The 70,254-nt window shown below is 44.2% G+C and overlaps 6 protein-coding genes across 10 annotated transcripts; 2 read left to right on the forward strand and 4 right to left on the reverse strand.

The window, feature by feature from the left end:
* Nucleotides 1-14,186: 14,186 nt before the first annotated feature.
* On the reverse strand, nt 14,187-14,942 carry LOC136500873 (NADH-ubiquinone oxidoreductase 20.9 kDa subunit-like). The gene is made up of 2 exons (XM_066496337.1): nt 14,652-14,942; nt 14,187-14,578 (listed from the first exon to the last, which is right to left on the reverse strand). The coding sequence occupies exons 1-2, from the start codon at nt 14,803-14,805 to the stop codon at nt 14,424-14,426; spliced, it is 309 nt and encodes a 102-aa protein (XP_066352434.1). The 5' UTR covers nt 14,806-14,942; the 3' UTR covers nt 14,187-14,423.
* Nucleotides 14,943-15,049: 107 nt separating this feature from the next.
* On the forward strand, nt 15,050-18,296 carry LOC136500872 (dihydrolipoyllysine-residue acetyltransferase component 4 of pyruvate dehydrogenase complex, chloroplastic-like). The gene is made up of 6 exons (XM_066496335.1): nt 15,050-16,189; nt 16,285-16,476; nt 16,567-16,654; nt 16,745-16,815; nt 17,032-17,115; nt 18,008-18,296. Exons 1-6 carry the CDS (start codon nt 15,179-15,181, stop codon nt 18,110-18,112), a joined length of 1,551 nt encoding a protein of 516 aa, XP_066352432.1. The 5' UTR covers nt 15,050-15,178; the 3' UTR covers nt 18,113-18,296.
* Nucleotides 18,297-18,446: 150 nt separating this feature from the next.
* On the reverse strand, nt 18,447-20,433 carry LOC136500874 (formin-like protein 9). The gene is made up of 4 exons (XM_066496338.1): nt 20,267-20,433; nt 19,989-20,179; nt 19,671-19,906; nt 18,447-19,595 (listed from the first exon to the last, which is right to left on the reverse strand). Exons 1-4 carry the CDS (start codon nt 20,305-20,307, stop codon nt 18,876-18,878), a joined length of 1,188 nt encoding a protein of 395 aa, XP_066352435.1. The 5' UTR covers nt 20,308-20,433; the 3' UTR covers nt 18,447-18,875.
* A 3,113-nt stretch (nt 20,434-23,546) lies between these two features.
* Nucleotides 23,547-34,651, reverse strand: LOC136499191 (uncharacterized). Of its 5 annotated transcripts, none has more exons than XM_066494888.1 (13): nt 34,112-34,651; nt 28,526-28,640; nt 28,358-28,425; nt 28,034-28,174; nt 27,681-27,722; nt 26,925-27,064; nt 26,741-26,854; nt 26,350-26,614; nt 26,060-26,173; nt 25,537-25,662; nt 24,960-25,438; nt 24,657-24,867; nt 23,547-24,543 (listed from the first exon to the last, which is right to left on the reverse strand). In XM_066494888.1, exons 1-8 carry the CDS (start codon nt 34,458-34,460, stop codon nt 26,486-26,488), a joined length of 1,098 nt encoding a protein of 365 aa, XP_066350985.1. In that variant the 5' UTR covers nt 34,461-34,651; the 3' UTR covers nt 23,547-24,543; nt 24,657-24,867; nt 24,960-25,438; nt 25,537-25,662; nt 26,060-26,173; nt 26,350-26,485. The 5 variants fall into 5 exon arrangements, with proteins under 5 accessions (XP_066350985.1, XP_066350986.1, XP_066350984.1 ...); XM_066494889.1 differs by having other exon boundaries at nt 24,960-25,134; nt 25,257-25,438; nt 26,060-26,614; XM_066494887.1 differs by having other exon boundaries at nt 24,960-25,474; nt 25,564-25,662; nt 26,060-26,614.
* LOC136499895 (uncharacterized) lies at nt 24,014-26,299 on the reverse strand. The gene is made up of 6 exons (XM_066495391.1): nt 26,232-26,299; nt 26,107-26,173; nt 25,537-25,662; nt 24,960-25,358; nt 24,657-24,786; nt 24,014-24,543 (listed from the first exon to the last, which is right to left on the reverse strand). Exons 1-6 carry the CDS (start codon nt 26,297-26,299, stop codon nt 24,014-24,016), a joined length of 1,320 nt encoding a protein of 439 aa, XP_066351488.1.
* On the forward strand, nt 28,647-34,105 carry LOC136499193 (uncharacterized). Its single transcript, XM_066494891.1, has 3 exons — nt 28,647-30,868; nt 31,383-31,436; nt 31,655-34,105. Exons 1-3 carry the CDS (start codon nt 30,809-30,811, stop codon nt 31,949-31,951), a joined length of 411 nt encoding a protein of 136 aa, XP_066350988.1. The 5' UTR covers nt 28,647-30,808; the 3' UTR covers nt 31,952-34,105.
* Nucleotides 34,652-70,254: the final 35,603 nt, after the last annotated feature.

Consider the following 70,254-nt stretch of genomic DNA (forward strand, 5'->3'; position numbering starts at 1 on the left):
GGGGGGCGGGGAGGGGAGCAAACAAGTCAGAAAAATAATTAGGCCGTGATTGTAAATTGGGTTAGTGGCAATCTGGCAACCAATGTCACTTCACATTTACAGACAAGAAAGATTCCAACTTGCATGGAGCGACTTAACATTGATTGGACGCCTCCCTGTTAGTAAAATGAGTATATTATTTTAATTCCCACTGGCCTTGGTTGCCAAAAAAACTGAGATTGCCTTTCAAAATCATCACAATCAAGAACTGACAGACAGGTGGACACCTCTCATGTGTCATCTACCATGAGAGCATATATAAAGGAGCGTACCCAGTGCAGAGAGCTCCCGCTCTGTGCGGGGTCTGGGGAAGGGTGTTAGTGGCAAGCCTTACCCTCGCCTGTGCAATGCAAGGAGACCGCGACTCGAACCCGAGACCTTCCGGTCACAGGCGGTAAGACTCTACCGCTTGCACCAGACCCACCCTTCCAGTGCCACTGAATACCATCTCAGTTTTGGGATGGACTCCAGATTGTGTGTATGGTATAATGCAGTTGTCTCAAGACATCTAGCTGCCACTCATGGTTAATTGGTAATAACAGTTTGAACATGGTTAACAGGCAATAACAATTTCATCTATGTCAGACAGGCAGCTTCGCTGAAGCTGCGTGCAAGGGGCACCAGGCCACAAATGTTTTTGCCTCTTGGATTCTGCCTAGCCAGCAGCCCTTCAACTGAGCTCACCATCCTATGCTGTGGTTTCAAACATGAGTGTCTGGATCTTGATCCATTGATCAACTTCATTAGAGAAGGAAAACAGTCATTAGAGTTTTAAGCTGCAATTTGACTGCCAAACTAGTTCCATTGTTGTAAGATCTCCATAACTCCACTCAATCAGAATCCAGTTTCCCATTCAACAAATTTGTGAAGTTCCTTCTACTAGCGACCTATATGTTCCTTTTTCATCATTAAGATATATATGTTCAACATGGGTGTATGATCACCAAAGAATATTACAGGATAACACTCTGCTATGAGCTTAAAGAAAATGGTAAGAAAAAAAATATAAATATATGATCTAATCTCAATCACCTTTACTATTATTATTCCATATAGGAAAAGGGAAAGAGAATGGAGACATCAATGACCAGTGTGTAGGTATCACTTCAAAGTAATAGCTCCTAGCTTCAAAGCTATTGAATTCTATTTGCTTTCCTTATATTTAGATAATCAGATCTTTGCCCCCGTTATTCGCCTAATATTAAAACATATGTTAATCTACCTGACAGCAACTTGTTAGGATATATGAGCTGTCACAAACATAGAATCAAAGGCACGCAAACAAAGTGAACCAGCAAACACTTCCTATGGATTTATCATTTCCCACCTTCAGAAAGTTGAATCATTTGTAGTTTTGTTTATCATCACGTTGTGGCTTAATTCTATGCATGAATCAATGGCCAGTGTTCTGAGGACTGCTTTACTTTAACAAGTAAACAACAAAAGTTGTTGGCAGAAAGGCACACACACATACCAGTATATTACTGATAATCAGCTGAGCAACTGAGATGGCAACACCAACAAGCTATTATAATTTTCTGCAGCCGTGTCACGCGCCTGATTCAAATGATGCGCAAGGCTGCGCCAATGCGCCAATATAGGGGCAACTCAAATTGCAATTTAATGGTGCATTATTGGTGATGTGAGAGAGTGTTTGGTGCTCCCAAGACATTCCCTATCCTCACCTTAATTTAAGCAAAGGAGGGGAGCTTTTTGACAATATGTTAAATCAAAGCTCTTAACTTTAGGGCAGTACAGACAGACTGAGTACTAGCAAGTGGTTGATTGATGACTACACATGGTTGAAAGCTTCTCCTGATTTGGAAAATGAGATAAACTTGCTAAGCGCTTCAGAATGTTCAGAGCTATCACCTTTATTTCTACTACATATACCACCTAAATGGCTAAGCTAGTAAGATACACATTTTAGTATTCATTTTGTAGCAGATTTTCCAGATGAATCAACGGAACCAACCTGATTTTGTTTTGCAAATTGAATCACTGGGAACTCAGCCGCCCCTCCATTTCTTCCTGGTATGATTGGTGATGTCGTATAATATCTGCAGTGGAGCTGTAGAGGTAACTCGATCGAGGAGGTTGCTATAGTAGGCAACAGCTAATGCACCAACAATACTGTCCTTGTATCCGTGATCAACTGGTGATCTGCACCTAAACAACTATTTCCCATCGTCCCTGTGACCCTGTGCCATCATCATTCAACCTGCAAAAAGGGATAAAGCTACGGGGGCATCTTGCCATCTTGGTGCATTTTCGTGCGCCCTTTCTTGTCGGCAGCGCATTTCACGAGATGGACAGAAAGCACCCCAGATCAAGTGGGCATCAAAAGGGCTTCAAAAAAAAGTGGGCATCAAATGTGAACACTGAACAGAGGGTGTTTTTTTCCCTAAAAAACACAGGGTAGTTACGAATACGAACCCTGCATTGATCCGTCGGCACACAGACCACGCGTCCGCCCGTGTCATCTCCATGGCCGCATGGCAGCCGGCAGAGCACAGACGCATGTCCACCAGGTGCTGCTCGTGGATCAGCACGCACCTCGCGGCGGCTGGTGGCTGGCGGCTGACCCGTCGCCCTTGTCGACCGGTCCAACACATCAGCTGTCCTAGGGGGCGTTTCGTCGAACAGGTGATGTGCGCGGTGGTCGACGATTCTTAGTTCAGTTAACACAGCCGAGGGAAAAATCCTCCGAGTGGGTTGGGGTTTACGCGCCTCCATCTCCATGTAACGAACTCCAAAGGCTGCTCTACCCGCCTCTATCTATCTTGATTGGCGGCGGCGGCGCCACCGGCCACCGTCGGCGTCGCAACCGAGGAGCAGTTTATTTTGTTGGCCCGTGGAGAATTTTCCGTTTGCCATGGCCCATGGGCCATTTTAAGCTTCAGCCTTTGAAGCCGGCCACCAAGATATGTGGTTCCGGCCCTGTCGTTTGGTTATAACGGCCCACCGTTTAATCCGATCTAATAAGCGGCAAAAGTCCATCTGTAGGGACTTTTGAAATATTAACATCATATATCAATCATCTTACATGGTACCATGTTGTCCACGTTAGCCACGAGAAAGGTAAATCGAACTACGCTAACCCAAAGATCAACTAGAATTTTATCCAAAAATTGTTAATATTTCAAAAGTAATCAATTTTTTTTCTATAAAATATGCAATTAAAAATTATAAAATATAAACCAATATTAGAAAATTCATAGTAAAGTTGTTTTACCTTAGAAAAAAATGAACATAGTTCTAGATTTTTTTTCTAAATTCACGTGAAGTCTGGCATCTCGAGCCTATCCAAGCTACATTCCCGCTTGACCATATGCTCCTTGTGTGCGAGAGCAGTGCACATTCCCATGACGATGGCCTTAACAAGGTTAAGTGTCGAGTGGTGTGACAGCCCACGCAGAAGCGTGTCAAGACAAGCCACCACAAGGCCACGTTGGTCATGACGAGGCGCACATCACCACAGTAGTACCATGTTGCGTGTGCATCACTATGCACCACGCGCGCAACCTCCATGTCGGTTCTGCGCTAGTCTAGACAGTGATGGCCCTAACAATGATTTTAGTGATGTGACCCATGCTCGAGGTCCTTAGCAGAATTCCTCAATTTAAGAGTTCAAGTATACTGGTCATCCTCATGGGGATTTCAGCAACCACATACTTGAATGCATATAAACCCAATAGTCTATCGTGTGCCCTAAAAACCCCAATGAAACTACTTTTATTTACATCTAGGATCCATAGGCGATTTGAGTACAACACATCACATACATAGATTTACAGCGGACATAATATTACAAACCAAAGTTCAAAGATAAGTCAATACATCCTGAGTTTCCAAATATGATAAGTTTAAAATAACATAAGTTTAAAATATATAACAAAACACAAATTTCAAGTACACTAATAACAAAGTGACAACCAACATAACAAAAGCAAAGTTAAGGTAATATGAACATAACGTCAGAGCCCACTGACACACCTCACGGATCCGCCTCAATCACTTGCATGCAACAAGGACATAAGTCATAGTGCTCTAACCCATCTGAAATAAGGGAAAATAAACCCTGAGTACTCGAGTGTCCTTAACAAGACTTTCCCGACTAATAAAACATAAAATGAAAGATATGTAAGACTTTATGGTAGAGCGAGATGACAACACATTTTTAGAAAAAAGCTTACTAATGAGGGTCCTTATTTGCATCCTTTTAGCATCGAGTTAAGGTTCAGGTATCAAGTGCTAGGTTTGCAAAATATCTTATCAAGAACACACTTGATTAAACCAACAAGCAAGACAATAAGTAAGCATCATCTTCATCATCATGTTCCATATTATTACTACAATGCTAGGATAGAGGACAAGGTTCTCATATCCAAGAGAGACAGCAGTTCGAATTATTTTACATCTAGCTAGGAAAATCCAAACACATGACACTTCCGCACCAACCTTTCGCTCAACCTGACGGTGAGTCTAAACTGGGCCGAAGGATCGGAAGGATGAAAGGTTCTAATATGGCTAGAGGAGGGGTGAATAGCCTATTTAAAACTCTATAAAGCACTAGAGTAATTGATTAGTTCAACAAACGGCGTAATGCAATTTTGCTCTAGCTCTATAAGAATTACAAGGCACCTATCCTAACAATTCTAGTTGCTATGATCACTAGGCACATAACAAGGCTAAGTTGCTACTCATTAAGAGCTCTCAAACAAGCTACACTAAAGAGCTCCACTAGGTGAACTCAGCTAGCAAGCAAGCTCTCAAAACTAGCTACACTAAAGAGCTTGCTACACAACTAGTTTGTAAGAATGTAAAGGAGTGAGTAGGGTGATTATACCGTCGTGTCGATGAATGAACCAATCACAAGATAAATACCAATCAATCACCGGGAGAAATCCAATCACAAAATTTTTCTCCTAAGGTTTACGTGCTTGCTGGCATGCTAGTCCCCGTTGTATCAACCAACACTTGATGGTTCAGCGGCTAAGAAGTGTTGCACGAACCTCGTCCAACAAATGGACACCGCAAGAACTTACCCACAAGTGAGGTAACTCAATGACACGAGCAATTTACTAGAGCTACCTTATGGCTCTTCGCGGGGGAAGGTGCATGAAAGTGCATCAAGCCCTTTAGTGGGTTTTGGATGATTGAATGACAACGTGATTAAAGGTCTAACATGTTTGCTAAGTGTTGGATAGGAAATAGGTTATCTCATAGGTAATTGATGAAAGCCAAAATGATGTGTTGTTGTATAAACAATCTAGTTCAAACACAAGACAATAATGCAAATGTAATTCATGCAAGGCTTATTCATTGTGGGATTTCGGTGATTCATATGAAAGCAAGCTCGTTGACAAATAATTAATGAGACATGAGGGATTGCATATGGAATGGTCTCACATTCTAAGGCTTGCTACATTGAAAGACATCTACACAAATGGTCTAAATAAATGATTCAACACCAAGTGTGACTTGATGGTTTGAGATGGTGCAAATAGCAAGAAAATGCTTCGAGGTACTAAGCAAGGGTGAAGAGCAAGTGATAGCTTGACGACCGAGGAACCTAGCTAAGGTGAAGAAGGAAGTACTTGCATTTAGTTAGTACCAATTAAATCATGAGGGACACAATGAAGTGGAGAATCAAATCTTAAATGTGTTAGTGGAAAGTGGCTCTTTGGTCCTAGATGGCTAGGCATCGCCGGAGAGCACCCAAAAGCTTTTGGTGTGCCTCGGAAAGTTTATAACGGTTTGATTCCACTGCCGCAAGGGAATGAATCATCTAGTGAAAAGGAGAAAAAGGAGTTGAAAAAGACTCCGGCTAGAGTGGCCTTCGTGGTCCTCTAGAGCTGACCTTCGCTAGGTCGCTCGCAGCCCTCTCAACGGAGAGTAGGACTCGACAGACTCCGAACTTCGGTAAAACAAATACCGTGTCTCGATCTCTCTTTACATTTGGTATTTGTGATCTTTGTGTGTTGTTTGAGATTGTCTGCAGGTGTCGCATTGTACAGCTTCACTGCATGAGCTTGCATGCAGATGCAACCACACACACACCAAGCAGCAGGATGCAGGAAGCCTGCAAGCAAGCGGCAAGTCCGCGACAAGTCAACAACCAGCAAGCACCAAGCAAGGAAGCAACAGCAATCCAGCGGAAGTTCATTTGAAAGCTGGCTTGACAGGCTGAGTAATCTAGTGGAAGTTCATTCAACAATGAAAGCTATCTTGACAGGTTCAGATAATCAATACTCTCTTCGTTCTAATTATAAGTCATTTGTCTTTTTCAACTACATAGTTTTTACTATGTATCTATCTAGATCTATACCAAAACCTATATACCTAGAAAAATCTAAACAATTTATAATTTGAAATAGAGGGAGTAACAAATAAGTTCACTGAGTGGCGGGCTGGCTTGATGCGTCATCGAGTGCTGCCACCTGCCGGCCTGCCATAGTGGCTTTGCTCGTGGCTAGCTATTAAGAGCATGTTTGGAATGCAGGAATTGTGAAATCACTAGGTAGTGTGCCCGTGCGTTGCTACGGAACAACTAAACTTTTGTACTAAAAACACACGGATCGCATAATAAGATAATAATACTGTAAAATTAAATATGCACGTTAATCCAAAAAGTAAAGTTTATGAAATTAACTGTCACGTACAACACGGCATTGTCTGTGATACGCTTAAGATAGTCTTGTGGCTCTACATGAGTTGAAATTATCCTAGAATTCACGTCATAAGCCAACAACTGGATTACAAAGTCCATTCGTAGCCTTCGACCATCCTGTGCAAAGTCAGATATAGTATTATTGATTGATGACCAACATATTAGGTTTCAGACTAAACTGTGGTAGACAGAAACATGCAAGACTAGAGGAATATCTTCAAATAAAAAATGCAGAATTGATTTTGTCGGATAGTGAACAGTGTTAGATAAAGGCCTAAAACTAAAGTTACTCTGAAACACAAGACTAAATTGATCCTATATAGTTACAAGAATCAGTAGTTACAACTATCAGCATGACAGGTCCAGGTTCTCAACCTGTTGTTGGTTTTTATTCAGATAAACAAGCAGTATGCACCTAACCCTGTTTTTTGAATTAATCATGGAGTTAAACCAACTTGACAAATCAGCTGCAAGATGAACTGAAAGAGTTGAATCTTGAAACTGAAAAATTCAATCACAGGGCAAAGATCATGTCAAAAGCTTCAGAAAAAATCCAATAAAATTAAGTTGAGGCGATTGCTGGGATATGTGTTCTTGACTTCTTGTGTGATATTACATGGCACGAAAAGTCTGCTTCTCTTGCCGGGCTTGTCTTTCTTCTTAACTGATGATAGTTTGGTTACTTCCTACCTACAGGTAGATTTATTAGGCATCCCTGTTATTAGACCAGCTAACATAGAGACCATCAGACCACACCCATATGAGCTTCATGCCAATTCAGGACCAACGCATGGCTTCTATTCTATCTTATCAAATCCATTTTTTTGCAGTACATAATAAATATAAAAATACTTATTTGCATCTGAGTTCCTAAGCGTCGGAGGAGGCAGCGATGATGGGAAATCAGATGCATGCAGTCCAATTCATTATATGATAACTCAAGATGAATGATATGCATAACCTGGTTGATGGATTGTGTCCTATAATCAATTGTTGTACATATTACCACAAACACACGTGCTACATGTAATGGTTCATGGATTTGGGTCACTATTACTCTCGCCTGCAGCACACATCAGTCATTTGTAGGTATATTTATTAGTAATTACAGGCATACAATTAGTCAGAAGATGGTCTATGATGACACCTATTTTGAATGGCAGGAACATAATTTTGAAATTCTTAGTAATAAATGCATAATAGTGAATAGGGTGTGCTAACCTCATTACGTGCCTCAATACCTTTAGGATTATCATCACAGAAAAAAAACTGCAGACTGAACCAAATAAAATGTGAAATTGTTACATCGCTCTAGAACATGATATTAGTTTAAGTGGCATAAGCTTAGATAATGGTATTGAAAAATCTAACAAGATGTTCAAGTACATTGTTGAGCAGAGATGACATTGCCACTGGCGTCCCTGGAAATTGAAATCTCCTTCTTGGAGCCAGCATTGCCTTTGGCCCATGCCATGTCGGCCCGGCACATATGTATTGTCTACATGACCATGCAGATCAAGATACAGTGATGCACAAGCGTGCCAATATACTAATCGTAATAGAAAAGATATCTCTTCTTCTAATCAATGTGTTATCATCATGTGGAGTTTCCGAATTTGGCCATACACGGATCGCTGATGTCATTTCCCTCAATCACAAAGACCATTTCATTTTTTAGTCACTCCTGCACTGTTGCGTTCTGTTATTCAACGCCTTGAGTTCAGTCGTATGAGTGTTTTCATTCTATGAAAAAAGAGGAGGATGTTGAGTGTGTTACCTTTTGGTATGCGCACTGGACGACATAATCCCAGATTGTCCTAATCCTTCTTTCATTTGGTTCTCTATCCAACAACACCAAAACTTCAATTGTCATCCAATTCCCCCATGGTTTGACCATACACCCAATTTAGAAAATACATCTAAGACTGAGAAAAATTACTGATGAAATGCTAAAAGCACAGAACTTGACAGAGGCGGACGGTAGGAAGGCGAGAGAACTCACTGAATTCATCTTCCAGGAGGTAATTGAAGGTGTTGAAGTTGTGACCCTCGGTGGCCACCGCCGAGGGAGTGCTGCCGCCACCAAGGAAGCGCAGCTGCCCGCACTGCTCTACCCTAAGTGCCGTCACCGCCCAAACGTCTGCCTCTAAGACATCAGCGCTACATCCACGTGCCGCAACCACAAGCCATTCTCGTCGTCACACCCACGGCCACCGTGCTGTACGCACCCAAACGACCTTGACCCTGACCACCGTCGGGAGCCCAAGACGCCCAAGTTTCTATTTTTTGCATGGACATGCAATGATGGCCAGGTGGACGACCGTGGAGGACGCACACACCATGGCTCTAGTAAGGAATGAGGAAGCGGCAGCATGATTTTAGGCAATCCTGGGACGCGAAGATTGCGCAATGTCTGGAGCGGCCTTGATCGCGCTGGCTTTGACTTCCTTTTGCGTGGAGGGGGCAGATAGGGTTTGCAAGGGAGGTGCGCGTAGGATTGCCGGAGGGTGACAGGGCGAGCGGGGTGAAGCCAATCCTTTTTGCACGGGAAGGCAGAGCATGGAGGCCGCTAGTTTCCTTCTGCACGGGCGAGCAGAGCATCGAGGTGGAAAAAAATCGCACGGGGAGGCAGGACGATAGACCCACATTGGAATGTCGCACCAAAAAATGTCCACACTTTGTTCTTTTTAGTTGTAGGAGATTTCAATTTATGGGTAGCCTTCAGCCAAACACAAAAAGAGATTACAACATCTAGAAAACCACAGATCTAATGCCTCTTCATGTACATTGATATCAGCAGTGGAGTGGAGAAATATAAGCGTACAGGAGGTTTGAGTAACTACTTTTTTCTGAATTATTTGGCGAGCCATCAACATCTGTTTATGCAAATTGCATTTGGTGCTGAACAGGTTTATCAATTGGCAAGCCATCAAGATCTGTTTATGCAAATTGCCTTTAGTGCTGAACAAGTTTATCAATGTATACATGAAGAGGTGACCAAGTTCCTTATTTGTGGTTAGATACACTACTAACCGGAGTCCTGGTTTTAAGTTGTAAATGTCTAATCACCTCAATAAGAAAAAAAATCATCGAACAAACTTGGGGAATGGAGGTCAACACAAATGTCTGCATTGAAATCTAGCAAAATCGTAATGCAACAAGGTGTTCCCCTTCTAATAAGAATAGTATATGCATTCCTCTTGTCAGAATCTTATAGTTTAAGGGTCTAAGGGGCATACATCATGGATTTACAAGGAGATTCTAGGATTCTCAGTGCTGTTATGGTTGTTAATCCAGCAAAGTGCCTACCCAGAAGTTGAGGCTACCCGTATTGCTCCAACAGTCCAACCACATACGATGCAATGTTCGTCGATTATGTCTATCTGAATAAGAGGTTAGTTTCTCACAGCCCACAGTCCACAGATACAACACGGGAGGGTGAGACAATTATTGTAATATTAGGACAACTATTATAGACTTGTTCATGACCTAACCTTTTTGTTGGAGGCCAGCTGATGGGCACGATAATCTTTTCTTTCTAAGAAATTACATAGAAAGTGCCATGGCTGCCTATGCCACTAACAACCAATAAGACTGACTTTATTTCAATCAACTCAATAAGACTGAAACATGGCTGCCTATGCCACTAACAACCATGTACATAATAGTAATTTGCACATGGTTTTGTGTATTTCCCAAGTCAATCTGCAATAAATTGATGTATTCTCCCTCATAATAATATCTGCCCAAAAAATTACCATGAGCGCCAAGTTCAGTAACATGCATAAATCATATAAGCACTCTTTGACAACTTTCCCAACAGCTAGAGCCAGCCAAACCCACCCCAAAGGCAACAACAAGAGGTAGAATCACATCCCCTAATCTGCCAAGGTAATCACAACAGTTACTAAGCTTCAATACAGGAATTATTTTGAAATACATACATTTATTTACTAAAACAGAGACAAAATTATCAACGGGTAGTAACATGAAGGGGCTAAATTGTATCACCAAATCCTCACAACTATTTCAACAACAGACCAAATTCACTCAGCAAAGACCATTCATGCTTGGATCAACTGAAGCTAAGATAGGGTAAGGAAAGATAAAGGATCAAGAATTGCTGCAGGAATGGCGCAGTGGAACTAAATTCTCACTATAGCTTGATGTGCTTCACAGGACTCAAATTAAAAAGATGGGCACATGCCAATACCATAAAGAGCAGGTGGATCAAATTCATTTCCACATATTTTTATGTACTTCCTAGGCTAGACCCTGTTTGTTTTAGCTTACACATTGTAGATTGTTACAATCTGCAAGCTGGGGGAAGGCAAATTGTTGGATTGTAACAATTTGTTACAATCTACAATACAGGTTTCAAGCTTTGGTACACAGGGACAGTCACGAATAGAAATGGAATAGTTTTGATTGATAAGAGCCTCAAAAATGGTGTGGTGGGAGTGAGAAGGTAAGGAGATAGGATTATCTTAGTCAAGTTTGTCGTTGGTGATATGGTCTTGAACGTAATTAGTGCGTATGCCCCCCAAGTAGGCCTCGACGAGAGTGCTAAGAGACAGTTCTGGGAAGACTTAGATGGCCTGATTAGAGCTGTACCTAGTAGTGAGAAGCTTTTTATAGGAGGAGATCTTAATGGGCATGTAGGTACTACAAGCGTAGGTTTCGAGGCAGTTCATAGAGGTTTTGGGTATGGTAGTAAGAAACAGGAGGGGGAGGAAGTTCTGGACTTCGCGGTAGCTTTTGACCTGATGATAACCAACACTTTTTTTAGAAAGAGAGAATCTCATCTAGTGACCTTCAGTAGCGGACAACACTCTAGCCAGATTGACTTTGTCCTCGCAAGAAGAAAGGACAAACGAGCATGCTTGGGTTGCAAGGTGATAACAGGGGAGGTGTGTTGTTTCTCAACATAAGCTTTTGATGGCAGACTTTCGTTTTTCAGGTGTGTGCCCGTAGGGATAAACAAGCTAATATTGAAAGAACAAAGTGGTGGAAACTGAAAGGAGAGACGTAAGAGGTATTCAAAGAAAGGGTTATCAAAGATGGCTCTTGAAAGGAAGAAGATGACATAAACAACATGTGGGAGAAGATGGCAACCAATATTTGAAAGGTGGACTCAGAGGTGTGCGGAGTAACCAAAGGAAGTGGAGGCGAGGCTAAAGATACTTGGTGGTAGAACGAGGAAGTCCAAATGGCTATTAAGGAGAAGAAAGAATGATATAGGCGCTTGTACCATGACAGGAGTGTGGACAATATAGAGAAGTACAAGGTGCAAAGAAGACTGCAAAGCGAGCTGTGTGGCAAAGGGTAGAGCGTACGAGGATCTTTACCAACATTTGAGTACGAAGGAAGGAGAGAAGAACATTTATAGGATGGCTAGGGTTCGTGAGAGAAAGACAAGGGACTTCAACCAAGTTAAGTGCATTAAGGATGAAATAGAGCATCTCTTGGTGAAGGAGGATGAGATCTGACATCGATGGCAAGAGTATTTTGACAAATTGTTCAATGGTGAGAATACGAACACAACCTTTCAGTTGGATGACTCTTTTGATAACACCAATAGGCGCTTTGTGTGGAGAATCCAAGAATCTGATATCAGAGAGACGTTGAAAAGGATGAAAGGAGGTAAGGCGATGGGACCGGATGGTATCCCAATCGAGGTGTGGAGATGCCTCGGGGACATACCTATAGTATGGCTAACCAAGCTGTTCAACCATATTTTTCGATCGAACAATATGCCTGACGAGTGAAGAAGTATATTGGTACTGATCTACAAGAATAAAGGAGATATTCAAAGTTATACTAATTACCAGAAAAAATAAGTTGATGAGTCATACTATGAAGCTATGGGAGAGAGTTATGAAGCATCGCTTGAGAGCAATAACGCGGGTCTCTATAAACCAATTTGGTTTCATGCCCAGAAGGTCAACCATGGAAGCTATTTTCTTAATAAGACAAATTATGGAGTGGTATAGGAAGAAGAAGAAGGACCTACACATGGTTTTTATTGACTTGGAAAAGACTTATGATAAAATACCAAGAAATGTTCTGTGGTGGGCTTTGGACAAACATAAAGTCCCAACAAAGTACGTCAGGCTCATTAAGGACATATACAACAATGTTATGACTAGTGTTCGAATAAGTGATGGAGACACAGACGACTTTCCGATTAGGATAGGACTACATCAAGGGTCAGCTTTGAGCCCTTAACTGTTTGCCTTGGTCATGGATGAGGTCACAAGAGACATACAAAGGGGCATCCCTTGGTGTATGCTTTTCACGGACGATGTAGTGCTAGTTGATGAAAGTCGGACAGGAATGAATCAGAAACTAAAGTTATGGCGGGAGACTTTGGAGTTCAAAGGTTTTAGACTCAGTAAAACTAAAATTGAGTATAAGGGATGTGACTTTGGCACTACTACTCGGGAGGAGGAAGATATTAGTTTGGAAGGTAAGTAGTGCCTAGAAAGGATACCTTTCGGTATTTAGGATCAATGCTACAGAGAGACGGGGATATTGATGAAGATGTTAGTCATAGAATCAAAACAGGGTGGATCAAGTGGCGCCAAACATCTGGTGTCCTATGTGACAAAAAGGTACCACAGAAGCTAAAAGACAAGTTTTATAGGACGGCGATTAGACCTGCTATGTTGCATAGTGCAGAATGTTGACCTACAAAAAGACGATATGCGTATGTTGCGTTGAATTTGCGGTCATACAAGAAGGGATCGAGTTCGAAACGATTATATACGTGATGGATTAGGAGTAGCACCAATTGAAGAAAAGCTTGTCCAACACTGATTGAGATGATTTGGACATGTCCAACAGAGACCTCCAGAGGCACCGATGCGTAGTGGAATCCTAAGTCAGGATAGTAAAGTGAAGAGAGACAGAGGAAGACCGAAGTTGACTTGGATAGAGGTAATAAAAGGAGACTTGAAAAGATCGAATATACTCAAAGACTTAGCCTTAGATAGGGGTGCTTGAAAAATAGCTATTCACGTACCTGAATGTTGATTGCTTCTGCTGATTTCAACTCTAGCCTACCTCAACTTGTTTGTGACTTAAAGGCTTTGTTGTTGTTGTAACAATTTGGCCTATGGATTGTTGCAGTTAGAGACCTATTCGTTTCAGCTTGTAAGTTGCACTATGCAAGCTAAAACAAACAGGACTTTAGTAAGCACAGATAATATTTATGTATGCTCTCTAATACTACCATCTATCTACCCCCATGAGATTCTTGATGATAAATGTGCAGCGAATTCACATGTGGAGGAAACCAGGTAAATCCTGATACAAAGATCGTCTGAACAAACAAACATTGAAGTCTTCCCCGACAGGCAGCCAATGAGCCAAACGAACCCCATTGCTTACCACGTGAGGCAACAAGGTCATGATCCCCAATCCTGACAAGCTAAGATACACAAACACTACCACACAACAAATACCAAGTTCAGAGCAGAAATCACTTTAATATTCATAAATTCACCGAAATGGCGATGAAATTCTCACCAAACAACATCAAGAGGAGGTGAATTGTATCATCGAATCCTCATAACTGTGCAACAGCATACAGCGTTTATTCAATCAAGGCCATAGAGTGCCCAGATCAAGTACTCAAGCTAACACGAGGTCAGGAAAGAAAAAGGCGCAACGGTTGCGAAAAGAGAGACGGAGTGGAGCTGGATCCTCACTACAGCTTGTACTTGTAGCGCGCGACCTCGGCGTCGTTGGGGAAGAATCCCATTAGGCGGCCGGCGGAGTTCTGGTAGGCGTACATGAAGCCTCCCATGACCCCGATGAGCCCGCCCGTGACCATCGACGGGCCCCGGATCCCCGGCTTGATCCCTGCACGACAAGCGCGGGTCTGAGTTACCGATGGGGGTGAAGTGAGAGATAAGGTTTGGGAGGGGAGGTGAACCGGAGAGGTAGCCAACGGTGACGGAGACGGCGGAGATGGTGGAGAGGCGCATGTAGTCGAGCGCGGAGAAGTTGCCGACCACCTTGGTGAAGGCCGGGTTCCGATCCACCACCGGGTACTCCGGCTTCGTCGACGCGGTGATGTCCGTGTTCATCGCGTCGAGCAGGACGGTGCGGATCCCTCCGGTGATGCTGGCTGCGGCGGCGGCGGAGACGGCAGATTTGGTCGCGAGGAGGAGCTGGATGGGAGCGTTGTGGCCTACGGGATAGGTCCTTCTCAGCTCAGTTCTCAGTGGTAGAAGTTGTGGGCCTTAACGAAATAAGCCGGAACAGGCCCATCATTTCATTAAATGGGCCAAAGCCTCATGGTAAATTGACCTAGGAACCGGTCCATGAATGAATATGGACTTACATGGGCCAGATCCCTGGTGACCGTAAATGGTCTGGCTTCGCAACTTCCGTCGATGGGCTAGACTGGTCACCCTTGTTAATGACGTAAGAGGCCCACAGTAAGATAAAGCCCGGTCCATGACAGCATCATCGGAGTTTCCAAAGCCATCCTCGCCTCGCTTTCTTCGCCCGCCTCACTGCTTTCCACCCCCATATACCCAACCAGCCAAAGCCCCCTCTCCTCGCCTCCGACCTCGAGCACTCCTCTCCTCTCCTCCAATGGCAACGGCCCCCGCACCCCTCTCGCTCTCCGCCTCCACCCTGCCCGCCCGGCTCCGTGCCGGAGCGGTGCCGGCGGGCGCGCGCTGGAGGCAGGCGCGGCGCGGGCGGATGGTGGTGCGTGCCAAGATCCGGGAGATCTTCATGCCGGCGCTCAGCTCCACCATGACGGAGGGCAAGATCGTCTCCTGGTCCGCGGGAGAGGGTGATCGCGTCTCCAAGGGCGACGCCGTCGTGGTCGTCGAGTCCGACAAGGCCGACATGGACGTCGAGACCTTCCACGACGGCATCGTGGCGGCGGTCCTCGTCCAGGCCGGCGAGTCCGCGCCGGTGGGCGCCCCCATCGCGCTGCTCGCGGAGTCGGAGGAGGAGGTGCCGCTCGCGCTCGCCAAGGCTCAGGAGCTCTCCAACGGGCAGCCGCAGCAGGCGCCTCCTGCTCCGACGGAGGATGCCGCAGCGGCGCCGCCGCCTCCTCCTCCAGCTCCGGCGACTCCTCCCGCGCCGGTGGCCGCGGGGACGAAGGGCGTCGCCAGCCCGCACGCTAAGAAGCTGGCTAAGCAGCACAGGGTGGACCTTGCCAAGGTGACTGGCACCGGGCCGTACGGTCGAATTACGCCGGCAGATATTGAGGCGGCTGCCAGAATCCAGCCGAAGTCAAAGCCCGCTGCTGCGCCACCACCTGTGGCTGCGCCTTCAGTGGGTGCGGTGCCTCAGGCGGCAGTGCTACCGCCGGTTCCTGGCGCGACTGTTGTTCCATTCACTACCATGCAGGCTGCAGTGAGCAAGAACATGGTGGAGAGCCTGGCAGTGCCAGCATTCCGCGTCGGTTACCCCATTGTAACCGATAAGCTCGATGAGCTGTATGAAAAGGTGAGGATTTGAGGCAGGGCTTGACTGCACTTGAAGCTCCTCTGTTTTTCTTAGCCCGCTTCCTGATTACTATTAGACTGATTTGATTTTGACAGGTTAAGCCAAAGGGAGTGACAATGACAGTGCTGCTGGCAAAGGCTGCAGCCATGGCTCTTGCACAGCACCCTGTAGTCAATGCTAGCTGCAGGGATGGAAAGAGCTTCACATACAACAGTAACATCAACATTGCAGTGGCTGTGGCAATCGATGGTGGCCTTATTACACCTGTCCTTCAGGATGCTGACAAGGTACAACCTATCTTTTGTGATAAATTTGGCTTCACTTTGCAGTTTTAGCAAACAAGTTCACCAAACAGCTTGTTGATTGTTACACTGTAGCTGGATATATATTTGCTCTCACAAAATTGGAAGGATCTAGTCAAGAAAGCACGTGCAAAACAGCTCCAACCAAATGAGTACAGCTCTGGTATGGAACTCATGGCATTGCATAGTGTATTAGATTTCCTATTGCAAATTTTATGTGGACTTGCTTACCTGAAGATTTTGTTATTTGCAGGGACTTTTACACTGTCCAACCTGGGTATGTTTGGTGTAGATCGGTTTGATGCGATCCTTCCGCCTGGACAGGTGGGTTTAATTCCCTTTCTTCCTTGCCCTGTTCGCTTGGCTTATAAGCCGTACTTTTCCAGCCAACGAAAAGTATTTTTCTCTCACAACAAATTAGCCAACAGTACTTTCAGCCATGGCTTATCAACCAAGCGAACAGGGCCTAGTTTATATAAATCGTAATACGTATGCTTCACTTATGTATGAGGGTTAATATTTGAGTATCAATGGGTGCAGGGAGCTATTATGGCGGTTGGAGCCTCCAAACCTACAGTTGTGGCTGATAAAGATGGTTTCTTTAGCGTCAAGAACAAAATGCTGGTTAGTTATGCACCTGATTGTTTAAGACATCTGTTGTTTGCATATAATGTTTCAGTATGGTGAAATGTGAATAGTTGTACATCCTACTAGTTTTAAAATGTATTCATGACATGTAGTCGTTATGTTGAAGAGTTTGTCAGATATATCATGTGAAGTGTGTTTCATGGTTTAATTCCATGAGTTAATTACCATGATAAGATGCCCAATATTATCGCATAATTACAGTTATTGTCTATATGATTACTCATTCTGTTTCAGAGTGTAGGTTGTTCTAGTTTTGCCCTAAGTGAAACTTCTCTGCCTTTGACCAAATTTATACAAAAAAAATGTACTAACATCTACAACATCAATTTAGTTTCATTAAATCCACCATGGAATATGTATTGATAATGCATTTATTTGATATTGTAGATGTTAATATATTTTTCTGTAAGCTTGGTCATAGTTGGAGAAGTTTGACATAAGACAATACTAAATGAATTACATTTTGAAACAGAGGGAGTAGATGTTATTCTATGGTTCTGTCTAAATCATAGAAATAGATTTGCTGGCCTAAAATGAGTAATTTTGCAATGGAAAATATACAATTCATCGGTACCAAACACCACAACTTATACCTCACTAGTCATCAAAGTCCATTTGAGCTGTGTATATTGTTGGTTTTATTGTGTGGATGTATCGCTGGTGCTGCCAGTTAGTAGTTAGGATCTCTTTGGTTGGTTGCCACTTGGAATGTGTCAGCAATAGTTCTTGCGTTGAACAGATTGTTCAGGACAATACTGGCAATATTTTCACCAGAAACTGTGGTTATTGCATAGTGGACATAGAGTATGAAATTATAGCATCAGGGGATTTGTATTTGACTAAGCTGTTTCAACATTTCTTTTTGTAGGTCAATGTCACTGCTGATCACAGGATTGTATATGGTGCTGATTTGGCAGCATTCCTGCAAACTTTTGCAAAGATTGTTGAGGATCCTGAGAGCTTAACTTTGTAAGATCTCTTGAAGAGTTATGATTTTATCTATATGCCCATAATAGTCTGATTGCAGTTGGAGTTCTATTGTCGATCTCCAATTTTTGTATCTTTGAGCATTCAACAGGATTCGTCTGATCTTTTTGTACCGGTTCCTATCTCTCAATGTTGTGGGTCTTGTTGGAGAGATTATACTGTTGATATTATGGAATTGTTGGAGAGCAATAATAAGTTATAAAACTGTAGAATAGTTCTGCAGATTTTATCTCTAAAATACGGTTTATATCCCTTTTTCATTTATCTTCTGGGAAGTATATTTTCTTGAAATTTGTAAAGTGGTAGAGATCCCATCTTCCCTGAATATATCTTGGGAAAATTCCTCGTTGCCCTTAGACTGGCATGTAAATGGACATGTAATGTTTTGACGTGTACTGGCACAGTGGCCCAGGCATGCTGTCTTTGGACTTTAAATTTTTTAAAGCTTATTAGCAAAACGAAAACATACAAGAGTACATGTTTGGCAGTTACCAGTTACTACAGGAGTATATAGAATCCTCCAAAACAATAACATGGTCAGCATTAAGTTGCGACTTGTGAGTGTATTCAACAAATTGAAAACCATGCAATCTAAACACACCATCATGCTAATGCAATTCTGCACGTATACAAACTCTCCGTAACTGATACAAACCCATCTCAAGCTAATAACTATACACACATTCACACAAAAAAATTAATTTGTTAATGTCCAAGTGGTTAATGTGAAGTCTGATCATTGAACGTATTCACCTGAGCGGAAGGACTATGTTCAGAGGTTGGATGTGCTTTGAACCCCTCATGTCTCGGTACACCATATCTAGCAAACCAAGAAAATCTCTCATGATGACAAATATATGGAGGAGGTTGGACTCATTCTTGCCAACCTCTCCATGATAATACTCAGTGAGTTCTCTGACCTGCTGTAGGACCTCCGCTTCGTCAACCTTGAGTTCCTGCATGGTATTCTCAGCATGAGTTTGGAATGATCTCATGCACTGCAGGAAGTTCTGGTTCCTGTCATTGCAGGTAAGCTCCTTGCCGACAAGCCTTCTCAGTTGAGCCAGTCCATGTGATAGATTTGAGATTGAGCTTTTCAAGGTATCTAAATCTATACTTGCTACCTTCTTCACATTGCCAAGCTCATTACTTAACTCTGAAACAAATTCTGTACCTATTTCTGGATACTCTTCTCTTTCTGCCAGTGTGGCTTGACAAGATCCAGAAGTTCCACTGAGCTTATCTGAAGCCTTTGATCCTTCTAATCGCTCCATCTCTTGGACAACAAAATGCAGGAGGGTTGTCTTCCCGTCAGCTCCACGTATATCTGACAGTTTCAGCAGTGCATCAAGTCTGAAAGCACTTGCCCCTCCTCTTATAGTTCCAACATTCATTCTGTTTCCGGTCTTGAGTACTGCTTCAAGTAATCTTAAAAACAATTTGCTGGACCTGAGTTCACTGCAGGCACCCTAGTAAACAAAGAAATAGTTGTAGCTTCAATAGAATCTTTCTATCTTCTAAATTAATCGAATAGCTCTACTTACTTTAATCAGTGCAAAGGACATCCTGAGATGGGCAACTTCATCATCAAAAGTTTCCTTGTACAGCATTGCCTCGATTCTTGAAAATGACTTTGGTATTGTCAGTAGCACCTTGACAAAGTTCTCTGCTGGATCCAACATGTTGATGTCCCCATCATAATCAAGTAGTTTTTTCTCCTCGTCCTCGGATGGTTTCATCTTGACCAGCGCTTCTAGTTGTTGTGTGGACAGTCCAGTACCTGTGATTGTCAAGACAGGGCAGTAGGTTCATCTGGCCATCATTTACTCGGTAAGTTTAAATCCAAATGCAGCAAAATATACCTTTTGTTATAGAACTGCAGACTTGTTCAGTGCTAGCGTTTAAAGTCTTCAAGAGTATAGTAGTATTTTGAAGTTTGTGGTGCTCAATGACATGTTTGCTGGTAGATAGACTCTTGCTTTTGGGGTCCTCGTTTTTCGCTGGCCCTTGAAAGTTGTATGCAAACAATGACTTGATCATCTGTTCATCAAATCTGCATATGTATGCTGTTGTAAGATGTGATAATAGGAAATGAAATCACAATCTAGTAATGGGAATTGGGAATCATTTTTTGGCTTACTCAAACTCAAAGGAACTTGACTGAATGTCGTTCCACACCATTGAACGGTTTGGAGCTGCCCTTACTTTGCCCCAATGCAGAGGTTTCAACCTTGGAAGTGGTAACCCATCTTTGCCAACTTGTAACTGGATCCGTAATGGAGGTGGCAATGGAGGCTGGCCAGAGTTCTACCCTTCAAGACTTGAAGTAGGTTTGATTGGCGGTGGAGGGGGTGGTGGTGTTTTCGGTGTACTTGTTGCTCCAGATACTTTGAACTTTGCTTCGTCAGCTGAATTCGGTATTGATTCCTTTGGATCCAAATTAATGTCTGTATTTGACACCCTGAATGCTGAGTTTGTTTCGGAGGGTGTGGTCTCAATAGCATAGGAAGTAGACTTATATCCTGACGATAGATGCCTGAGCTTTGCATTGACCTGGTCTACTTTTGGAGCTTCAGGATGTCCCATGGATCCTGAATTGGTGGTAGCTTTTGCAGTCTTTTGGTGGTTTATTACTTCAGTTTTCTCCTCATCTGGGTTTTCTGGAAGATGGCAAAAGGCGTTATGCACATGGGCGTGACCGGGAGCTGTGAAAGGTGGAGTCTTTGGGCAGAAGGGAGATCTACAATCTGGTGAGAGTGATTGATATGATGAACTAGAAGGTGAATCATCCCTATGTCGAGAAGATGGAGACGGATCTGCGATAGGTTTATCATAATTTTGCAGCAGCGACTCTGTAATGGAGCCACCTGATGAACGAGAACAGGGCAATGAACGGAAAACGAGAACAGGGCAATGAACGGAAAGAGTCAGCTTCATCAGACTGCAAGTTGGTGCTGGCTTTCACAGCATAATCGCTTATGATTATCTCTGCACTTTTTGATGGAGTGGGAAGAACGGTACAGGTACAGCGCCTTCTTTTCAGCTTCTTTGGCATCTGTCTCACCTCTCACTTGCCACCGCCGGCTTTTCAGTCCGGTGCTGTGGTTTGGTGGGCAGTGGGCAACGAGCACCAATCTTAACTTGGTGATGATCCTCATCGCCATGACACAAATGTTGAGAGATTGCGGGGCAATGGTTCTCTTGCTACCGCGCTGTCATTGTCACGGTATCGTCGTCGTCGTCATCGGTACCAAATCTGTTAATAATCTGTCAGTACTTTGTTGAAGCAAGTTGGTGATGTATGGATACTTATGGTTGGCGCTGCTTGTCCTTCCGGAGGCTGTACTCGAAGGCAGCCCTGCTGCTCTTACGTTTGTCGGGGTTACCTTGTTAGGACTGGATGCCTTGGAAGGCTGGGCACCAAGCATGTGCAGGTTCAGAAGACTCTAGCCTGGCTGCTGCAGGGTGCAGACCATTTGCGTCGTGTCTGTGAGACCATGAGTGAGTATGGCCCCGTTTAGATCAAAAAATTTTTGGATTTCGGCTACTGTAGCACTTTCGTTTGTATTTGACAATTAGTGTCTAATTATGGATTAATTAGGTTCAAAAGTTTCGTCTCGCGATTTTTTACCCAACTGTGCAATTAGTTTTTATTTTCGTCTACATTTAGTACTCCATGCACGTGCCGCAATATTCGATGTGACGGGTACTGTACAAATTTTTTTGAATCTAAACACACCCTAAATATATGTGTGATCACCTCAGTTCTGTGTCTGATTTCGTCCTCGTGGTTGGTTACTCAGTGCTGGTAGCGTTGTTGGTTCCGTTGTAGCACGTACTCTAAGGTAGGAGTCCGTGCTCTTTGCCACCGGTAGTATGGCAAAGGAAGGAATTAAGAAAGGGACGGTGAACCACCCAACTTGCGGCGAAGAGGGGCGTGAACACTGAACACCACCATCATCAAACCGATTGAGCGAAACACTTGCTACCGCAGCGTGGCTGGTCAAGGTTAGCTTTTAATTAAGACCTTGATCGCACGCGTTCAAGGATTAATCATATCTGTTTCGAGCAGTGCTCTGTATGCTTCATCGTTCCAACAACTACAAGGAGTAGAGCAGAGCGTAGATTTACATTGGGGTCCGGTCAAGAGACAGATCTGTGCCTGTGTGACTGTGTCCTACGGCTACCCCCTTCCTTTCAGGACGGCTGTGGCCGCCGGGGGCCGGTGGTTCGCCCTCGCCTCCGGCCCCGGCGTCGACCTCCTTGATCTCGAGGATCTCGACGCGGCGGTTGGTCCTCTTGCGGAGCTTGATGGCCACGTCCTGCGGCACGAAGGCGCCGCAGACGCTCACCCGGTGCTGCTTCCTGTCGATCAGGTGGCTCTCCAGGTCTTGCATCTGGAGGAGCGCTCTCCTGACCCTCTGGTAGCACCCGGTGCAGTCGATGTTCATCCTCACCGTCATGCAGTAGAGCTGCTGCACCCACGTCACAAAACGCACCAGTCACTTCCGGTTCTAGCTCATGATCACAGCAGCAAAGAACCGTTGGCTTGGCCACCGCAGTGGTTACCTTGCCGCGCATCAATCTCCCTGCTGCCCGAGCTCGGCCATCGGATCCGGTCGGTTTCAACGCCGGCAAAGGAGGTGGTCCTGATCCTGGGGAGGGCAGAAGGAGCCCGCCGCTTTTACAAGGGCAGAGGGCCGCAAGGTGCGAGTGGGCTAATTGGATTGATACCTAGCTTTTGCGCTGTGTCCAGGGCCAGGCATCGTCTTCTCATCGAGTCGAATCAGATTCTGGTCCAACCACGCAGGCTGCCTGGATGCCTTGCACGTATCGAATGGGAAAGGCATTTCCTTGCCTTTCCTCTGCCCAGTGCCCGACTTGCGACGATGCTTTTGAGTCTTTGACACAGGCTCTGTCGAGATGGACACTTCACACTTGCATGCCTTTATCAGACAGCACTTGGAAACGCGACGTGAACATCAATTAGCACTGCACGGTGGGAGAAGACGAGAAGTTACTAGATTTGTCATGCGTGATTGCGTGTAAACTACCGTCAAGAGGTGGCGCTGCAGCAACGGCGCCCGGCGGCAGCAAGGTAGGCAGGCAGTGGTAGGCTACCAGGAATACCAGCAAAGCCAAACCTGTCAAAGCCTACCATTGCCATATATCCAAGGTAGAGTTAGGTTCTCCAAACCAACGAATCATCACCGTTTTTCAACGATAGGGATTCTTCACACCAACCAATTACCCCATTTTCCAACAGGCAACAACAGCATGCCACTTGCTTCCGCGCAATTCACATTTCACAACCATTCCGTGGGCGGTGGTACAGAAAGAAGCAGGCACAGTGAAGTCCACCACGGTGAGAAAACAGAATCCAACAAGTAGCCTAACTGACATTTAAAAGAACACAGAAATAGGCAACAAGCAACTATTTTGTGACATTTCACCGAGTTCACAAGTAGCCTAACTTTATGTAAGGCGCACCACTGCTACAAGACTGGATGAACAAACAAACAACAAAGACTAGGATTGCCAAAAGAAAAACTGAAAGCTCTAAAACCAGAAACCAAACTGGGCCTTCTTCCCCTCCTAGACGATGTTAACAAAGCTATCAACCCTAGAAATTATAAGGACCAGATAAAAATCTTATCTCGGTCAGTCAGTACATACAAACTGTATACTGGTTCTTGGTGACATCTTCACATCTAACTGACTACTGTTGATGATGAGCCTTCAAAAAAACTGTCAAAACCTGGACCTGGGTTGTGCTGGCAAAAATAACCTGGGGATGCACAAAACCTACATCTCACCAAGGCCGGTGTAACTTCAGAAAGTAAGCTAACATGTTAACCCCTTCAACCGGTGCTGCTGAATTTAGCTTTCACCTGGACATCACAAGATTGGCAACCTGCACAGGCACACCCATAAAAGGCTGCTCTCCACTGCTCTTGCATGTCTCCTCGTCGGGCATTAGATTAGGTTGGCCAAAGCTTCCACTGGGGCTGGACAAGTCCATCTCCCCACTGCTGCTTCCGCTGCTAGTGTCCGACTGCTTTCTGGAGCCAGATCTTCTACTCCTCTTTCTTGGCCTCCACCTCAAGTTATCTAACTTCAGATCATTAGTCAGGTCGGCAATGACACGTTTCTGATCTTGTGAGATAGTGCAGACTGAAGATTTCTCAATACCCCTCTTGTCAGATCGAAGTCCCTCTAGTTGATCTTCTGGTTTTGGAGGCACATTAAAAGTCAGCGGAACTTGTTTTCCAATCAAATATTCACTTCCACGATCTGCAGTAGAGGTCAGCTTGCTTGCGATATCTTTTCTTTCCTTCAAAGGATTCCATTTGTTACCAACCCACTCAAGGGAACACCTCAGCTCATCTTCACCAAATTCAGCGATTCGCTTTTCTCCTGTGATGAATGACGAAAAAGAAGTTAAGGTATTGTGTTTCCATTAATACCCTAATTGCTCACAAAACGCACAGCATAAAAGAATTGCCCATAATCACAGGAATGGAAGTTACCTGGAAAATAAACTTGTAGACGCCCGCTGCCTCCATGGCACAACACGATTCCCTCCCACCAGCCACCATGCCACCACGCATCAACAATGGCTCCAACATCAAAGCACGAGGCCTTGCTTTCTTCCACATGCTGTGGACGAACCATTGGCCTTCCAAGGAAACGTATACCCAGTTGATCAGGTTTGGCAATTCATGTTAGTATAACCCACTCCTGCAAGCATCACATTAGGTCATACTCCAGTTCTAAAATTCAATGGCATGAAACAAAAGGAAATAAATTATAAAGAACTGAACATAACACACCTCCAAGTTTCCAGTCTCGTCAGCATCCTGAAGTTCTAGGTGGCGCACCTTGATTTTATCTTTATGCCTCTTCAGAATCAAACATCTAAACCAACATCCCCTTATACCACTATCTTGAGATAGTACTTCCACATGGCAACCAGGACACAAGTGTTTGATGTTCTCACCATAAAACCTAGAAGTAGAAGCACCAGAACAAATGACCTTCTGTGGATTAGCATCATTATTGAATGCATCACGCTTCCTCTTCAGCCCTCCATCTGAACTGGGTCCGGATTTAGGGACCTTGAAACGCACCTTCAGAGAGGAAGTTGCATTGAACATGGTCCTAAGTACTTCCTGGCTCCAGTAGCCTTGCAGCTGTGTGTCATCAAAAGGCTTGACTTCACCATTATCAATCTGCCGACAGCAGAAATAAGGCTGCCACAAGCTGCATCTGGTATCACTCTTCAACTTCTCGTAATGCTGGGCACTCAAGACTGCAGCCAATCCATCAATGCATTCTACATTGAGATCTTGACAGCCCAGAGAAAAGAAAATCTGTGTCATCAAAATCCATGGGCAACGAAACACCAACCTCATCAACTTTGTCGAACCATTGTACCTTGACCATGTTGCATGAATTTGTATCCTCATAGAGATCTTCCACATAAGCAATAAGTCTCTTCATCTCTTCACTCATGATATATACAAAACTATGCACCTATAAGTATAGTAGGAATGTATCAGCTAACGTTCAACCTTCAAAAGTTTACTACACGAAAATAATATTGGCACTCGATCTTCATCTACTTTTAATTATGTGTTTCTATGGAAGCCAAAAGGTTCCTTAATATCATCTCAAAGTAGGAATAATGAAAAAACAATATTTGTCAAAGTAAAAGAAACCTATTTTCAACAAAATATATCCACTTTTATCTCATGAACTGTCCAAGTAATATTCAGGACACTGGCATTTTTTTCTGGGGGCTCAGTTTCTTGTCTGCCTAGGTATGGTGTTTGAAATGTAAATGTATACTTGATTGACAAAGAGCAAGGAATAGAGGTGCACATAGCTAAAAAGACAAATGAAAGTAGCCAGCGACAGCAAGGGGGCATACCGAGATAGTAATTCCTCTACGGCAGAAAGATTTGTAGTGCTTCAAACGTTGTTGGCAATGCCAGGGAGCTCCCAACCATGTGAAATCATTTGAAGCTTCCCTAGAAGAAACATCCTGAACAGGCATAATAGAAAATGCATTAGAGAAGGAGAATTATCGCTGGTGCTTGCACAGCGCGTAGTAGAACGGGAACGGCAGCAGCACGCCCACGGCCGCCGCCGCGGCCGCCATGGAGACCATCTCTACTGGCAAGCTGCGTGGAGGCGGCGAACGAGCTGATCGAAGCGTACAACGGCAGGCTCGCGGCGAGGGTGGATGGCAGCGTGGAGGAGGGGGAGCTGACGAACAGTTGCGGGCCATGGAACGGTGTTTTCCTCTCACAACATTTCAGCATAAGCATCAGCATAGGCGAACAGGCCAAAAGTTTCAGGGACACATTTTCCACGCATGACGCATCACATCGTCATCGATGTATGGTCGTAAATTCCACATGAGGCAGTATCCCTCGAGCTCTGATGAAGGTGTTTTCAAGGACAATGCACTGACAATCTTTTCCTGTAGAAGAGAACGGCAGCCTTCGTTAATCAAGAGGGCGAAAGAAATAGAGCTGGGATGCCACAAAATGTAAAGCGCGACAGCAAATGCACATTCTGGCTGGCACATGGATGTGGTTTAATTTACCTGCATCATGTAGTCAAGCTTCAGCATGTTGCGAACCATGACCATCACCGTAACAAATGATACATCCGTGTCCAACTGATCTGCACTTTTATCCTCCTCTTGTGTAGAAACACCCTGTCACCCATTTTCCATTTCACTTCATTGCAGACAGCAAGTTAAGGAATATGGAAACAAAAAACTCTACCTCCATGGAGCAGCAATCGGTACTTAGCATGTTGTCAAGGCACTGACTGTCTGAAACTCCCAGAGCACTTAAACTGGCTGTTAGTGTGATGCCATAGACATTCTCGACTAGACATTCAAGCTCTTCAAGCAAAGTCTTAACTAGGAGAAAATAAAAGGAACACAAGGTCAATTAGAGCCAAAGAGTTTCACAACCATGTAAAAAGGTGATATTATAAACCCATAGCTCCAGCTTTAAAATATGAACCAAGGACAACAATCGCAATGATGCATATATCTTGGCCAGACGTTTTCCCTCTGTCTACTAATGGAAAGATAGGCAGCCCTTCTTCCTATTCTTAAGGAGGGGAGGGGGTAGGAGGGACTTGTGGCCAAACGTAGAGCCAAACAGCCATGTAAAGACCAAAACATGGTGGTAAACTGGTAACCGGTTAACAAATGAGTTGGTCTCTGAAAACAGTATCTTGACCAAATTGATATGGTCGCTCTATGTATGCTATCATTATTGCATAACATAAAATGCAGGATTATGATTGTCACTTTATACAGTAGTTAACGTTTCTCTGTCCAACATAAGAATAAATCCCTTTGGATCACAATCAAACGTTTGCTGCACCAATCTGACTGCATTTGACCACTCAAGCAGTCTATAAATTTTGCACAAGAATTGCAGCAAGGTCTTAGCACTAAAAAGTGCTTGTGAATATTGAACAGGATAAAGATAAACAAACTCATATAAGATACAAAGATCAAGTACCTTTCTTTATATGATGTTTAAGTCTATCTTCGCATGAGCTTACTGGCACAAGGAAAAAAAAATTTTAATATCAAACTGATTAAAGGGTATGCAATTATCATTAAGATTGAACAATTATGTTGTCTAGAGCTCATACTTCAACAAGAAATCCAAGAATAACAGCAGAATACATAGAATTAGGTCAAAAATCACAATATGAGAGAAAATTCTACAGTCAGGACCTTCCATAGTCCGTACTACTTCCGTTCAGGAAAAAAAATCATGTACAGAACAAATTCATATAAGCGGGTCATATCAAACATTAGCATGTAAGAATAAAAAGGGTTGCTCACAAACAAAGATATATAACTCACGCTGATTTATGTTTGAGATGTTTTGGCAGTGAAGCCTGCAGCCAGCTTCAATATAGGACCTCATTCTGACAGTGCAGTTGGATTTAAGTATCTGATTCATGACATCTGATTCCTTAGGAATCTGTGGCCTACGAAAATACTCTGCAATAAGATTGTTCAGCGCCTCAGTCAACACAATTACAGAAAATTAACCGGTGAACAGTACATAATACCATCACAATGTTAAAGATTAAATGGCGTCCCAGTGGATAATATACACTGAACCTCCATGGCATATCAGTTCTCCCAACAAAAGAGGAAGGAGAGCATATCAGAGTAACTAACCAAGCTCCTCACGAAATCTCCCAAGCAATCGCTCCCCAGATTCAGCGAGCTCCTCGAACTGAGCGACCCTGTGTCGCCACAGATGGAAGAATCAGCTTAGCTCAGGTTAATGCAAATTTCAGTCAAAAAAGGAAACGGATTCCGTTCACATAAGAGAGGATGAATTACTTGGTCATGAACTCCATGAAGACACCGTGGCAACTGCTCTCATCCTCACCCGCCACCTCAGGCGGCTGCGGCGGCTGCGGCTGCGCGGCGAGCATAGCTGGAACCTCTCCCCTGCCTTCAATAGTGGTGGGTCCAGTATTTTGAGGTTGGGTATTAAAAGATATGAAGGGGGTTAAAAAAAAGTAACAACCTAAAGTTTAGTATTTGGCATATATACTACCACACAATTATAATTGCATAATATATAGCAGATATAACACATAATATATAGCAGATGCAACTGTGAGCACAAATGGACTCAGTGAAATTGGTGGTTGCGAGTAGCAATTCTAATCAATGTTATTGATACAATCTTGATCTCTAATTTAATCAGCAGGATTGAGTATGTATTATTCTGATGATTTCTTAAGTGCGTAGCAGATTGCATGGATTAATAATCGTTAGTCGTTGCTGATGGCCTTGTTCCCTTGTTCAACGAATCAAAGCTTGGCCTTTCTGATTATTTTCACCACTGGATGATAGACTGGCTATTGTGTCATTATGTCTCTTGCTTCAAACCATTTAAAGTAAGCGTGGAGGCGTGCACCTCCAGTCCCACACTTAATCTCTGAACTATTCAGACCACTCGATAAGCTCTCCACTGTCTCACGATAACAACAATAGTTGCCATCGCCATCTTGGTGATCAAGATTCAGTTTTCAGTGAAAAGATGTTGGAAGTTCTGTCTGTCTCTACCCGTATATTCCTGAGTCTGTCTTTCTCTTACTTTGCCCTTATTCTCAATATTGAAGGGGTTTCAAAAAAATCAAATACTGATCTAATATCAGTAAATGGGAAGCCAATTGAACATTGAATTGATTCACAGTTGGTGCTGCAATCGATCAGAGACTCAGAGTATTCAAACCTGCTCGGCTGCTCCTCTTCCGTTGTTCGCTGTTCGGTGCACGGTGCTCGAGCCTCCTCGGTGGGACGGTGGCTCGGTGCCGCACTGACGCGCCGACCTCGAGCCGCGGAGCCGCCGCCGCCGGCCTCAGTGGGTGCGAGCGTGACGACGCCCCTGGCTGCGGCGGCGCTGTTCCTGCCTCAGACCGCCCAGCCGCTGGCCACTGCCCGCCAGCAGGTGCGCGACGCGGCAGCCGACCAAGCCAAGCTGAGTGAAGAGCTGCCTGTCCGCCGTTGCCTGGAACGGACCTAGGCCCTGCAGCAAGCTTCAACGGAGCTCGCCTCGACGGCGACGGCGAGACGAGCAAAGTATAAATGTTTAATGGGCCGGATCGACACTTCGGGCCGACTTTCTGAGTATATGGGCCTACAGCCCATGTTCTATGGGCACATGTGGCTTTGATCCACCGCGCGGTGGCATCGGCTCCGTCCTGGTCTCCTGGACGAGGCATCGGCCGCCGCGAATGGAGAACGGTCGGCGAGGCGCCACGTGTCCCCAGCCATGGCCTCACTCGTACTACTCCCTCGCCTTCCTCACCCTGCTCGTCGTCTCCCACCAGTTACCTTCGCCTCGCCGGACGCCGTCGCCCTCCGCTTCTGCGACTCCGTCCGAGGTGGCTGCCTCCACATTGGCCTCCCGCGCGCTGCGGCCTCCGCACGGCCGACACCCTGCCGCCCCTTCGTCGTGTCCACGCCTGCGTGCGCGTGCGTGCTCGGCAACCGCCGCCGCTGCAAGGGCGCGCTGCCGCGCGGTGGCTGCGGACGAGCGCCCGGCCGACCCCGCGTTCCCCGAGGGCCAGAACCGCGGGATTTCCGGGTACGGACCGCAACGCGCCAACCAAACTGACCATTCGGATTTCAGACTTCGCCTCCGCATCGCCTCGCCGTTGTTGCGTTGGTTTGATTGGTCTGTGGTCGACCAGGGCGGTGGAGCGGCCGGAAGCGGACGTCGTTGTGATAGGCAGCGGGCTCGGCGGCCTGTGCTGCGCCAACTTCCTGGCGAGGTACGGCCAGGACGTGCTGGTGCTTGAGAGCCATGATCGCCCAGGAGGCGTCGCGCACTCATTCGATATCAAGGACTTCAGCTTCGATTCAGGGCCATCCTTGTTTTCTGGGTTCCAGTCCAGAGGCCCCCAGGCAAATCCACTTGCTCAGGTGAAGTGCTACGTCATTGTGCATAGCCTTTTGTCATTTTTGTAGTTGGACTTGGATGGACGGAGACAGACAATGGTATTGATCTAGGTGACAGCTTCAAATTGTTCTGATTTGTTTGCCTGCCAGCTGCCTCAGGTCCTTGATGCGTTAGGCCAATCAGTCCCTTGCGTGTCTTATGACTCCTGGATGGTTTATGTACCTGAAGGACAATTCCTCTCACGGATAGGACCAACTGAATTCCTCAAGGTAATATTTCTTGATTAGGCCATTCGGTACATTACTACAGTCTCAATTTTATCTTGTGCATTTTCTTGATTTTCTGCAAGTTGGTTCAGTACTCATTGGCATGTTTGATTATTGTCTAATTAATAACTATTGGGTATCCTCATAATCGATTTTTTGTGCGTATACTTATAATGATAATAATGAAGAAGCCAAAGAAGAGTTGTTTATGAATGATAAACAGACATGGCTCAATTTACGACCATTTCAATACTGTACAAAGGGGTCCTTGGATGATACCCGATTACCCTGGGATGTTGTATGCTCCACAGTGCACACTTAGTTGTTGTGATCAAAAGAGGGAAAAAGGGGGTTTCTGTTGCAATAGTTGGCTAAGATTTTCTGGGGTAACCAGCACAGATTATTAGATGCAGCAATGCTCTTTCATATTTAACAATATCTGTTGTTAGCATTTTGTTTATGTTGGGATGCTCCCTCTCTTTATTGGATCCTGAGACCTGACTTGTAATCGCTGCAGGACCTTGAGATGTTTGTTGGTGTTGACGCTGTCCAGGAGTGGAAAAAACTTCTTGTGAGTTCACTTCATATTTAGATTCATGGGTTTGGTAAAGTCTTTGCTAGATGTAGATGAACACTTTGAACTACTGAACAATGCATGGGTAATGCACTAGGTGTTATCCTCCTTGTGTGCTAGCACTCGCATACACTGTATCACATGAAGTTCGTAACTTAGGATGCTCTTATATTCCCTTAAAACATGTGCTAATACCATACTGAAAACAATCTCAGGATGCAGTTATTCCTATGTCTGCAGCTGCAATGGCTTTGCCTCCACTTTCTATTCGAGGCAATCTAGGCATTATATCTACAGCTGCTGGTAGATATGCTCCTTCGTTGTTGAAATCATTCATACAAATGGGACCCCAAGGAGCTCTGGGCGCTGCAAAACTGCTACGTCCATTCAAAGAAATTGTTGATTTGCTGGGGCTGAAAAATCCCTTTGTTCGTAACTGGATCGATCTCCTGTGCTTTCTACTTGCTGGAGTTAAATCTGATGGTACTCTTTCTGCAGAAATGGTAATCTAAGTTCCAACATAAAAAACTTCCTCTTCAGTGCTTTCCCAAACTTTGGCACATGATGAAAATTGTGCATTGTAGGATGTGAGCAAATTCATTGCCTTGCCTGTATCTGGGAATCTAAGGTTGAGGCATCCTCGTTATTACATAAAATGAATGTGCAGTGCATTTAGATTTTTCTGATATGACACTATCCAGAACTAATAGATCATAATATGCATGAGCATTAAATGCATTAACGAAAACTTGCATTATGTGTTTGTTTTAAACAAGTTTCTGTCCTATCAATCGATAGATGTAATAATCTATTTCCGAATCTGTGTGACTACTACTATCAGTGCATAGATTCTGGTGGCGAGGGCCAAAGGAGATAGGGAACATGGGAGTATTGTTGTAACACTACCCCTTCATTGTTGGCCCCTGGGATCCCAGCATAGGTAAGCAAATAGCTTACCAGCACACCCACACACTCACTTTGGCTAGAGGTAGAAGAAGAGGTGAGCACAGCACACACACACTGCTCGGGCTGCAACAGCAGCTCTGAAACTCTGAATGTGGCAACTGAATTGCCCTTTTGCATTGCCTTAGGTTTGGTATATATACAACTCATGTACCAACTATAAGGTACACATGAGTATGGCTGAGTACAACCCCAACTACTCCTAGTACTACAAGTACCCTGCTTAGATCAGCCCACTACCAAGACATGGCTGATGCAGTTTCTACCAACTACTAGTACTAGATGGCCTATTGCCTTACATTCTACAGCAACAAGGAGCTGACCGACTGCCTGCTCCTGATTGTAGAATCAGAGAGAGAGATCACCATCAGATTATGTCTTACAATTCTTCCCCTAATCCTGCTGCTAACCTGAAGCCTTGACCTCATTCATGCCAATTATCTTCCATTCCAATAATCCTGGCACGCCGCCGTGCCCGCTGCGACATACTCCGCCTCACATGTCGACAGCGCCACGATCTTTTGCTTCAGCGACTGCTAGGCAATGGGGGCCGCTCCAAGGAAGACGAGCACACCAGAGGTGCTCCGTCGCCCGTCGATGTCACCTGTCATGTCTGCATCGCTGAAAACCGTGAGCTCTGGCTCACCTTCCTCTGTTTTGGGTAAGGTGCCTCATTGAAGACCGTGAGGCGTAGCCCACCCTTGCCGCCGTGCTTGGGGAAGATGATCGCTTGATCGAGCATCCCCTTGACGTAGCGCAGCAGCCTCTTCACCGCCGTCCAGTGATCCTCGCGCGGGTCCTCCATGAATCGGCTGGTGTACCCGACCACTAACGTGATGTTCGGCCTAGTGTGCGTGAGGTAGTGAAGCCCGCCGACGATGCTCCGGTAGCGCGTCGCATCCACCTTCGCCGCCGTGCTGTGCTTGGACAGCTTCAGCCGCTCTTCCATCGGAGTCACGCACGGCTTACACTCTGCCATGCCGCCATGCTCCAGCAGCTTCTCCGTGTAGGCGCGCTAGCCCAGGGAGATGCTTTGCTTCCCCTGCCTCACCTCGATGCTGAGGTAGTAGGAGAGCGCGCCCACATCGTTCATTCGAAAACGAGCAGCCATCTCGCGCTTGAAGCTATCGATGTCCGTCACACGCGCTCCGGTAACGATCAGGTCATCCACGTACACACCGACGATGACCTCCTCCTTCCCTCGTCGCCACGTGTAGAGTGCGTGCTCCGTGGCGCAGCGGTTGAACCCGGGCTCGTGTCGAGCTTGGTCTGCTCAGCGCGTCAAGATTTGCATAAACAGAAACCACCCCTCCGGCATCGGGTACAAACGAGCAAATATGCAAGAAAACGCAGATTGCAGCGGGAAGGAAGACAAGCCCGAATCCAGACGAACAAATCAGCCGACGGTCCGCCAAGGAATCCCAGACATGGACTTCTAACAGACGCATCACGCAAATCAACCGAAGAAATCCTTGTGAATCCCATGAACTCTCATGTTTCACGGCATAAAACGCATCCAAACATGCAGAGCAGCGGGCCACAACATGAACAGCCTTCAATCGGACTAAAACCACCCGCAATTTCAACGCAAAGCATAGCACCAAATCGAGCCCAAAAACAGGGACCAAACGCACCGAGGCCCCGCTCAGAATCATCCAAATCCACAACCAAATCTCCAACAAGCGCAACCCGGGCACCAGAAATCTTACCGGAAACGAGGGAGGACAGCCAGTCCACGACCTCCCGCCTGGACCGCCACCTCCTCGGAGCGCCGCCGTCCGCCCCGGCAGCCGCCAGGGGCGACCGTGAGGGCGACGGCGCGACGGCGACCGCCCCCGCGGCGGCCGCGAGCGCGCGGAGGAACCGCCCCTGCACGGCGTACGACATGTGACGCGGGCTCCGCTCCCGCCCCACCACCGCCAGCTCCTTCGCCTCGCCGTTGCCGCGGAGGTAGTAGTGCACGAGGCGACTGCCACGGTCGTTGGACACCACCACCTCCTCCCACTGCGTCCACCGCCCCCTCGCCGCCGCCAGGTACGCCTTCGCTGCCTCGTCCATGGCCGCCGCCGCCGCCGCCGCCGCCGTGGAACGCTAACCCTAGATAGGGCTCGGCTTGTGCTCGCGTGTGGTGCGTCTCGCGTCGCGTCTGGAGAGGTGAGGCCTCGCACGAGGGAGGGTCAGATTTGGGGAGAGAATAATGTGGGGTGGGCGAGGGAGAGGACGCGGAGGGATTTGGTCTGGTACAAGGGATTCTGAACGGGAAATTTTTTTGACGGAGGAGGAAGGGGACTCCAGGTTTTGAAGAAATGGTACTATTTGCTAAAAGTTTTCTATTTTTCATGTCAGGTCTCGTTTCGATGCCCATATATTCATATCAATCCATATGTTTTGAAGTAGATTATGGTAAAATTAAACTAAATTATATTCTATTTCACTTCAACATATATGGATTGAAGTAGATACACATGCATCCAAGCAAGGCTAAGTTGGGAAGGTTAGTTTTGGGGTCCGTCTCCGTTTCACCATCCTAGACCGGTGGATCAAGATTTAACGAACATATTGTTTTCTTCTTCCTACCACCACTCACGCCCAAGTGACTGTCGCGCCCTTCGCCTCATACTCGTCCCGCCGCCGCCCACGCCCCGCGCGCGGCGCGCTAGGGTTGTGTCGCAGCTCTGCGGTGGCCGCCTTCTCCCCCCTCCTTTCGCAGCGAGCTACGACCATGGAGCTCCCCTGCTTCGACCTGGCCTGGCCACCGCTAGGGCCCCTAATCGCTCTGCCACCATCCCCACCGTCTGCCCAGCCTTTCTCCCCCCAAACCTTCCCTTTCTAAGCCCGTCGGAGTTGGGAAGAGGAGAGGGAGAGCTCGTTGGAACCCTAATTCCGAGATCCAAGAGGAGGATGAGTAAGAGGAGGAGGGGGGAGGAAGCCTACCTCGCCAGATCCGCCGTCCATGGCGCGGTGAGGCGTAGGGAGGAGCTCACCGGGAGGTCATCGGGCGCCGGGGAGAGAAAGAGAGGGAGCGTGCGGGGAGGAGATCCTGTCGTCGTGCGGGGAGGAGATCTGGTCGCCTGCGCGGAGAGAGTGTGCGCAGGGAGGAGGCTTAGACGCGGGTGACTAACGGATAAGCACCTTATCAGTCGCCTGCGTTAGAGTATTTATGTTAGTTTTGACCTCAGGTTTTTTTTAAAACACTTACTTTTGGCTATATCTTTGGCTAAATGTTTATCATGAAAGATTTTTACAAAACCCAGATCGGTTGTCCATGCTATAAGAGTTGGTATTCCCTTTCGATGGTTTATTAGCTCTAGCGATAAAAAGCATACAACATTCTCTGTTTATCGTTCTTTTTTCTCACAGTTGTCTTGACAAAATCGCTTGATATAATCCTCGAACCGCCATTGCTCGCCATCCATGTTCCCGCATCCATCTTTCACGCACACCTTTTATATCTGGCGCGAGCAGCCTTTTGTTGAGATCATGGTTGTAGTAGTTTCGTTTCTATGTGTAGGACTCAGTGGGAAAGACGATGATGTCTTTGAATAAGGCGCGTCAAGAAGTAGTGGAGGCCGATGGTGTTGGTATTGGTAGCAGTGGCAGGTCAGGTGAGCAGGGCGGATTCCTAAGCACCATGGCATCCAAGATTGATGCGACGATGTCCAAGACCAATGGCAGTGGCGAGGTCAGTGCAACTATGGTCTCCGGTGACATGGATGGGAAGAGGTATGTTAACGCATATCCAGGTCAGGAGGGTGTGTTCCTTGCTCCATCACATCTAAGATCGGGATGGCAACGATGATGTTTGGTGCTAATGGTGGCAGTGGGTGGCAATGCAATTGTTGTGTGTGGCAATGGAACAAGCCAACAAGGAGGCCAACAATAACGGTGGCAACTAGATCTTCTAGAAGTTACTCTATAGCTTGCCCCTTGCCTATCGCCGGCATCAGGTAGGGATCAAGGAGTATATGTTCTCCCCGTAGCTAGTTTGATCAAGAAAGTTTGCATCTTTGTAGTGTATCCTTTTGTTTGACCGATTACTTTGTGTAGGAGTGAAAGGTCCTAATATGGCTAGAGGGAGGGTGAATAGCCTATTTAAAAATCTACAAACCAACTAGAGCAATTTGATTAGTATGACAAATAGCGAAGAGCAAACCTACTCTAGCTCTACAAGAGTTACAAGCCACCTATCTAATAATTCTAGTTGCTATGATCACTAGACACATAATTCACTAGGTCACTACTCACTAAGAGCTCTCACACTTGCTACACTAAAGAGCTCCACTAAATGAACTTAAGCTACAAAGTAAGCTCTCAATTCTAGCTACACTAAAGAGCTTACTACATCTAGTTTGCGGGTATGTAAATGAGTAAGTAAGGTGATTATACCGCTGCATAGAGGAATGAACCAATCACACGATAAATACTAACTCAATCACCGGGAGAATACCAAAGGGCAAGAGACAACCAATTTTCTCCCGAGGTTTACGTGCTTGCCAACACGCTACGTGTAACACCCTAGGTGTTTGGCTTCTACATAATTGCATTTCATTTCATAAACATGTGCATCATCTATCTCATCATATCATTGTCACTGAAACATACATATGCAACATTCACAATTCTATTTGTTTCATACTTGATTTGCTTGTGAATGGTAGTAGTGCAACATGTGAATGCAACATGAGTTTCTCATACCTTGAAACATGGCAATATAGTGGGAATGTGGCAAGTTAAAATTGCAACAAAAGTAATGAAACATGTGAAACATGGAATTGCAACATTTGAGTGAATTGATTGTTTTGTTGCTTTATCACATGTGATCATTAGAAATTGGTATAGCACTTGTGTAAAGTGGTTGATTATGGTCTAATACACCTTCACTACACTTAGGGTAATTGTTGGGACATTGTTCATGTGGATCAAAATGACAAAAATGCCCTCAAGTGGAGGTTTGACTTTGAATGACCCTTAGAGTGCCACTGTTTGACTGATTCAAAAGACCAACTTAGAGACCTTGCATGGCTGTGCACCCTTTACCAAAGTTGTAGCCAATTTATCAAGGAACAAAAGTCTCAATATGACCATCTCATGAAAATGGCTAGAACATGTTCAAACAAGGCCCACAAGTCATATTTCCATGCTGATTTCATACTTAGAATTTTTCTAAGTCCCGGAGTTGATTTACAGTTTCGTGTACCAATGTTTGGAGGCTTGTATCTCCCTAACCAGGCCAAACCAACTCGAGCTCCAATTGACGAAGTTATTGTACTCACGTAGGTCTTTAATTTTGTTAACTATACCATGAACCAGATCACCACCGTTTGGGAGTTACGGATCATCGAATTCACGCTGTCAGTCGTCGTTGTTGAACACTGAATCAAAAATTTTAGAAAACTGACAAAGTTCGCCGTGGCTGACCGACTCAGGAGCTGATCGCCATGTGGCGCGCATGCTCTGCCAACGTCTCCACATCGCACGTCTGAGCTCCAGATGAAGGCCAGCGCCTGCTCGATCGAGTCGTCTGCTCCATTTGCACTCCTTCGCCTCTACCACGCGCAGCAACAAGCTACAGTAGCTTCTCCATTTCCGACCGAGCATCACCATCGCCTTGCGCGCTCGCCACTGCAAAAACGCGTTGGCCCTGTGAATGCTACTGAGGCTCGTAGGGTCACCCACTAGGGCCGTGACGCCGTCGTCTTGCCGGAGCCGGCCAAGCCGTGGCCGTGCGTCGCCATGGCCGTCACCACCCCCTCTAGCTGCGGTAATAGCCAAAATTGATGGCACCACTAGATGCGCATGGGTGAGGCGAACACCGTAGCACCGATGGACTCGCTGGAGATGTCACCGGCGACGAGTTGCGCCACCGTCATTTCTTCCTCCCCTGTCTGTCTCTCTGTCGCGTGGGTCCCTTTGTCAGTCACTGAAGTGGAGGCGGGAGCGAGTCCTGGGCCGCGCCGAGTCTAGGCTATGCCAGCGCATGCGTGGTGGACCGCCGTGTCCTTCGGGCCGGCCCAGTAGTAGAGTTAGGGTTTCAAAAATTGTTTTGTTTTATTCTTTTCACAGATTTGTGTATAGATTCAAAAATATGTATCTCCTAGTTGGTAGATTCAAATGATGTGGTTCCAATTTTGTTGAGTTCATGATAATGTCTAGTTTATATTAAAAATATAATCTATGCCATGTTCTATTATGAAAAATGGAGTTGCTAATTATCTCTTTTAATCATGAAGGAAATAGGGGTAATTATATCTTTTTCTATGTAGCTCCAAATGGCATGAAATTTTTATGGTGTACTGCTCATATCATGAATAGCTTGTAGTTAAATTTTCATGCATTTTGGACACTATATGTAGGAGTTAGAAAATTCTCTTATTTGCATGGATGGATCTTGTGTGAATTTTCATAATTTTTCTATAGATCCAGTAAAGGTAAAATTTGGTGAGTGCTATTGTTATGCTAGAATGATACTAGAAAAAAATAAGAAATCTATTGCTTGACACTTTTTAATAGGGTTTCCTAATTATGCTAGAAATAGACATGCCCTCTGTTATTTTGGATCCAGCAAGTTCTGCTTGCCCAATTGCTTTGAAATTTTTATGGTAGTCTATGTGAAGCATGAGATAGCTACTGTAATTTTTGTAGATTTTTCTGAATAGTTTTACTATATATTGCTTTAATCACCTAATTAACTAAATAAATTAGAAAATGGCATTAAATAATTTATTTAGGAGTTGGCACTATACTTTCTGATGTTTCTCTGGTATACACAACAAGTTGGTAAACTTAGTTTGGTCCAATTACACTCTTGCATCATCACTAAATAATTAATTTAGTAAACCTGTCATTTCTGGACAGATTCTAGGTTTACTTTAATTCGATTTGGTTTACGTAAGAATCATGCTTATATGTTTACAAATGATTTGTAGAGAATTTCATAAGCTTTCCAGAATGTCCTCTTGCAAGTCATTTGCATTTATAGAACTCTGGTTATGATCGAATTAAGGAACTACTCGTTTGCATGTAAAACCTTTACTTTGATTTAAGTATGCCTTTACTATTCCTAAGCTTGTGGTAATGTTCCTAGGTGTTAGGCCTTTAACTGAAGATGATCATCTTTATCTTAGGTTATGCAAGTTAGGTAAGTTGATCTTGTTCTTCAAGTTGAGTTAGATACATGCTTTAAAGTGATTTAAATAGAGCTATTCTTAATCGGTAAACGAGTGTCCAGTGATGTTTCGTTAAACACTTACTGTGATCCATTCATCATGAGCATCATGTCATTTCTTATGCATCCATGATATTTATCTTGTGCATCGGCATGCAATAGGTGTACCAAAAGGTGTGACACTGCTGGAATTCGAGGAACTGAGTGGGGAGCAGCAGCAGCCAACACCGGAGATTCAGGAGGTGTAGCCCTCGGGAGAAGTGCCAGGCGAGGTCGTCGTTGAGTGTCCGGATCACCGTCCGTGCAACTTTGTGAAAGGCAAGCCCTGAAGCATATTAAGCCTCCTAATTTCCAAAATACAGTTAACGTATTATTGTTACATATATATATATATATATTGTTGCATTAAGTTTAGGTGTTGGATGTAAACATTTGCTGCATTGGTTATCCAATCCTTGTCCAGATATTGATATCCTGAATCCTATGTAGCTCAGGTTCATGTAGTGCTTAGCCCTGCTTAAACGCGGTAGAAGTCGGGTGATTTTCTGTCACCTGCGAGATATAGGAATATACATATGGCATGGTTGGCTATATTTGCTATCGTGAAAAAGAACATGTCTTAATTTGAATTGAAGACCGGGCGGAGGCTTGCCAGTTTGCAGTGACTCTGTCTGTGTCGCTTAAGGACTGAATCTTGGAGCCTTTCCTGTTCATGTTGAACACATGCCTCTCTCTTAGTTGGCCGTGTCCGAAGACCGACCATGAAGCCAAGTAGCTCACCTCAGGCCAGGAGTCGATAAGTATAAAGTGCGCCTTGGAAGGGAGCCATAGGCGTGAGTCCAAGGGCAGGTGATTTAAAAGTCCTAATCATCCTGGTAGAAGGGTAATCCCTGAGAGTGCTGGCGCTGATCGAACTCGTGAATTTGGTTCCTGAGTTGTCCTAAAGGTGACCCACGGCTACCCGTGCAAAGTATGCTAGGGTGAGAGTTAGGAATACCCCCTCAGCCGAGTTGTAATTCGATTCGAGTCACCGTCTCTCCCGGTTAGTGAGAATTTGATGGGCTTATCTCCAAAGTAGATACACTAAATAACATGATGGTTCAGAAATGATGATATGATGATGACAGCCTCATTATACCTGCTATGGTTAATATTGTTTGCTCCTAATAAGTGAGTGCTCTAGTACAGGTGCTAATATAGTGGACATGTAAATGATGATAAGCTTGATGCTAAGTTTTAATTGGTCACTATATTCATAAGCTCTTTTATGCAACTGTGTCAAGCTAGCCCACCTCATAAGCCTTGCATGACCCTTGGTGTCCTTTATTTCTGGTTTTGATGGGTAAGTCTAGCTGAGTACCTTCTCGTACTTAGGGTTTATCTCCCACCTGTTGCAGATGACTAGTTCTACTTTGGTTGCTGCAAGTAATGCCTTCTCCAAGCTAGGGATGAAGACTAGACCATTGGGCACTGTCTCTCCTAGTTCTCGTACGTGATGATGCTTTTGTGGGACATGACTCAGACCTAGCAATGTATTTGAAACTATGAAGTTATGTACTAAACTATGTTGCTTCCGCAAATTTGAAATTGGTTTGTAATATTTTATTTAAACTCTGATGGATGTATCCGAATGCTACTTGTGAAATGTTGTAACGAATGATGTGTTGTGTTGAATCACTACGGTCTTCGTTTGCATGTCGAGAGTTGGTTGAAATCCTTCGTGATTTCTGGACTACCAGGATTATGGGAGCTTAAGTACAGGAATTTGATCACTTCGGTGATTGTTTTTGTACTTACGTTCTTATGATTTGGTCGGTTCTGTTACAGCTGACATCAGAGCAAGATTCGACACTAAACATGTCATTTGTGTATTTAAAACAAAAGTATTTATGAAAATCCTAAATTAAATACTAAGTATTAGCAGTGGTTATATCCCTTATGCCCAAATAAGGACTCTTAGGTGGCTTATTAAAGTACTAACTTGGGGTTCCTATTTGTTTCTGTTTTGTTGTCCATACAGCATGCTATTGTATGGATGCCATCCGCTTGGGTGGTAATGTATGGATCAAATACCTCTACGCTCTGGTAAGTGGGAGTTGTGAGAGCATGACCGTCCAACCGTTGGTCTAGGGGAGAGTAGTTGTGGTTGCTCGCATACTTACATGTTCGATCATGTATCTATGGGAGTACTTAAGTGTGGGTATCTCTGTCGGGTAGCTGTGATACTAGAGTATATGCATCGGGGGATGTATGTACGAAAGTATTTAGTTTACTGCTTACTTTGCATGTCTTTTTGGGAAATTATTAGGCTGAAATGAAATTTTCTGCAGGCACACTAACAACGTATCGTTGCAGATCGACTAGCTACCGTATACGAGATGACGTATGTATGCCACCGTATATTTCGCTAGCCTTTAATTTTTTTAGGTTTGTGAGGACGTACGGATCGTGCATGCGTACGGATCGTGCATGCATCATGTTCAAGCATACATAGCATTTTTGCATTACTCCCTCCTTTAAAAATTGATGGTCTCGACTAATTAAATTTTGTATCCCTTAAATGATTCTCCCCTTGCGTTGCAACTTTTTGCTACAGATGGCGCACACGAAACACACTGCTCGCAAGTCCGCTGGAGGTAGGGCGCCTCGTCACCGGTTAGCTCCTCGTGAGCCTCGTCCAGAGCCTACTGAGGCGGAAAGGCTGAGGGCAAAGCTAGCCCGGGTGACTGCTGAGAGGAGTGCAGCTCAGCACCGTTTGGAGCAAGTCACATAGAAACAGGATCAAGAGACCCTGGAGGTGCAGAGGTTGACAGTTGCTCACTGCAACTATGAACGTATGTTGATTCATGTGCTGAACCAACGGAATGAAGCCTGGCATGAGGAGAATGTGTTGAGAGCGCGGCAGGTAGAACTGGAGCAGCAGTTGGCAGCTGCCGAAGAGTACAATGACCATCTCTATGAGGAAGTTCACCTGTTACACAATCAGCTTCACCCTCTCCTGCCCCCTGATGATGAGGATGAGATGGGCTTTGGTGTCATCATGGCTGAAGGTGATGATGACATTGAGGTTAATGGACCGGAGGATGTTCCACCTGAAGAGGAGGAAGATGAGGAGTTAGAGCCTGCTAGTGATGAAGATGGAGGAGAGATCTTCGACACTGACTCCGAGGACAATGCGTAGTTTAGCTTACTACTTAGCTAATGCACTAGATCTAGTCTTTTGTTGATCCTCATGCATGAACGAGTAGCTTTGTAATAAGTTAATCATTGGGATGTAATATCAGACCCTATGTTATCTTCGATGTAAGTTTGGAACCACTATGGCTTGGATGTAACCTATCAAACGTGTTATGCTCCACGTATGTGAGCCTTTGATAAATTTTGTCTTTGTAGTCTATAGATCTCGTGTTGGTTAAGTTCATCACATTAATGTATCAATTGATGCGCTTGATGAGTTGTGTGATTGTGATGAATGATTGTGCCTCTGTTGATTATATAATGCATTCTCCCCAATGGAAATTAGTTTGGCATAATTCTACAATTCATCTACAAAAATTTCCACATCGTCAGTGCTCATTGGCTATACCTTTTGCAGATGGCTTATAACCTTCGTCGCGGTCGTAGCATGGGACATGAGGAACAACCACCTCCTCCACCGCCCACCCCAGCTGAGCTAATGCAGACAATTGTCGAAAGTCAGCGCATGCTAGCGGAGGCTATGCGCCAAATGGTTAACCGCGAGGATCGACATGTCCGCCAGGGACCCGAGCCGAACCAGTATAGCAGCTTTAAGGACTTCATGGACATAAATCCTCCTATCTTTCGAGAGGCAGAAGAACCATTACAAGCTGATGAATAGTTGAGTACGATAGAGCAAAGGTTTGGATTGCTTCGTTTGACAGAAGGTATGAAGGCCTCGTATGTAGGACACCAGCTCTAAGGCCCTGCAGGCATCTGGTGGACCCATCACAGGACCACCTTCCCTACAAACATCGAGATAGTTTGGGACCAGTTCCAGACAGCTTTCAGGGGACATTTTATCCCTCCTGGTCTCATGGCCATTAAGCATACCGAGTTCATGAAGCTAACCTAAGGCAACAAGAGTCTTAATGAATACCTCCAGGCATTTAACAACCTGGCGAGGCATGCTCCAGAGTTTGTTGATACTGATGCCAAAAAGATAGCTAGCTTCAAGAGGGGACTTTCCCCTAAACTGATGAAGTCTATGGGCAACTGCAAGTGTGTCACCTTCAATTAGTTTATCAGTGACACCCTGACTCAGGAGAATAATGATAAGGTATATGCTACTTCCAAGACCCGTAAAAGAAACTTTGAGGCAGGTGCTTCTCAGTCTAAGGCACCAGTGGTATTCAAGACCCAGTATCATCCACACAATGCTAATGTCTGGTACCGTCCACCTCAGAAGAAGAATCAAGCTAAAACTAGTTTCCGCAAGGGGTACACAATTTTCTTGCCAAAGAATACCTCTAGGCAGGGCAGCTCCAATGTCCCACCAGCTAACAGGCCGTGCTGGAACTGTAACCAGCCTTGTCACTAGGCTAATAAGTGTCCCTATCCTTCCAAGCAGAATGCTCAGGGAAACGTCCGTCAGGGGCGTGTTCACTACACTACTGTGGAGGAAATTCCTGCTGGTGAAGTGGTCACCGCTGGTAAGTTCCTTGTTAATGATCACCCTGCAGTTGTGCTCTTTGATTTGGGTGCTTTGCATTCCTTTGTGAGTTCTACTTTTGCATCTAAGCATAAGATGAATGCGATTACAATTGTCAAGGGTGGTTATTGTATTAGTGCTGCTGGAAATAATATCATGACTAACCAAGTAGTTAAAGATGTAAAGATTGAGATTGGGGATCGAGAGTTCCTTATGGATCTTGTAGTTCTACCGGGGGTAGGAATCGATGTAATCCTAGGGATGAAGTGGATGAGCGGGAATGGAGTGTTGATCGATACATCAACCCATGTGGTAATGTTGAGAGATCCTGTGGATAAGAAGGGTTTTCTAGTGCAGTTACCTCGTGATATCGCTATCCACAATACAACCAATGCCACCCTAGCCAAAGCCATTGAAGATATACTGGTTGTCTATGAGTTTCCAGATGTCTTCCCTGATGACTTGCCTAGATTACCTTCAGAGCATGATATAGAATTCAAGATAAAACTCATTCCGGGTACAGCCCCTATTTCTCAAAGGCCCTATAGAATGCCGCGCCAATGAGTTGGTTGAGCTAAAGATTTAGTTGAATGAGCTATTAAAGAAAGGTTTGATTCGGCCTAGTTCTTCTCCTAGGGGTTGTCCGGCTATCTTTGTGAAGAAGAAGGATGAGTCTCTGTGCATGTGCGTAGATTATTGCCCCCTTAATGCTGTTACTATCAAGAACAAATACCCTCTTCCTCGCATCGATATTCTGTTTGTTCAGCTCTCCAAAGCTAAGGTATTCTCCAAGATCAATTTGAGGTCTGGCTACCATCAGATCAAAATCCATCCTGAAGATATACCTAAGACAGATTTCTCTACTCGTTATGGCTTGTTCGAATGCCTTGTCATGTCCTTTGGGTTGACAAATGCTTCGGCGCACTTTATGTACCTGATGAATTCAGTATTCATACCAAAATTAGACAAGTTCATCATTGTGTTCATTGATGATATCCTTGTATATTCTCAGAGTGAAGAAGAACATGCTGAACATCTGAGAATTGTTTTAACTCGATTACGTGACAACCAGCTTTATGCTAAGTTCAGCAAGTGCAAATTCTAGTTGAACAAGATACCTTTTCTAGGTCATGTGTTATCTGGTGATGGAATTTCGGTTGACCCTACTAAGGTGCAAGAAGTCCTAGAGTGGAATGCACCTACTATGGTCATAGAAGTCCGAAGTTTCCTGGGTTTGGCTGGCTATTATCGTCGATTCATCCCAGATTTCTCAAAAATCGCCAAGCCCATGACTCGCCTACTTCAAAAGGATAAGAAGTTTGTGTGGACTCCGAAGTGTGAAGAGGCTTTCCACACTTTGCGGACCTTACTAACCTCTGCTCTAGTATTGGCACAACCTAACATCGAGAAGCCTTTTAATGTCTATTGTGATGCATGTGGCACCGGTTTGGGGTGTGTTCTTATACAGGAGGGCTGAGTCATTGCTTATGCTTCGCGCCAGCTTCGAAAACGTGAAGTCAATTATCCTACCCATGACTTAGAGCTAGCCACGGTTGTTCATGCCCTGAAGATCTGGAGACATTACTTGCTAGGTAATGTGTGCAACATCTATACTGACCATAAAAGTCTCAAGTACATCTTTACTCAGCCCGAGTTGAACATGCGTCAACGACGATGGTTAGAATTAATCAAAGACTACAACCTTCAAGTGCACTACCATCCTGGTAAGGCAAATGTGCATGCTGATGCCTTAAGCAGAAAGGCCCATTGTAATTCCTTAGTTAGTGAAGACTTTCATCTGGCACACCTCCTTCATCCTGTAGTACTCCACAATATCACTGTGGATTGCTCTCTTAGAAGTTGAATTATCGAACTCCAGAAGACTGATGTGGGTGTGTTTCACATCAAGTGGAAGATGAAAGAGCAAGAGACCAAGCACTTTAGGGTCGATGACAAAGGAATTCTCTGGTTTAATGATAGGCTGGTAGTACCCAAAGACAAAGAACTTAGAAATCAAATAATGGCTGAAGCCCATTCGTCTAAATTGTCCATCCATCCTAGTAGCAGTAAAATGTATCAAGATCTCAAGCTGTATTATTGGTGGACCAAGATGAAGAAAGAAATCACAGCCTACGTGGCAAGGTGTGATAATTGTTGCAAAGTCAAGGCTATTCACATGAGACCCGGATTATTGCAGCCACTCTCTATTCCTGGCTGGAAGTGGGAAGAAATTGTCATAGATTTCATTGTTGGATTACCCACTACCAAAAAGGGTTGTGATTCCATCTGGGTTATCATAGATCGTCTAACTAAATCCGCTCACTTTATTCCGGTCAAGTCTACCTATCACCCTCACAATTATGCTGAGATTTACTTTCAACAAGTGGTACGTCTCCATGGTGTACCCAAATCCATTGTTTCAGATAGAGGACCGCAATTCATGGCTCGCTTTTGGGAGTGCTTACATCAGAACCTTGGCACTCATCTAATCCGCAGTTCTGCCTATCATCCGCAAACATCAGGATAGACTAAGCGTGTTAATCAAATTCTTGAAGACATGCTTAGAGCTTGTCTTATCTCTTGCAAAGGCTCTTGGGAGGAATGGTTACCTCTCACTGAATTCTCTTATAACAACAGTTATCAAGAGAGTATCAAAATGGCTCCTTTTGAAGCTCTTTATGGCCGCAAGTGTAGGACTCCTTTAAACTGGGTGGAACCCAGAGAAAGAAGATTCTATGGTATTGATTTTGTAAAAGAAGCCGAAGAGCAAGTCCAAACTATACAGAAGAATATGACTGCCGCTTAGGCTAGATAAAAGAGCTATGCTGATAAGAGAAGAAAACCTATTGAGTTTGAAGTAGGTGACCATATTTATCTGAAGGTATCCCCTATGAAAGGAGTAAAATGTTTTGGAATCAAAAGGAAGCTTGAGCCTCGATATGTTGGACCTTACTGCATTATCGAGAAAAGTGGAAGAGTAGCCTATAAACTCGATCTACCATGGGAAATGGGAGCTATATTCCCGGTATTCCATGTGTCCCAGCTGAAGAAGTGTTTCTGTATTCCCGAGGAAAGAATAGCAATAAGGAAAATCAACTTGAAATCTGATCTTTCTTATGAGGAGAAGCCCATGCAAGTTCTGGATACTCAAGAAAGAGTGACTTGTAGGCGAGTAGTTAAGTTATACAAGGTAGTTTGGAGTAATCATAGTGATTGGGATGCAACATGGGAGCGGGAAGATTATTTAAAGGAAAATTATCTGGCTTTCTATACTGATTGGTACGCTTTCTAAATCTTGGGATGAGATTTTTCTAAGAGGGGAGGGCTGTAACACCCTAGGTGTTTGGCTTCTACATAATTGCATTTCATTTCATAAACATGTGCATCATCTATCTCATCATGTCATTATCACTAAAACATACATATGCAACATTCGTAATTCTGTTTGTTTCATACTTGATTTGCTTATGAATGGTAGTAGTGCAACATGTGAATGCAACATGAGTTTCTCATACCTTGAAACATGGCAACATAGTGGGAATGTGGCAAGTTAAAATTGCAACAAAAGTAATGAAACATGTGAAACATGGAATTGCAACATTTAAGTGAATTGATTGTTTTGTTGCTTTGTCACATGTGATCATTAGAAATTGGTATAGCACTTGTGTAAAGTGGTTGATTATGGTCTAATACACCTTCACTACACTTAGGGTAATTGTTGGGACATTGTTCATGTGGATCAAAATGACAAAAATGCCCTCAAGTGGAGGTTTGACTTTGAATGACCCTTAGAGTGCCATTGTTTGACTGATTCAAAAGACCAACTTAGAGACCTTGCATGGCTGTGCACCCTTTACCAAAGTTGTAGCCAATTTATCAAGGAACAAAAGTCTCAATGTGACCATCTCATGAAAATGGCTAGAACATGTTCAAACAAGGCCCACAAGTCATATTTCCATGCTGATTTCATACTTAGAATTTTTCTAAGTCCCGGAGTTGATTTACATTTTCGTGTACCAATGTTTGGAGGCTTGTATCTCCCTAACCATGCTGAACCAACTTGAGCTCCAATTGACGAAGTTGTTGTACTCACATAGGTCTTCAATTTTGTTAACTATACCATGAACCAGATCACCACCGTTTGGGAGTTACGGATCGTCGAATTCACGCTGTCAGTCGTCGTCGTTGAACACTGAATCAAAAATTTTAGAAAACTGACAGAGCTCGCCGTGGCCGACCGACTCAGGAGCTGATTGCCGCGTGGCGCGCATGCTCTGCCAACATCTCCACATCATGCATTCGAGCTCTAGATGAAGGCCAGCGCCTGCCCGACCGAGTCGTCTGCTCCATTTGCACTCCTTCGCCTCCACCGCGCGCAGCAACAAGCTACAGTAGCTTCTCCATTTCTGACCGAGCATCACCATCGCCTTGCACACTCGCCACTGCAAAAACGCGTTGGCCATCTTGCCCCTAGCTTCGCCGTGATCTCCTCTACCACCTCCACCTTTCTGTCGGGTCATTTGAGGCTTGGTATGGGCGTATTCGCCATTTCTTCCACCGCTGCCATGGCGGGACCTCGCCGGAGTTGGTGCTCCACGCGGCCAACTACCACCATGGCCTTCCCATCCCCTCTCTCCCTTGCGCTAGGTCCTGTGAATGCTACTGAGGCTCGTAGGGTCACCCACTAGGGCCATGACGCCGTCGTCTCGCCGGAGCCGGCCAAGCCATGGCTGTGCGCCGCCATGGCCATCACCACCCCCTCTAGCTGTGGTAATAGCCAAAATTGATGGCACCGCTAGATGCACATGGGTGAGGTGAACACCGTAGCATCGATGGACTCGCCGGAGATGTCATCGGCGACGAGTTGCGCCACCGTCATTTCTTCCTCCCCTGTCTGTCTCTCTGTTACGCGGGTCCCTTTGTCAGTCACGGAAGCGGAGGCGGGAGCGAGTCCTGGGCCATGCCGAGTCTGGGTTGTGCCAGCGCATGCATGGTGGGCCGCCGTGTCCTTCGGGCCGGCCCAGCAGTAGAGTTAGGGTTTTAAAAATTATTTTGTTTTATTCTTTTCACAGATTTGTGTATAGATTCAAAAATATGTATCTCCTAGTTGGTAGATTCAAATGATGTGGTTCTAATTTTGTTGAGTTCATGATAATGTCTAGTTTAAATTAAAAATATAATCTATGCCATGTTCTGTTATGAAAAATGGAGTTGCTAATGATCTCTTTTAATCATGAAGGAAATAGGGGTAATTATATCTTTTTCTATGTAGCTCTAAATGGCATGAAATTTTTATGGTGTACTGCTCATATCATGAATAGCTTGTAGTTAAATTTTCATACATTTTGGACACTGTATGTAGGAGTTAGAAAATTCTCTTATTTGCATGGATGGATCTTGTGTGAATTTTCATAATTTTTCTATAGATCCAGTAAAGGTAAAATTTGGTGAGTGCTATTGTTATGCTAGAATGATACTAGAAAAAATAAGAAATCTATTGCTTGACACTTTTTAATAGGGTTTCCTAATTATGCTAGAAATAGACATGCCCTCTGTTATTTTGGATCCAGTAAGTTCTGCTTGCCCAATTGCTTTGAAATTTTTATGGTAGTCTATGTGAAGCATGAGATAGCTACTGTAATTTTTATAGATTTTTCTGAATAGTTTTACTATATATTGCTTTAATCACCTAATTAACTAAATAAATTAGAAAAGGGCATTAAATAATTTATTTAGGAGTTGGCACTATACTTTCTGATGTTTCTCTGGTATACACAACAAGTTGGTAAACTTGGTTTGGTCCAATTACACTTTTGCATCATCACTAAATAATTAATTTAGTAAACCTGTCATTTCTGGACAGATTCTAGGTTTACTTTAATTCGATTTGGTTAACGTAAGAATCATGCTTATATGTTTACAAATGATTTGTAGAGAATTTCATAAGCTTTCTAGAATGTCCTCTTACAAGTCATTTGCATTTATAGAACTCTGGTTATGATCGAATTAAGGAACTACTCGTTTGCATGTAAAACCTTTACTTTGATTTAAGTATGCCTTTACTATTCCTAAGCTTGTGGTAATGTTCCTAGGTGTTAGGCCTTTAACTGAAGATGAGCATCTTTATCTTAGGTTATGCAAGTTAGGTAAGTTGATCTTGTTCTTCAAGTTGAGTTAGATACATGCTTTAAAGTGATTTGAATAGAGCTATTCTTAATCGGTAAACGAGTGTCCAGTGATGTTTCGTTAAACACTTACTGTGATCCATTCATCATGAGCATCATGTCATTTCTTATACATCCATGATATTTATCTTGTGCATCGGCATGCAATAGGTGTACCGGAAGGTGTGACACTACTGGAATTCGAGGAACCGAGCGGGGAGCAGCAGTAGCCAACACCGGAGATTTAGGAGGTGCAGCCCTCGGGAGAAGTGCCAGACGAGGTCACCGTTGAGTGTCTGGATCACCGTCCATGCAACTTTATGAAAGGCAAGCCCCGAAGCATATTAAGCCTCCTAATTTCCGAAATGCAGTTAAAGTATTATTGTTACATATATATATTGTTGCATTAAGTTTAGGTGTTGGATGCAAACATTTGCTGCATTGGTTATCTAATCCTTGTCTAGATATTGATATCCTGAATCCTATGTAGCTCAGGTTTGTGTAGTGCTTAGCCCTGCTTAAACGCGGTAGAAGTCGGGTGATTTCCTGTCACCTGCGAGATATAGGAATATACATGTGACACGGTTGGCTATATTTGCTATCATGAAAAAGAACCTGTCTTAATTTGAATTGAAGACCAGGCGGAGGCTTGCCGGTTTGCAGTGACTCCGTCTGTGTCGCTTAAGGACTGAATCTTGGAGCCTTTCCTGTTCATGTTGAACGCATGCCTCTCTCTTAGTTGGCCATGTCTGAAGACTGACCACGAAGCCGAGTAGCTCACCGCAGGCCGGGAGTCGATAAGTATAAAGTGCGCCTTGGAAGGGAGCCATAGATGTGAGTCCAAGGGCAGGTGATTTAAAAGTCCTGATTGTCCTAGCAGAAGGGTAATCCTTGAGAGTGCTGGCGCTGATCGAACCCGCGAATTTGGTTTTTGAGTTGTCCCAAAGGTGACCCATGGCTACCCTTGCAAAGTATGCCAGGGTGAGAGTTAGGAATACCCCCTTAGCCGAGTTGTAATTCGATTTGAGTCGCCGTCTCTCCCGGTTAGTGAGAACTTGACGGATTTATCTCCAAAGTAGATACACTAAATAAAATGATGGTTCGAAAATAATGATATGATGATGACAGCCTCATTATACCTGCTATGGTTAATATTGTTTGCTCCTAATAAGTGAGTGCTCTAGTATGGGTGCTAATATAGTGGACAGGTAAATGATGATAAGCTTGATGCTAAGTTTTAATTGGTCACTATATTCATAAGCTCTTTTATGCAACTGTGTCAAGCTAGCCCACCTCATAAGCCTTGCATGACCCTTGGTGTCCTTTATTTCTGGTTTTGACGAGTAAGTCTAGCTGAGTACCTTCTCATACTCAGGGTTTATCTCCCACCTATTGCAGATGACCAGTTCTACTTTGGTTGCTGCAAGTATTGCCTTCTCCTGGCTAGGGATGAAGACTAGACCATTGGGCGTGGTCTCTCCTAGTTCTCATACCTGATGATGCTTTTGTGGGACATGACTCAGACCTAGCAATGTATTTGAAACTATGAAGTTATGTACTAAACTATGTTGCTTCCACAAATTTGAACTTGGTTTGTAATATTTTATTTGAACTCTGATGGATGTATCCGAATGCTACTTGTGAAATGTTGTAACGAATGATATGTTGTGTTGAATCACTATGGTCTTGGTTTGCATGTCGAGAGTTGATTGAAATCCTTCGTGATTTCTGGACTACCGGGATTATGGAAGCTTAAGTACAGGAATTTGATCACTTCGGTGATTGTTTTTATACTTACGTTCTTATGATTTGGTCGGTTTTGTTACAGCTAACATCAGAGCAAGATTCGACACTAAACATGTCATTTGTGTATTTAAAACAAAAGTATTTATGAAAATCCTAAATTAAATACTAAGTATTGGCAGTGGTCATATCCCTTATGCCCAAATAAGGACTCTTAGGTGGCTTATTAAAGTACTAACTTGGGGGTTCCTATTTGTTTCTGTTTCGTTGCCCATATGGCATGCTATTGTATGTATGCTATCCGCTTGGGTGGTAATGTATGGATCAAATACCTCTACGCTTTGGTAAGTGGGAGTTGTGAGAGCATGACCGTCCAACCGTCGGTCTAGGGGAGAGTAGTTGTGGTTGCTCGCATACTTACATGTTCGATCATGTATCTATGGGAGTACTTAAGTGTGGGTATCTCTGTCAGGTAGCTGTGATACTAGAGTATATGCATCGGGGAATGTATGTACAAAAGTATTTAGTTTACTGCTTACTTTGCATGTCTTTTTGGGAAATTATTGGGCTGAAATGAAATTTTCTGCAGGTACACTAACAACGTATCGTTGTAGATCAACTAGCTACCGTATACGAGATGACGTATGTATGCCACCGTATATTTCGCTAGCCTTTAAATTTTTTTAGGTTTGTGAGGACGTACGGATCATGCAAGCATCATGTTCAAGCATACATAGCATTTTTGCATTACTCCCTCCTTTAAAAATTGATGATCTCGACTAATTAAATTTCGTATCCCTTAAATGATTCTCCCCTTGCGTTGCAACTTTTTGCTACAGATGGCACGCACAAAACGCACTGCTTGCAAGTCCGCTGGAGGCAGGGCGCCTCGTCACTGGTTAGCTCCTTGTGAGCCCCATCTAGAGCTTACTGAGGCAGAAAGGCTGAGGGCAGAGCTAACCCGGATGACTGCTGAGAGGAGTGCAGCTCAGCATCGTTTGGAGCAAGTCATACAGGAACGGGATCAATAGACCCTGGAGGTTCAGAGGTTGATAGTTGCTCACCGCAACTGTGAACGTATGTTGATTCACGTGCTGAACCAACAGAATGAAGCCTAGCACGAGGAGAATGTGTTGAGAGCGTGACAGGTAGAACTAGAGCAGCAGTTGGCAGCTACCAAAGAGTACAATGACCATCTCCATGAGGAAGTTCACCTGTTACACAATCAGCTTCACCCTCTCCTGCCCCCTAATGATAAGGATGAGATGGGCTCTGGTGTCATCATGGCTAAAGGTGATGATAACATTGAGGTTAATGGACTGGAGGACGTTCCACCTGAAGAGGAGGAAGATGAGGAGTTAGAGCCTGCTAGTGATGAAGATGGAGGAGAGATCTTCGACACTGACTCCGAGGACGATGCGTAGTTTAGCTTACTACTTAGCTAATGCGCTAGATCTAGTCTTTTGTTGATCCTCATGCATGAACGAGTAGCTTTGTAATAAGTTAATCGTTGGGATGTAATATCGGACCCTATGTTATCTTGGATGTAAGTTTGGAACCACTATGGCTTGGATGTAACCTATCAAACGTGTTATGCTCCATGTATGTGAGCCTTTGATAAATTCTATCTTTGCGGTCTATAGATCTCATGTTGGTTAAGTTCATCGCATTAATGTGTCAATTGATGCGCTTGATGAGTTGTGTGATTGTGATGAATGATTGTGCCTCTGTTGATTATATAATGCATTCTCTCCAATGGAAATCAGTTTGGCATAATTCTACAATTCATCTACAAAAATTTCCACATCGTCAGTGCTCATTGGCTATACCTTTTGCAGATGGCTTATAACCTTTGTCGCGGTCGTAGCATGGGAGATGAGGAACAACCACCTCCTCCACCGCCCACCCTAGCTGAGCTAATGTAGACAGTTGTCAAAAGTCAGCGCATGCTAGCGGAGGCTATGCGCCAAATGGCTAACCGCGAGGATCGACATGTCCGCCAGGGACCTGAGCCAAACCAGTATAGCAGCTTTAAGGACTTCATGGACACAAAGCCTCCTATCTTTTGAGAGGCAGAAGAACCATTACAAGCTGATGAATGGTTGAGTACGATAGAGCAAAGGTTTGGATTGCTCCGTTTGACAGAAGGTATGAAGGCCTCGTATGCAGGACACCAGCTCTAAGGCCCTACAAGCATCTGGTGGACCCATCACAGGACCACCTTCCCTACAAATGTCGAGATAGTTTGGGACCAGTTCTAGACAGCTTTCAGGGGACATTTTATCCCTCCTGGTCTTATGGCCATTAAGCATACCAAGTTCATGAAGCTAACCCAAGGCAACAAGAGTCTTAATGAATACCTCCATGCATTTAACAACCTGGCAAGGTATGCTCCGGAGTTTGTTGATACTGATGCCAAAAAGATAGCTAGCTTCAAGAGGGGACTTTCCCCTAAACTGATGAAGTCTATGGGCAACTGCAAGTGTGTCACCTTCAATGAGTTTATCAGTGACACCCTGACTTAGGAGTATAATGATAAGGTATATGCTGCTTCCAAGACCCATAAAAAAACTTTGAGGCAGGTGCTTCTCAGTCTAAGGCACCAGTGGTATCCAAGACCCAGTATCGTCCACCCAATGCTAATGTCCAGTACCGCCCACCTCAGAAGAAGAATCAAGCTAAAACTAGTTTTTGCAAGGGGTACACAATTTCCTTACCAAAGAATACCTCTGGGTAGGGCAGCTCTAATGTCCCACCAGCTAACAGGCCATGCTGGAACTGTAACTAGCCTGGTCACTGGGCTAATAAGTGTCCCTATCCTTCCAAGCAGAATGCTCAGGGAAACGTCCGTCAGGGGCGTGTTCACTACACTACTATGGAGGAAATTCCTGCTGGTGAAGTGGTCACCGCTGGTAAGTTCCTTGTTAATGATCACCCTGCAGTTGTGCTCTTTGATTTGGGTGCTTCGCATTCCTTTGTGAGTTCTACTTTTGCATCTAAGCATAAGATGAATGCGATTACAATTGTCAAGGGTGGTTATTGTATTAGTGCTGCTGGAAATAATATCATGACTAACCAAGTAGTTAAAGATGTAAAGATTGAGATTGGGGATCGAGAGTTCCTTATGGATCTTGTAGTTCTACCGGGGGTAGGAATCGATGTAATCCTAAGGATGAAGTGGATGAGCGGGAATGGAGTGTTGATCGATACATCAACCCATGTGGTAATGTTGAGAGATCCTGTGGATAAGAAGGGTTTTCTAGTGCAGTTACCTCGTGATATCGCTATCCACAATACAACCAATGCCACCCTAGCCAAAGCCATTGAAGATATACTGGTTGTCTATGAGTTTCTAGATGTCTTCCCTGATGACTTGCCTAGATTACCTTCGGAGCATGATATAGAATTCAAGATAAAACTCATTCCGGGTACAGCCCCTATTTCTCAAAGGCCCTATAGAATGCCGCCTAATGAGTTGGTTGAGCTAAAGATTTAGTTGAATGAGCTATTAAAGAAAGGTTTGATTCGGCCTAGTTCTTCTCCTAGGGGTTGTCCGGCTATCTTTGTGAAGAAGGATGAGTCTCTGTGCATGTGCGTAGATTATTGCCCCCTTAATGCTGTTACTATCAAGAACAAATACCCTCTTCCTCGCATCGATATTCTGTTTGTTCAGCTCTCCAAAGCTAAGGTATTCTCCAAGATCAATTTGAGGTCTGGCTACCATTAGATCAAAATCCATCCTGAAGATATACCTAAGACAGATTTCTCTACTCGTTATGGCTTGTTCGAATGCCTTGTCATGTCCTTTGGGTTGACAAATGCTTCGGCGCACTTTATGTACCTGATGAATTCAGTATTCATACCAAAATTAGACAAGTTCGTCGTTGTGTTCATTGATGATATCCTTGTATATTCTCAGAGTGAAGAAGAACATGCTGAACATCTGAGAATTGTTTTAACTTGATTACATGACAACCAGCTTTATGCTAAGTTCAGCAAGTGCGAATTCTAGTTGAACAAGATACCTTTTCTAGGTCATGTGTTATCCGGTGATGGAATTTTGGTTGACCCTACTAAGGTGCAAGAAGTCCTAGAGTGGAAGGCACCTACTACGGTCACAGAAGTCCAAAGTTTCCTGGGTTTGGCTGGCTATTATCGTCGATTCATCCCAGATTTATCAAAAATCGCCAAGCCCATGACTCGCCTACTTCAAAAGGATAAGAAGTTTGTGTGGACTCCGAAGTGTGAAGAGGCTTTCCACACTTTGCGAACCTTACTAACCTCTGCTCTAGTATTGGCACAACCTAACATCGAGAAGCCTTTTGATGTCTATTGTGATGCATGTGGCACCGGTTTGGGGTGTGTTCTTATGCAGGAGGGCTAAGTCATTGCTTATGCTTTGCGCCAGCTTCGAAAACGTGAAGTCAATTATCCTACCCATGACTTAGAGCTAGCCATGGTTGTTCATGCCCTGAAGATCTGGAGATATTACTTGCTAGGTAATGTGTGCAACATCTATACTGACCATAAAAGTCTCAAGTACATCTTTACTCAGCCCGAGTTGAACATGCGTCAACGACGATGGTTAGAATTAATCAAAGACTACAACCTTCAAGTGCACTACCATCCTGGTAAGGCAAATGTGCATGCTGATGCCTTAAGTAGAAAGGCCCATTGTAATTCCTTAGTTAGTGAAGACTTTCATCTGACACACCTCCTTCATCCTGTAGTACTCCACAATATCACTGTGGATTGCTCTCTTAGAAGTCAAATTATCGAACTCTAGAAGACTGATGTGGGTGTGTTTCACATCAAGCGGAAGATGAAAGAGCAAGAGACCAAGCACTTTAGGGTCGATGACAAAGGAATTCTCTGGTTTAATGATAGGCTGGTAGTACCCAAAGACAAAGAACTTAGAAATCAAATAATGGCTGAAGCCCATTCGTCTAAATTGTCCATCCATCCTAGCAGCAGTAAAATGTATCAAGATCTCAAGCTGTATTATTGGTGGACCAAGATGAAGAAAGAAATCACAGCCTACGTGGCAAGGTGTGATAACTGTTGCAGAGTCAAGGCTATTCACATGAGACCCGGATTATTGCAGCCACTCTCTATTCCTGGCTGGAAGTGGGAAGAAATTATCATGGATTTCATTGTTGGATTACCCACTACCAAAAAGGGTTGTGATTCCATCTGGGTTATCATAGATCGTCTAACTAAATCCGCTCACTTTATTCCGGTCAAGTCTACCTATCACCCTCATAATTATGCTGAGATTTACTTTCAACAAGTGGTACGTCTCCATGGTGTACCCAAATCCATTGTTTCAGATAGAGGACCGCAATTCATGGCTCGCTTTTGGGAGTGCTTACATCAGAACCTTGGCACTCATCTAATCCGCTGTTCTGCCTATCATCCGCAAACATCAAGACAGACTAAGCGTGTTAATCAAATTCTTGAAGACATGCTTAGAGCTTGTCTTATCTCTTGCAAAGGCTCTTGGGAGGAATGGTTACCTCTCACTGAATTCTCTTATAACAACAGTTATCAAGAGAGTATCAAAATGGCTCCTTTTGAAGCTCTTTACGGCCGCAAGTGTAGGACTCCTTTAAACTGGGTGGAACCCAGAGAAAGAAGATTCTATGGTATTGATTTTGTAAAAGAAGCCGAAGAGCAAGTCCAAACTATACAGAAGAATATGACTGCCGCTTAGGCTAGATAAAAGAGCTATGCTGATAAGAGAAGAAAACCTATTGAGTTTGAAGTAGGTGACCATATTTATCTGAAGGTATCCCCTATGAAAGGAGTAAAATGTTTTGGAATCAAAAGGAAGCTTGAGCCTCGATATGTTGGACCTTACCGCATTATCGAGAAAAGTGGAAGAGTAGCCTATAAACTCGATCTACCATGGGAAATGGGAGCTATATTCCTAGTATTCCATGTGTCCCAGCTGAAGAAGTGTTTCTGTATTCCCAAGGAAAGAATAGCAATAAGGAAAATCAATTTGAAATTTGATCTTTCTTATGAGGAGAAGCCCGTGCAAGTTCTGGATACTCAAGAAAGAGTGACTCGTAGGCGAGTAGTTAAGTTATACATGGTAGTTTGGAGTAATCATAGTGATTGGGATGCAACATGGGAGCGGGAAGATTATTTAAAGGAAAATTATCTGGCTTTCTATACTGATTGGTACGCTTTCTAAATCTCGGGATGAGATTTTTCTAAGAGGGGAGGGCTGTAACACCCTAGGTGTTTGGCTTCTACATAATTGCATTTCATTTCATAAACATGTGCATTATCTATCTCATCATGTCATTATCACTAAAACATACATATGCAACATTCGCAATTCAGTTTGTTTCATACTTGATTTTCTTGTGAATGGTAGTAGTGCAACATGTGAATGCAACATGAGTTTCTCATACCTTGAAACATGGCAACATAGTGGGAATGTGGCAAGTTAAAATTGCAACAAAAGTAATGAAACATGTGAAACATGGAATTGCAACATTTGAGTGAATTGACTGTTTTGTTGCTTTGTCACATGTGATCATTAGAAATTGGTATTGCACTTGTGTAAAGTGGTTGATTATGGTCTAATACACCTTCACTACACTTAGGGTAATTGTTGGGACATTGTTCATGTGGATCAAAATGACAAAAATGCCCTCAAGTGGAGGTTTGACTTTGAATGACCCTTAGAGTGCCACTGTTTGACTGATTCAGAAGTTCAACTTAGAGACCTTGCATGGCTGTGCACCCTTTACCAAAGTTGTAGCCAATTTATCAAGGAACAAAAGTCTCAATATGACCATCTCATGAAAATGGCAAGAACATGTTCAAACAAGGCCCACAAGTCATATTTCCATGCTGATTTCATACTTAGAATTTTTCTAAGTCCCGGAGTTGATTTATAGTTTCGTGTACCAATGTTTGGAGGCTTGTATCTCCCTAACCAGGACAAACCAACTCGAGCTCCAATTGACGAAGTTGTTGTACTCACGTAGGTCTTCAATTTTGTTAACTATACCATGAACTAGATCGCCACCATTTGGGAGTTACGGATCGTCGAATTCACGCTGTCAGTCGTCGTCGTTGAACACTAAATCAAAAATTTCAGAAAACTGACAGAGCTCGCCATGGCCGACCGACTCAGGAGCTAATCGCCGCATGGCACGCATGCTCTGCCAACGTCTCCACATCACGCGTCCGAGCTCTAGATGAAGGCCAGCGCCTGCCCGACCGATGTCGCAGAACCGACCAATTTATAAGAATACAAGTACAATGGTAATCCGCAAGCGGTCGCACTGTCATACTTGAATCCATATAAACCCGGTAGTCCGTCGAGTACCACGATGGGTCTCGATAAACGATTTACAACAACCAAGATCGTACAGGATTCAACATACATGCCACATATTACATAAAGTTCGCAGATACTTTTCGTCATCAGAGTACGAATAAAAAGTTATTACAAACTGAGTTTGGTAAACAAAGCGGAAGCAAATAAGTTCAAAGATAAAGTTTCCAACATAGTTTGATACAGTGCCAAGCCAGATCACGGTCCACAAAAGCAAGGATAGGAATTACTAGAGAAGCCTGCCCAAGGCTTACTCCTCATCCACAGCGGGATAGAAGCAACTCTTGCAATAACCATGATACACAGTGCCATCTGCAACAATGGGAAAATAAACCCTGAGTACGAGAAGGTACTCAGCTAGACTTACCCGTCATGAACCAGAAATAAAATGACTCCAAGGATTATGCAAGGCTGTATAAGTGGACGTAACTTGACAACATTTTGCGAAAAAGGCAATTAACCGTTGTACAATTGTGATTCTTTTATCAAGTTAATTATAACTATCCATTTCTAGGTTAGCAACTATCCTATGCCAAACATGTGGTATATTATTTAGAATCATACAATAGTAACCATAGCAGGTATTGTAATTCCATATTCATTTGAACCATCATGTTTCATAATATAGTTGCTACGATGTTGGGACTAGCCAAGTTTCTCACTATCCAGGAGAGACGGCGATTCGAATCGATTTCAACCAGCTGGGAATTTATTCCTAACACAAACCCAGATCTATCAGCCATGATAGTCTTAGGTCACCTTTGGTACAACTTAGGTACACATTTCACGGGTCCGTACCGCGCCGCACAATCTGGAACACCAGATGCCAGGATGCTCAGGCCAAGCCTGCCCTTGGGCTCAGTCTGATCGTTACCCGGAAGGAGCGCACAACAGAATGGTTCCCGGCCTGAGTTGAATTACTCGGCTTCGCGGTCGGAACGAGTTATCCGGCCAGCTAAGTGAGAGGCATGCGTTCAATCTTGTCAGAAGCGCCAACAATGGTACGGTCCTTAATCAACACAGACGGGGATAAATCCACACCCAAGACCTCTATGTCTTGTTGCTTCTCTATCGACTTCCCGTCCGGTCTCAATTTATTTTTACCACATGGTTCTGTTCCACGATAGCAGATATAGCCAACCGTGCTCCGGTATCCACCTATCTCTCGCAGGTGATAGGACATCACCCGACTTTTACCGGTCTAAGCATGGCTAAGCATATATTCGATCCTGGACCTATACCGGTTAAAGGGTTAATATCTGGACAAGGAATGTACATGCATCAAGTGGTTTCATTCAACTCTTATAACCTAATGCATCAATCATAAATACGTAAGTAAACATTTGTAAATTACTAGGAGACTTATAATGCTCCGGGGCTTGCCTCGCAGAAAGGAAGTAGGGCGGTGGTCAGGGCACTCCGGAAGCTCTTCAGGGTTCTGCTCCACGCCTTCGGGAGCTGGGGCTTGCGGATTCTCCTGCGGGTTCCCTTCCTCTGCTTCTTCGAATTCCAGCAACGTGATCTCTTCCTCCGATCCTAGATGCATGAGTATGGTATAAGTATTACGAATGCATACATGTTAACAAGTGCATCACATTGTTTGAGTAGGTGCATATCTCTTCTCGATTACTACTTAACTACTTCTACAAAGCATCGACTATGCCACAAACAGTAGCTACTTGTTTTACTCATAACTGGAGTTCTACAAATCCAAAAACAGTGATCCTGGACTTTCTGGAAAGCTTATCAAAATCTCTACAACTTTGTTATTAACCATTTTTACAGTCTACATCAGTTTCAACATGTAACTCTTCCCACTCTAGAATCAGTCCAGAAACTACTTAACATGCAATATAAAGGAATAACACTTCTACTTCAGGTAATTATTCAAAATTTGACAACCTAGAACCTACCAACAGTTTCAGCATACCAAATACAGTTAAGATGATATAATGGTGAAGACCAAACTATTTAGTAAATTGCCTTTATTATTTTATTTAGATATCTAGGTTAAATAATAAATATATAGCAGATGTGCTTAATAAATTCTCAAAAATTTACAGAGCCTTACTAATGCTATCAAAGGACTACTATAAAAATTTCATGTCATTTTACTAAGTAGAACATTCTATACAAAAATGCTAAGGAAGCAAGGCTTGAAATAGCATAAATGGAAAATCCTATTGAAAAGTGTCAAGCAACAGATTTCTTATTTTTCCTAACATCCATATGGTACTAGTATCACCTCCAATAAATTTCATGAATTTTGGACTCATAATTAATTTATAAAAATTCATGCAAGGATTAACTATTTATAAAAGAAAAATCTATAACTATAGATCTACACATGCACTGGTACTCATATTTTTACCCAAGCTTATGTATGACAAGAATAGCCTACCACAAAAATTTCATAATTTTTGGAGCACAGGAACTTTAGATATAAAATAAACAAACTTGAATGCATTCAAAAGCACATTTGAAATCCCTATTTAAATCTCCAAAAATTTCTACTGTTGAAGCCAAGAACATATTTTTCCTAAATACTAAACTTCCTAAGGAACACAACCATATTTATTTCACAATTTTAGGAGCTACCAAACTAAAGATACAAAAATAACAAAACAAATCGAAAACTGGAATATTTGCACTAGCCTACAACACTGCTGTCGCTGACCGGTGGGACCCGGTGGTCAGGGGACCCCACATGTCATCGACCCAAAGCAGGGCAGGCGGTGCTGTATGCTGCTGGCGCGGTCAGAGCTCGCCGACGGCGAACTCGCCGGCGATGACATCATCACACGGTGATCTACTCAACTTCGCGCATCGATTGAGCTACGTGGGTGGCCTTCTCGTCGGAGCTAGCGGCTATGGCGGCGGCCATGGCAGGGTGGAGGTGCGGGGTTAGAATGTGGCGGCGTGGGTCATCGCGTTCCACGCCGGCGGGGTCACTAACGACGGTAACGTCTTGGCATCGGCTAATACACGTCCTGACCCAACGCTAACGCTCAAAATCGAGGGAAAAGCGCCGATGAGCCGAGCTATGGCCAGCTTGCCGTGGAGGCGGCCATGGCGACCGTGAACTCCGGTGAGAAAGGAAACGGTGAATTCGCCCTCACCGAAGTGTGACAGCCGCTGAAATCAAGACGAGGGGTGGAGGGAGGTGTGGCGCAGCTATGGGTGAGATGGAGGCGGTGGTGGTGCGACGTAGCGCACACGAGGTGACGGTGGAGGCGGTGCTGTGCTCGGCGGCGTGGCCTGGTTCTGCGGTGAGAGCGAGGGAGGGCGCTGGAGAGGGAGAGAGCTGGCGTGGGCGAGTGGAAATGGAGCGGGCGCACGCTGGCGTGAAGAAGGCGCGCCCAGGTGCGTCGTGGCCTACGCGGATAGAGCGTTGGCGACATGCGGCCGTCGTGAACTCCACGCGGCGGCTCTGCTCTGACACCGGTCGGCCACTGTGCCGGCCGATTCAGTTGGTTCAGACGCGAACGGGACGCCTGACAGCGTGTTTTCTCGTTGATTTATCTACAAATCCATGGCTCCTTCGTGCAAACCTCCTGAATAAATTTCGTAGACTTAAGTACCATCTACAAATGTTGTTCAATGATCTCGTGCTAATTCGCAACCGAAACTGAGAAAAATCATCTCCAAAGTGAGCCCGTCAGTCGGTCAGTGACCCACGACTTAGCCAATTTCGTTAAGTGTTGAAATCAGGATTTTGATGATTCTTGTGAGTCCAATTCAAACATGTTAGAAGCTAAATCAGTCCATGACATAAAAATAAAAGTTGTTCCTTATGTCAAACACTACAACTTTGCTTTAGTGAACCCCTCCATGCAAGGTCCCTAACACCTAGTTCAACTTTAGTCAAACATGTCACTTTGAAATCATGATACACATTCAAACCATGGCTAAATGACCAAACTAGCCCTAGCACTAAATACCAAAGTTGTTCATGATGATACTCTAAGCATGTTAAAACAATTTGCAAGGTCATTTAAGCATTTCATGTAGTAGTCACTCATATAGCTATTCAGGTCAACACATGAAATATCACTTAAGTGCGGGATCATGAAATGTGGCCTTCCTGAACAAGGTTCCTTTTGTTAACCTAAGTATAGCTAAGGTGTTTTAGTGACCAACATTACCCACTTGCATCCATTTGCACATGATCATATGCATATGTTCTAAGAAACACGAGATAACAAGTAATGTTTCATATGTTTCGATCAAATGTTTCAGTTGAAATTGATGATTTATGAATGCTTGATGCTCATGCTCATGTTATGCAAGTCAAGTTATGCAAGGCTAACACCCGTGGTGTTACAACCCCTCCCCCTTATAAAAATCTCGTCTCGAGATTTGCAAGACCTACCATTCTTAGAAAAAGGCGGGATAAACTTCTTGCAGATAATCTTCTCTTTCTCATGTAGCATCTTGTTCACTATGATTGTTCCACACCACCTTATAAAACTTAATGATCTTACTCCTTGTTACTCTCTCCATCACTTCTAATACTCGAATTGGCTTTTCTTCATAAGTCAAATCCGATTGAAGTTGCACGTTGGTGGGTGCAATAGCTTCTTCCGGTACTCGAAGACATTTCTTTAGCTGAGAAACATGGAACACATCAAAGATTGCACTCATCTCTGGTGGTAGTTGTAGCTTATATGCAACATTTCCTTTTCGTTCCAAAATTTTGTATGGCCCTACATATCTTGGTGAAAGCTTCTTTTTCATCCCAAATCTCTTCACACCTTTCATGGGTGATACTCTTAAGTACACATAGTCACCTACTTCAAAAGTTAGTGGTCTTCTTCTTCTATCGGCATAACTCTTCTGTCTTGATTGAGCTGCCTTCATGTGTTGTTGGATGATACGTACTTGTTCTTCGGCTTCATTGACAAAATCAATACCAAAATATCTCCTTTCACCGGGCTCAATCCAATTCAATGGAGTTCTAAACTTTCTGCCATACAAGGCTTCAAATGGAGCCATTTTGATACTCGCTTGATAACTGTTGTTATAGGAGAATTCAGCTAAAGGTAACCATTTCTCCCATGACCCTTTTGAAGATATAACACAAGCTCTAAGTAAATCTTCTAGGATTTGGTTTACTCTCTCTGTCTGCCCTGAAGTTTGCGGATGATAAGCTGAACTCCTGATTAGCTTGGTTCCCAAAGCTTGGTGTAAGTGTTCCCAGAAACGAGCTATGAACTACGGCCCTCTATCCGAGATTATGGTCCGGGGTACTCCATGCAACTTCACGATCTGGGATACGTATATCTCAGCGTATTTCCCAACTATATACCTCATGTTCATGGGTATAAAGTGTGCTGACTTGGTAAGATGATCAATAATGACCCAGATTGGGTCATGACCTTGTGGCATTGTTGGAAGGCCTGTAATAAAGTCCATACTGATCTTTTCCCATTTCCATCCTGGAATAGGCAGTGGCTGAAGTAATCCAGCGGTTTTCATATGGACGGCTTTCACTCTACTGCAGTTATCACACCTTGCAACATAGGCTGCGATCTCTTTCTTCATCTTAGTCCACCAAAAACGGGTTTTCAAATCTTGATACATCTTACTACTACCCGGGTGGATAGACAATTTGGAGGAGTGAGCTTCTTCTAAAATTTGATTCCTTAGCTCATGGTCTTTCGGTACCACTAGCCGGTCCTCAAACCATAACACACCTCTTTCGTCCAATCTAAAATGTTTGGTTTCTTGCTCTAGCATTTTTCTCTTGATGTGACTTATTCCTACATCTGTCTGCTGTAGCTCTATGATTTTGCCCTCAAGCGAACAACTAATTGTGATATTGTGGAGTACGGCAGGATGTAGCAAGTTGAATCCATCTTCCAATAGTGCTTCCATAGTGTTGCAATGGGACTTCCGACTAAGTGCATCAGCTACTACATTTGCTTTACCCGGATGGTAATGCACTTCCAAATTGTAATCCTTAATCAATTCCAACCATCTACGTTGTCTCATGTTCAGTTCTGGCTGGGTAAAGATATACTTGAGGCTTTTGTGGTCAGTATAGATATGACATACATTGCCCAACAAGTAATGTCTCCATATCTTTAATGCATGGACAACGGCTGCCAGTTCCAAATCATGTGTAGGATAGTTGACTTCATGTTTCCTCAATTGCCGAGAGGCATATGCAATTACTCTCCCTTCTTGCATAAGTACACATCCCAAACCTATTCCTAATGCATCACAAAATACATCAAAAGGCTTTTCAATGTCTGGTTGTGCTAGCACAGGTGCTGTAGTCAACAAAGTTCTGAGGGTGTGAAAAGCGGTTTCACATTCTGGTGTCCATTTGTATTTCTCATCCTTCTGAAGTAGTCTGGTCATAGGCTTAGCTATTTTTGAGAAATCTGGAATAAACCGACGATAGTATCCTGCTAACCCTAGAAAACTCCGAACTTCATGAACCGAAGTTGGGGCTTTCCACTCCATGACCTCTTGTACTTTTGATGGGTCTACTGAGATTCCATTTCTCGATAAAATGTGACCTAGGAAAGGTACTTTGCTCATCCAAAATTCACATTTGCTAAACTTGGCATATAGCTTATGCTCCCTCAATCTGGATAGGACAATCCTTAGATGTTCTTCATGATCTGACTCATTTTCTGAATAAATCAATATGTCATCGATAAACACAACCACGAACTTATCCAGTTCGGGCATGAATACCGAGTTCATTAGGTACATAAAATAGGCTGGGGCATTTGTTAGTCCGAAAGACATAACCAAATACTCGTATAAGCCGTACCTAGTAGAGAAAGCGGTTTTAGGTATATCCTCCGGTCTAATCTTTATTTGATGGTACCCTGATCTCAAGTCAATTTTGGAGAATACCTTTGCTTTCGCTAGTTGATCGAACAAGATGTCAATGCGGGGCAATGGGTATTTGTTCTTGATGGTCACAGCATTGAGTGGTCTGTAATCTACACACATTCTTAGTGACTTATCCTTCTTTTTCACAAACAATGCTGGGCATCCCCACAGAGATGAGCTAGGTTGGATAAGACCTTTGTCCAATAGATCTTGCAATTGAACCTTGAGTTCTGCTAACTCATTGGGTGGCATTCTATAGGGCCTTCTGGATATGGGTGCGGTACCTGGCACTAATTCAATCTTAAATTCCACGTCCCTATCCGGTGGTAGACCTGGTAATTCCTCTGGAAATACATCCGGAAACTCGCAAACCACTGGAATATCACATATGGTGGTGGTTTGGATAGCACAGGCTAAATGTTGGGGTTTGAAATCACGGGAGAGTGGAACTAGAAAAGCATTCCCTCCCGTGGGTTCTCTCAACATAATAGTACGGGTGCTAGTGTCAATAAGAACACCATGATCCTTCATCCAATTCATGCCTAGGATTACACTTATCGACAACCCCGACAATATTATCAAATCTGTTGTGCACTCCCTCCCTTGTATCAAGATGAGTACATTTTTTACTATCTTTTTGGTAGTAACAGTTCCCCCTGCTGAACTTATGTTAAAACCCCCTTTACTTACTTCTATTATTTCTTGATCATGTCTAGATGCAAATGCTTGACTCATAAATGAATGAGAAGCTCCCAAATCAAATAAAACAACAGCGGGATGCTTGTTGACAAGAAATATACCAGCCGTGACAACTTCTCCGACGGGCACTTCCTCCATAGCGGTATAATGCACTTGTCCCTGACGTGCCCTGACATTCACCTGCCTCTGATTGTTCTGATTTGAGTTGCTATTCCTCTTGGGGTGGGGGCACTCCTTGGACCAATGACCCAGTTGGTTGCAGTTGAAACAAGGTTGATTACTTTTGAATCCGGTGGAGCTGTCCTGATTGCCATTTTCTTTTGGTAAGGCAATAGTGAACGCCTTACGAAACGGTTTCTGTGGCCTGTTATTCTGAGCTTTCGGTGGTGGAGGCCTGAACTTGGATGCAGGTGGACGGAATGGTGGCCTAGCTGCGATAGGCGCTTTTGACTGGAAAGATCCAGATGCACTGGCCTCATATGCCCTCTTGCGACCCTTAGCAACTGCATGCAGGTTGTTGTGGTTTTCTTGGGTCACAGCATCACTAATAAACTCATTGTACGTGGCACATCGAGAATTTGCCATAGTCTTCATTAATTTGGTACCCAAACCTTGCTTGAAACTCTCAATCTTTTTCTCTTCAGTATCCACAAAACTTGGAGCATATCTTGACAAGTTGTTGAATGCGTGCATATATTCTATGAGTGACTTGGTTCCCTGAGTGAGCCTCATAAATTCGGCTGCTTTCATGCGCATCAGGCCCGGGGGAATATGGTGTCCCCTAAAAGCCAGCTTGAACTGATCCCAGGTCACTCTCGCATCAGCAGGCAGAGACGACAGGAAGTGCATCCACCAGATTCCTGCTGGTCCTTGCAGCTGATGAGAAGCATATTTAGCTTTCAGGTGCTCTGTGACCCTTAGCAGATGAAATTTCTGCTCGATGGTATTCAGCCACTCATCGGCCTGCAGTGGTTCCTCAGCCACCTTGAAGATCGGCGGCTTTGTGTCTAGAAACTCCTTGAATGAACTGTGCTGATTTGGCTTGGCCCCTGGTTGCTGTGGGTGGCCACGAGCAGTGTTTTGCGCGATAAGGCGCAAGGCTTCTTCCATTGTCCTCTGGCTTCCTAGGAATTGGGTAAAGAATTCCTGAGCAGATGGTGGCGGTGGGGGTGGCAAGTCATCCTGGTTGCCATCCTGGCTGCTACTAGCTCCAGCACGGGTGCGCGTCATCTGCGAAGTTGCAACAATAAGCGATTATTGGTTGAGGTCAAGAGATTGCAGAGGAATTTTGTACTCATGCCAAACTGGAATTACTGGAGAAAATTCTCAAAATCACAATAAAAACAGAGGCATAATAATTCTTTCTCGCAACATGACACCACCAACTTGACCACTTATCGTGCTCATAACGCACGCAATTTTAAAGCGCGATTACCGACCAAGTACTGGAATTGCATTGACGTTCAACCAAACGTGCGATTAACATTACATGATAGTCTGGTTACTAATGCCAAATTGGAACTACAGGTCCATTACATGAATGAAGGTGATACACGAGTCCTACTAAGTGCTAAGCGACCTAATCCTCATCATGATCACTATCAAGGTCAGACGCAGAATCACCTCCTTCCTCAGGTTCTACTTCTTCAGGTGCCACTTCTTCTTCTTCATACCCTTCTAGATCCATTTCTGCGGCTCCAGGTGGGACATAAGGGTGGAGCTGATTGTGCAGTAGATGAACCTCTTCATGCAGATTATCGTTGTATTCTTCCGCATTGGCCAGCTGCTGTCCTAGCTCAAACTGTCGAGCTCTCAGGACATCTTCCCTGGACCAAGCTGCATTTTGCTGGTGAGTTAACCGAGTCATTTCTTCAGTGAGCCTCTCTATCTCGGCGTCGTGCTCCCTCTGCAGCTGACGTCGGTCTTCACAGGCATGACCAAGAGCACCAGACACACATCTGAGGCTACCTTCAACTCCCTCTAACACTCTCATCACTGCGAACATGGCGCTCATGGCAGGGTTATCGCTGTTCTGCCCTTCTGCTGCACCAATCTCCAAAGATCTTCCTCTTGCCTGCTGCCATGAGTCAGTGGAGGGATTACCTCTTGGAAAGACTCCAACCATAGCGGCTGCCAGCTCCTGAGGAAAATGATCCATGATATCCCTCAGGATCCCAAAGGCTGCCCTGCCAGCTGCTTCTTCAGCAGTCCTGCCAGTCGACTCATAACACCAACCTGTCCACTCAGAATCATCACCTCGGGGACGGACAATGGCCTCCACTGTAACTAAGAGACCTTCTCCCAACCACTCATTTGCCCAAAAGTAGCGGGGTTCCATTCCATCGGGATAACCTACATAGCTGAGCACTCTCCACAAGAGTGTAGGCATCCCAAACTCTCCAAGGAACGTGTGACGTTGACGGGTACGTGGAGCAAGCTGACGGCTAGGAGCTCTGCCTCTGGTGGACTTGCGAGCAGTCTCCTTGGTGCGTGCCATCTGCACCATCAACATGTACCCTTTTGTGAGACAATGCCATAATGGATAAGAGTTACATAACCGAGTTAGAATTTTATAAGGGGAGGAACCATGTAGTTTTGTGAATGGTAATTTAACATGATGCATGCTCGTTCCGTACGTCCTTACAAACTTAGGAAAAATTTGTTTCTAACGGTAGACACGGTGGCATACATACGTTCTCTCATATAGATCGTAACTAGTCGAACTACATGTTTCGTTGTTAGTGTACCTGCATAAAATTTCATTTCAGCCCTAAACCCATAATGAAATATGCAGAATGTAATTATAAATACTTTCATATATGTATCCCCATACATATACTTCCGTATCAATCTACCCAATAATAATTTAAACCCACAATTAAATACGTACCATGTACACATGCAAGCATGCATACATAGCCGTACCAAAGCTAACTCTTCCCGACCGCACGCTCACATCTTGCGGTCATACACTCATCTTACCTTGGCGTAGAGGCATTTGATCCATACATTACCACTCAAGTGAATGGCATCCATACTATAGCACGCCGTATGGACGACGAAGTAAAAACCCCCATGTTAGTACTTAAATAGCCACCTAATAGTCCTTAATCTGGGCATAAGGAAAGTGATCGTTGGCACACTTTAGATTTCAAATACCTATTAATTACTATTAGTTGCTAGAAAAGGGTTTTGGAACATAA

Source organism: Miscanthus floridulus, chromosome 13 (genome assembly GCF_019320115.1).
Source record: "Miscanthus floridulus cultivar M001 chromosome 13, ASM1932011v1, whole genome shotgun sequence".
Taxonomy (NCBI): Eukaryota; Viridiplantae; Streptophyta; class Magnoliopsida; order Poales; family Poaceae; genus Miscanthus; species Miscanthus floridulus.

Bases quoted from the DNA above. Each gene is read 5' to 3' on its own strand.
- LOC136500873 (XM_066496337.1), bottom strand. From the start codon at position 14,805: ATGAACACGGACATCACCGCGTCGACGAAGCCGGAGTACCCGGTGGTG. The intron at 14,579-14,651 runs GTTCACCTCCCC...CTTGTCGTGCAG, and splicing joins CACCGTTGGCTACCTCTCCG to GGATCAAGCCGGGGATCCGG.
- LOC136500872 (XM_066496335.1), top strand. From the start codon at position 15,179: ATGACAGCATCATCGGAGTTTCCAAAGCCATCCTCGCCTCGCTTTCTT. The intron at 16,477-16,566 runs GTACAACCTATC...GTTACACTGTAG, and splicing joins TCCTTCAGGATGCTGACAAG to CTGGATATATATTTGCTCTC. The intron at 16,816-17,031 runs GTGGGTTTAATT...CAATGGGTGCAG, and splicing joins CGATCCTTCCGCCTGGACAG to GGAGCTATTATGGCGGTTGG.
- LOC136500874 (XM_066496338.1), bottom strand. From the start codon at position 20,307: ATGGTGTGGAACGACATTCAGTCAAGTTCCTTTGAGTTTGA. The intron at 19,907-19,988 runs GTATATTTTGCT...TGACAATCACAG, and splicing joins CTGCAGTTCTATAACAAAAG to GTACTGGACTGTCCACACAA. The intron at 19,596-19,670 runs GTAAGTAGAGCT...TTTGTTTACTAG, and splicing joins TGTCCTTTGCACTGATTAAA to GGTGCCTGCAGTGAACTCAG.
- LOC136499895 (XM_066495391.1), bottom strand. From the start codon at position 26,299: ATGGTCTCCATGGCGGCCGCGGCGGCGGCCGTGGGCGTGCTGCTGCCG. The intron at 25,663-26,106 runs GTTTGAAGCACT...CTATACTTATAG, and splicing joins TCCCTGGCATTGCCAACAAC to GTGCATAGTTTTGTATATAT. The intron at 25,359-25,536 runs GTTGGTGTTTCG...TGCTGTCGGCAG, and splicing joins GGTTCGACAAAGTTGATGAG to ATTGATAATGGTGAAGTCAA.
- LOC136499193 (XM_066494891.1), top strand. From the start codon at position 30,809: ATGGTTTATGTACCTGAAGGACAATTCCTCTCACGGATAGGACCAACT. The intron at 30,869-31,382 runs GTAATATTTCTT...TAATCGCTGCAG, and splicing joins GACCAACTGAATTCCTCAAG to GACCTTGAGATGTTTGTTGG. The intron at 31,437-31,654 runs GTGAGTTCACTT...AAACAATCTCAG, and splicing joins AGGAGTGGAAAAAACTTCTT to GATGCAGTTATTCCTATGTC.
- LOC136499191 (XM_066494888.1), bottom strand. From the start codon at position 34,460: ATGGACGAGGCAGCGAAGGCGTACCTGGCGGCGGCGAGGGGGCGGTGG. The intron at 26,855-26,924 runs GTAGAGTTTTTT...AATGGGTGACAG, and splicing joins CCGATTGCTGCTCCATGGAG to GGTGTTTCTACACAAGAGGA. The intron at 26,615-26,740 runs GTAAATTAAACC...TCTCTTCTACAG, and splicing joins AGCTTGACTACATGATGCAG to GAAAAGATTGTCAGTGCATT.